Source organism: Ricinus communis, chromosome 3 (assembly GCF_019578655.1).
Source record: "Ricinus communis isolate WT05 ecotype wild-type chromosome 3, ASM1957865v1, whole genome shotgun sequence".
Taxonomy (NCBI): Eukaryota; Viridiplantae; Streptophyta; class Magnoliopsida; order Malpighiales; family Euphorbiaceae; genus Ricinus; species Ricinus communis.
The window spans coordinates 17472518-17544606 of NC_063258.1; the positions used below are offsets into that span (position 1 = coordinate 17472518).

A 72089-nucleotide genomic window follows, 5' to 3' on the forward strand; every position below is an offset into this window, starting at 1 on the left:
ACATAAGGTTTACCTACCTGATAGGCATCATATTACATATATTTACATGCCCAATTGTTTACATTCTTGTGCATAATTATCTCATTTTATGCTAGAATCACCTGTCTTTTGGTTCCTTTCATGTTTCAAGTCGTTATTGAAGGAGAATGTCAGCAATCGAGGGAAATACGCTTAATTACGGACCAGAATCCATCAAATTAAGCAAGGACTAGGATTCTGAGGGTTAAAGCATGGCCTGGACTCCAGCCGTGCTGAATTGTCAAGAAGCTGCCCCCATAAGTGCCATTTTGGCACGGTTTCTGTAGCAACTACGGCCTCCACCACGGCCCGTGGTGGCTCAGCACCAGCTTGGGCACAGCCTGGAATAGGTAAACACAACGGAATGTGCAGGTTCAGCACGACCCGGACTCTGCCCGTGCTGACCAGCACAGGCTTGACCACAGGCGTGCTAAAGGGACTATATAGGCAAAATCGATTTGGTGAATGAAGGTTCGATTTTCTGACTTGATTTCCAACATACACACTCAATTCATTTATTTCTAGACCTCAATTGTCGACCTTGGGAGATCAATTTCATGAATTGAAGGAAGGATTACACTTGTTTCAACATCGATTTGAAGATCAAGACAAGATTTGGGAGCATTCAAGAGGCAAATTAGGGTTTGATATTTTGATTTGGAAAATTATGGTTTCTCATCCAACTTGAAAGAGAAGGGTGTACATGCTTTCAATTTACTTTTCCTTATTTGTTCGTTACTTTGTTTTAACTATCAACATGAGTAGCTAGAGCTTTTGAACCCATTTGGTCTCTATTGTTGATGGATTTTTTAATTTGTTTTGATTATTAAGTTACCAAATTGTAATCCTTCTTGCTTATTAGTAATAAAAGTTAATTTTGTTTCACTTGAGACGTTGAGTAAAATGTTGCTTAGATTGTTTAATTGGTATTGAGAAATTCGTTAAATAGTCGAAACTTGATTAAGCAAGAACTGTTTAATAACACTTAGAGATAAGGTTAATCGGCTAGCCGGATTAAGGATTAACAACTCTTAATAGACTTGAATCTAAGCTTCATGCTATGCTGAGATTAATTGTTAGGAAGAGATTCCAGCATTTAGTTCATAGAGTTAGGAATTCGATGAGCTCAAGAGAGGATCCGAGTTCATTTTAGGATTCAGGTCGGGTAATCAATTTGGTAATCAAGATAATCACCTTTAGTAATTCCATCGCAATTAAGTCCCTTTTGGGTTTGCTTTCTTCCTGTGTTGCTCCATTATCCTTTTAGATTAGTTGACATTTAATTAATTGTTTGTTCATATTCAATCATAGCATAACACTTCATTGAGTTGTTCAGACTAGATAACATAGCGAACAGTAGTAACTCTAGGTTAACCTGATCTCTAGGGATACGACCTTGATACTCAATCGCGCTAGGCCGTATCGATAGGTTCACTGCCTTAGGTGTAGGTTGCATCAGTAGCCCAACAAGTTTTTGGTGCCGTTGCTAGGGAACCGTAACGGTGAACTGGAGTGAATTGTTTTTGTGTTACTTTAGTCATTATTTGTTTATTTATTTATTCTTTATTCTTTATTTTATTATTTTTTCTGATTGGTGGTTGTTTGGATTGTCGGTTTCAGGTAGTTTATGGCTAGGAGCTCTAACCCTGATCCCATAGAAGCCTTATTTGACCCGGAGCGCTCTCTCAGATTATTGAGACGACGTTTGTAGGTAGTTGAGGAGGAGACCGGAGTTACAGTTCAGGTTCATAAACCTAACATGATAGAGAACGACAACCCCCAGGCCGATGACGATAAGAGGACGATGTATGAGTTTGCTCGACCATCTTTGGATGGGACGAAAACTAGTATAGTCAGACCTCCTGTAGCGACCAACAATTTTGAGATAAAGGCCAATGTTATCCAGATGATCCAGCAGAGCGTGAAATTTTGAGGATTACATAGCAAGGATCTGAATGCACATATCACCAACTTTTTAGAGATTTGTGACATATTCAAGATAAATGGAACAACCGATGATGCCATTCGGCTGAGATTGTTTCCATTTTCCATGAGGGACAGAGCAAAGAGATGGTTGCAATCTATTCCATAGCAGACGATTACTACCTGGAATGTGTTGGCTGAAAAATTTCTCTATAAGTATTTTCCTCCTACTAAAACTGCTAAACTTAGAAATGACATATCTTCTTTTGTGCAGTTTGATGATAAGAGGATGTACAATGCATAGGAGAGGTTTAAGGATCTTTTGAGATGCTGCCCATATCACGGATTGCCAATGTGGATGCAGGTTCAGACCTTCTACAGCGGGTTGAACCTTACAACGAGGCAGATGGTGGATGCAGCAGCAGGTGGGGCGCTAAATAGTAAGACGCCCAAGCAGGCTCAGAACTTGATAGAGGAAATGGCCATGAAAAATTATTAGGCAATCCTTTATGAGCCGACCAAGAAGACAGGGAGTGGTCAACCAGGTGGATTCTATAGCATCCTTGGCAGCTCAGGTGGAGCTTCTAGCCAAGAAGATTAAACAACTCCAGATGCCGGTTTATGTAGCAAACGTTGGCTGTGAGTTTTGTGGTGGCCCGCACTACAGTGCAAACTATACTGCGGGAGGTATGTTTGCTTCATCTTCTTCTACTTTTCCATCTGTTTCTGCTGTGCCTTCTGATGTTGAGCAGGTTGATTATATGGGGAATTCCCCAAGGCAGTAGAACAACCCTTACAGCAACACATACAACCTTGGGTGGTGCAATAATCCCAACTTCGGTTGGAGGAACAATAATGCCCAGGGTCCACCATGTTTTCAGAGACTTCATTAGCAGCCACAGCAATAGCCAGCTGGGCCTGCACAAGCTCCTCCTCCACCAGAAAAGAAGTCAAATTTAAAGGAGCTTATGATGAAGTTTGTGACGTCTACGGAGACGAGATTCCAGCAGACTGATAGTGCACTTAGGAATTAGCAGGCCTCGATTCAGAACTTGGAAACTCAGATTGGCCAGATTTCTAAGATTCTTTCAGAGAGACCCTCAAGATCGCTCTCCAGCACTATAGAGTCAAATCCGAGGGAGCATTGCAAGGCTATCACGTTGATGGATGCTGCAGTAGGTGGGGTGCTAAACAGTAAGACGCCCGAGTAGGCTCAGTACTTGATAGAGGAAATGGCCATGAACAATTATTAGGCAATCCTCTATGAGCCGACCAGGAAGACAGGGAGTGGTCAACCTAGCGGATTCTACAGCAGCCTTGGCAGCTCAGGTGGAGCTTCTAGCCAAAAAGATTAACCAACTCCAAATGCCGGTTAATGTAACGAACGTTGGGTACGAGTTTTATGGTGGCCCGCACTATAGTGCGAACTATACTGCGGGAGGTATGTTTGCTTCAACTTCTTCTACTTTTCCATCCGTTTTTGTTGTGTCTTCTGATGTTGAGCAGGTTGATTATATGGGAAATGCCCCAAGGCAGCAGAACAACTCTTACAGCAACACATACAACCTTGGGTGGTGTAATAATCCCAACTTCGGTTGGAGGAACAATAATGCCCAGGGTCCACCATGTTTTTAAAGACTTCATCAGCAGCCACAGCAACAACCAGCTGGGCCTGCACAAGCTCCCCCTCCACCAGAAAAGAAGTCAAATTTAGAGGAGCTTATGATGAAGTTTGTGACGTCTACGGAGATGAGATTCCAGCAGACTGATAGTGCACTTAGGAATTAGCAGCCCTCGATTCAAAACTTGGAGACTCAGATTGGCCAGATTTCTAAGATGCTTTCAGAGAGACCCTCAAGATCGCTCGCCAACACTATAGAGTCAAATCTGAGGGAGCATTGCAAGGCTATCACCTTGCGATCAGGTAAGCAATTGTCTAGTTCTTTGCCTTTAGCTGATAAGGATGATATGATTGTGCAGGATGGGCCAGCTAAGGAAGGACTAGAGCCTAAGGTGGTGGAGATAGAGAGGAAGAAAGAAGACAGGCAAAAGAGCCCTATGCGGGAGTATCAGCCCCCGGTTCCATATCGTGCAAGGTTGAGGCAGGATAAGGTGGACAAGCAATACAGTAAGTTTCTTGACTTGTTTAAGCAGCTGAAAATTAACTTACCTTTTGTTGAGGTGATTTCGCAGATGCTGAAGTACGCCAAGTTCTTAAAGGAGATTTTAAGTAACAAGAGGATGTTGGAGGATCTTGGTCAGGTAGTACTTAATGAGGAGTGTTCAGCTATTCTCCAGAACAAGCTGCCACTCAAGCGACGAGATCTAAGGAGTTTTACTGTCCCTTGTGTGATTGGCGATTTGCCAATTAGTGGTGCATTGGCCGATCTAGGAGCTAGTATTAATTTGATGCCCACTAGTTTGTTTGCTAAGTTAGGATTGCATGAACCCAAGCCTACTAGGATGGGCATTCAGTTAGCTGATAGGACTGTTAAGATTCTCAGAGGTATTGTTGAGGATGTACTTGTGAAGGTGGATAAATTTATCTTTCCTGTGGACTTTGTGGTGATGGATATGGAAAGTGAGATCATTGTGCCTCTTATCCTGGGTAGGCCTTTCCTAGCTACATCGAGGGCTGTTATTGATGTAAGCGATGGGAAGCTTAAGCTTAGAGTTGATGATGAGACCATTACCTTTGACCTAGCCACTTCTATGAGATAGTCCTTAGAACATGATGATGTTGTGTATTCTGTTGATGTGATTGATGATATGGTTGAGTCCCATTTGCAAGAAATGTTATGTTCTGACCCTTTGCAGGTAGCATTAGCTGAGGATGAGGAGAAGTTGTCCAATGAGCAAGAGTTAGAGCAACTCATTATTTTATTGGCTTTTGAGCCGAGCTTGTGAACTGATTCTTATCTTTTTCTTGACAGGTCTGGAGTGCAGAAGGTAAAGACTTCCTTCGAAGTCCCACCAGTCTTAGAATTGAAAGAGTTACCGAGCCACTTGATTTATGTCTTCCTGGATGAAGAGAGGCGCTTGCCAGTGATCATAGCAGCTGATCTGACTCCCGAAGAACAAGCCATGCTTTTGCAAGTTCTAAGGAAGTACAAGAAGGCCTTTGCCTTCAAGATAGCTAACATCCCAGGCATAAATCCAAGTTTTTGCTCTCATAAGATCTTGTTGGAGGATAGGGCCGGTTGTTCATCCTCAGAGATGGCTCAACTCGAACATGAAAGAAATGGTGAAGAAGGAGGTAATAAAACTTCTTGATGCAGGTTTGATCTATCCCATTTCTGATAGTTCGTGGGTGAGTCTTGACTCAGACGGTGGTAAGGAATGAGAAGGATGAACTGATCCCGACTCGGACGGTAACAGGCTTCCGAGTTTGCGTTGATCACAGGAGGCTTAATGATGCAACTCGGAAGGATCATTTCCCTCTTCCTTTCATTGATTAGATGATCGAACGTTTGGCAGGTCACATGTTCTATTATTTTCTTGATGGTTTCTCAGGTTATTTTCAGATTCCTATTACACCTGAGAACCAAGAGAAGACTACTTTCACCTGCCCCTATGGGATGTTCGCTTATAGACGGATGCCATTCGGACTGTGCAACGCACCGGCTACATTTCAGCAGTGCATGATGGCTATCTTCGAGGATATAATCGAGGAGTCTGTTGAGGTATTTATGGATGACTTCTCTATTTTTGGTGATTCTATATCTCTTTGTTTGGCAAATCTTGAGCGCATATTAGCTAGGTGTATTGAGGCTAACTTAGTATTGAACTAGGAAAAATGCCATTTCATTGTGAGAGAAGGGATTGTGTTAGGGCATAAGATCTCTCAAGCTGGGATGGAGGTGGACAGAGCTAAGATAGAGATTATATCTAAGCTACCTCCTCCTAGTTCTATTAAGGCAGTTAGGAGTTTTCTAGGTCATGCAGGGTTTTACAGGAGATTTATTAGAGATTTCTCTAAGATTGCATGCTTGGCTGCTTTTGAGTTACTTAAGAAACTTCTGACTACAGCCCCGATCATGGTTTTCCGGATTGGGGACCGCCTTTTAAGTTGATGTGTGATGCTAGTGATTATGCAGTTGGAGCTGTGCTTGGACAGAGGATTGAAAAGAAGTTCCAACCCATTTATTATGCTAGCAAGACTTTAACAGGAGCCCAGGAGCACTACGCCACCATAGAGAAGGATTTGTTGGCCGTTGTTTATGCCTTCGACAGGTTTAGATCGTACCTTGTTCTCTCCAAGACCATTATCTTCACGGACCACTCGGCCTTGAGGTACTTATTCCTGAAAAATGATGCGAAACCGAGATTGATTCGGTGGATTCTTTTGTTGCAGGAATTTGATGTCGAGATCAAGGATAAGAAGGGCACGGAGAATCTGGCAGCGGACCATTTATCGAGATTAGAGAATCCTCACTTGGATGCACTTGATGAGACGACCATAGACGATCGATTTCCAGAGGAGCATTTATATGTCACTCAAGTATACACTGATACTCCCTAGTTTTCAGATTATGCTAACTATTTGGTTGTTAGGGTTCTACCAAAGGGTATGACTTATTAGCAAAAGGAGAAAGTCTTTGCTGATTTGAAATACTACATTTGGGAAGATCCCTTTATGTTTAGAGTGTGTGCAGATCAGGTGACTCGCCATTGTGGGTACGGCGAAGAGACTCTCCAAATATTGAGGCACTACCACGAGGGACCCACTGGAGGTCATCAAGCGGTAAACCATACAGCGAGGAAGGTGCTAGAGGCAGGATTATATTGGCCTACGCTCTTCCAAGACGCACAAAAATTCGTTCAGGTTTGTGATGCTTGTCAGCGCGTAGGTAATATCTCTTCTCGTGATGAGATGCCCCAAACTAGTGTGCAAGTTGTTGAGATTTTTTATGTTTAGGGCATCGACTTCATAGGACCCTTTCCCTCTTCATATGGTAATAAGTATATTTTGGTTGCTATTGAGTACTTTTCTAAATGGCCTGAAGCTCAGGCTGTGGCCACTGATGATGCCAGGGTTGTTTGCAGGTTCCTTAAGCGATTATTTGCTAGGTTTGGCACACCTAGGGCGCTTATTAGTGATACAGGAACACATTTCTACAATCCCTAATTAGAGAAGGTACTTAAGCGGTACAGGGTTATTCAGCGGTTCTCTACTCCCTATCACCCCAGACTAGTGGGCAGGTTGAGGAAACTAATACGGGTATTAAGTGTATATTAGAGAGAACTCTTACTACCAGTAGGAAGGATTGGGCTCTTAAGTTGGATGATGCATTATGGCGTTTAGGGCTGCTTTTAGGACATCTATAGGTTTTACGCCCTATAGGCTGGTATATGGGAAATCTTGTCACTTACCTGTCGAATTAGAACACAAGGCTCTTTGGGCCTTTAAAATTTGCAATTTTGATGTTGATTCTACAGATAAGGAAAGACAGTGGCAACTGGGTGAATTGGAGGAATGGCGTCAACAAGCGTATCAAAACTCCTTAATTTACAAGGTGAAGACAAAGAAGTGGCACGATCAGAGGCTCAAAGGTCCCAAGGAGTTTCAAAGTGGAGATAGAGTATTGCTATATAACTCACGTCTTCGATTGTTCCCAAGGAAGCTCAGGAGTCGATGGTCAGGGCCCTTCGTGGTTAAGCAGGTTTTCCCATATGGCACAGTCGAGCTTCATCATCCCGAGAAGGGTGATTTCAAAGTCAATGGACATAGGCTCAAGGTGTATCATGGAAACTCGTTCGAGACTAAGCAGCGGGTTAACATGATGTTGTACCTGCAATGATGGTTCATATTGAGTCCAGCTAAATGACTCAAGAATAGAAAAAAGAAGCGCCCTAGGGAGGCATTCCCATTCTAGTTTTATGCTCTTTTCCTCGGTCCATTTTTATATTATCATTCGTTGCATGCTTATTGATCTTTAGAACAATTAGTTTTTATATTAAACATAGTTGTATGAACTTAGTGTTGGAATAACTTATGTCGGATTTTGGTAATCAGCAAAGTGTGACTTTCCTGTTTGATTTACTTACTTGATTTACGGCCTAAATGTGTACGTATATGTGTCAAATGCAGGTAGGAAGTTCGGTGACTCGAGATGGCAAAGGAAAGCTCGGAACTAACACTTTCACCACGGTTTCCATGGCCATCACCGGTTACAATAATAGGCCGTGCTCATCAGCATGGCCGGAGTCAAGCCTGTGGTGAAAGAACACATAAAGCACAAAGAAAACTTAGGCAATTCAGCACGGCCTCCAAAGGCACCATGGGCAGCAACACCAGGCTGTGCTGGTCAGCACGGTCGTGCCCACACCCATGCCAAATGGTGCACCATTAAAGCATAAGGGCTCAGCACGGGCCGAGTCCTGGCCATGTTGATCAGCATGGCTTTGCTCTAGCCCGTGCTGACCCCGTGCCTATAAAAAGGGAAGCTTTTAAAAATTTTGCTACCCCCTTTTCTAAGCTCTAAGGTGTTGTTTTCTTCCATTTCTCTCATCCTTCTTACCTTTCTTAGCAATTCCAAGTAAGTCTCTTCACTTTGTGCTTTTATTTATTTTTTTAGTTTGGTTTTTCTTTCATGCATATACTTTATTTAGGATGTGCTAGTATGTTTTGGTAATTTTACGTTGTTACACTGCTTCAATATGACCTCAGTTACATTTAATTTACATTAGTTGTCATGTTTGCTGTGAAGTCATTATAAAAATGATAAGTATGGGGTTTGGCGGAAATAAAGTTTGTCTATGGCAATCTATTATGAATAATTGTTAGAATAAAGTTGCGTTAGTTGGTGCACGATAAAGTAGGTTGGAATGTATTTATTAATTAGTTTATGCAGGAGATTGAGGCTTTAGTCTTTTGTTAAGTCTAAAGTTTTTTGTTAGTCGAACCATAGCCCTTATACTGTTTAATTTTTGGGTAGGATTTCTGATTAACTTGATTTCTCGTAAGAATAACTAATGATTCATTGCATCAGGTAATATGATGGACCACGATCAATCCCATAGAGAGCAACCGAAACGCGTCGCTACCAGCAAGCGATCGTGTGGCGAAGGAACATCTTCCTCCACAGCACTAGCACCAGTACCTCCACTAGCATCGCAACACCAACTAGTCCGTGCTCGAAGAGCACCGGCTATGAACCCACCTGCACCTGGTCGTCATCCATTGTGGACATTCCATAACACAGATAACGAAAGTCAATTCCAAGTCATGAGATGGAAGCAAGTGATGGCGGGTCATTGCATCGACTTCGTATCCCTGGAAGAGTGGGACTGGTTCAAGATGTGCGCACTCTGTTCGAGACTCTACCGTATGCGCGATTCTTTGACATCATTGAGCTAACCTACCGTGAGCTTACGATTGAGTCCTCAGTACCTTCTTCTTGCAGCAACAGATCATAAACTGGCATCAGCCTGATGTAGTTTATTTCAGACTTGGGGGAAGGGAGTTCTCAATGTCAGTCCCACAATTCGGCATGCATTTGGGATTATAGACTGAATAGAAGATCTCGGGGGAGGAGTATGAGGGATGGCTTTGCATCAACCCAATATCCTACAACACCATGTGGGACTCATTTGGTACTCGGTGGGAAGCTACTAAGGCGAAGGCGTCTAGCCTTCCAGATCATCTCTGCTATCTCCATACCGTATTAGCTTACACCATTACAGGCAGAGGAGATAGTTTTAGAGCAGTAACACAAACTGATGTCTTCATCCTCTAGGCTATGCAACACTAGAAGAGCTAGACTTGGGATATTTATTGTCTCGCCAAGTCCGTTCATTTATAGTAGACGCCTAAAAGAAGATGCATTATTGTTTTGGCCCGTACGTGACTAGGTTAGCCAAGAGACTGGATGTATTGGACGATTGTCTGTCAGAGCTTTCATATTAGTGACATAACACCATTAAGGATCAGACAGATGATAACGGCTACTAGACATCCACATGGTATAGAATATCGGCTTGTGAAAACAATAGTCAGGGAGGCTAGAGATGCAGCCGCTAAAGGAGCCCAAGATCCGTCGGTTGGGATCCCGGATGTTAGGATTCCTAACCCAGCTAGAGTGTTTATGCCTCCATCTGGAGCCTTATCCTCTTATTCTGCAGGGACATCGAGTGCTCAGATTAGTGCTTTGGCTAAATGACTAGATCGAGTCTGCAATCTACAACAGCAGCACTATACTCAATTTGTGCAGTTTCAAGAGGAGACTAGGGCACAGTTTGGCGGTCTGAACAGCGTGCTTCAGCAGCTTATGAGCGGGTTAGAGAGGCAGGCCACCCAGACAGAGTTCATAGTGGAGCAGATGAAAAAGATGATGGACGCTAGAGCATAAAATCAACGACTCATCGATGATATGGAGTTCGATATGTCAGGATGCTTCACGGACCTTGATCCACCACCGCCCCCTCCTTCAGCGACTTTCCCTGCTCCTTATCTTCCAGCAGATCCAACCAGTGAGGATACACCATCAGCACACTCCTAGCAGTGAAAAAAAAATTGTGCTAGTTTTCTTTTTGCTTTTTCTTTTTATTTTCTTTCCTTTATTTTATTTTATTTTATTTTCTTACTTTTTGCATGCTTAGTTTTATGTTATTTCCTTTCATTTGTCCTTTTATGTTAAGTTATTTTAGTCGAACATTATGCTTTCCCAATTTGGAAACTAAGCATGATCTTTAATAACTATGATGTGCGAGTCATATGCTTACCCAGTTTTAATCTTTCTAACACTGTGGACAGTGTTATACTCAAGTGTAGGGTGGGTCTCCCTTAATTGTTTAAAAGCAATGATAATGGACCATGCTTAGGATATTAGGACCTAGGTTTTGCATGACATTCAAGTTTAGTTTATTCTTTCGTAATTAATGACTCAATTCACACACTAGTCCTCGATTGTCCCTCTTTATCTTCTGTTCTTGAAAGCAATTTCACTGTATTCAACATGTCAATTTGGCCGGGTTAAACAGATGTTACTTGAGTTCCTTGCAAATTTACAACCTTTGACTGTGAACTCTGATTATGTCAACCACGTATTCAATTTATGTGATGATTCAATTGATAAGTCTAGGAACCAATTGCAGATTTTAGCCACTTCAAACATGAGTCTTTGAACCAAAAAGAAAAAAGTCGAGCATCCATTGCACATTATGCTTATGAATTTTCTTGTTTGAGTGTGCGTTGTACTTACTTTCATTTCTAGAACTTGCTCTGTAATGCTTTTTGTAATTATATGAATTTTTTAATACCATTAGATGATTTGGGCAACTTAGGATTTCACCACATTTGGCCAAAAGCCTATCCTATGTTCCCATTAGTCAGCCAGTTTGAGTCGTAACCTTTTGTTCATAATTTACACCTAATCACTATGCATACACCATTCTTTACATCTGTCTTTCCTTTCACCTTGTATACTGAGTAATTATGTGTTATGTTTATGGAATCATAGTGCTTAACATTGTTTTTAATTCACTTAATCTTTTCAGTCATTCTTTGATGCTCCTTTCAATCCAAAATTGGATATTCATTCTTATTGTTTATGTCAATAACCACAGCAGCCCCTACATAAGCTGCTGTAATATATATACATAGTATATATCAACAAAAGAAGAAATAAAAAAGAAAAAAATTACTACTTACTTCTTAGCCTTTAGCTCTTCTGAATCTAACTCTTGTGAGCATCCTTCACTTCAAATAAGACTTAGTGAATGCTTTTATTGTTTAGCACTCAGTTCCTGAGCATTCAGTTCAATTAAGTGCATAAATTTTCAGTATACTTTACACTTCTATCCAGATATTCATACCTTTACCTCAGCCTCATTACAACCCTTGAAAAGACCCTTTGATTTTGGTATTCAATTATTTGCGGTAGCGAAGATGAGATTTATGAGCAAGCTTATCGTAAATAGGTTTTGTGCAGCTGCATTGAGGAAATTTTCTTATTTACCTGTAAACATTATGAGTGATTTGAGAGATTCCTGTGAGGCAATGGTTCTTAGTCTTTAATGTTGATTTGTTATGTAAGTTGTGTCTCGAGATGATATCATTATAGTTCTTTCTTAAAGGTGTATAACTTGTTAGTTACTTGAGTTTCATTCTTTATATGTTGAATAGGGTTGAGTTGTGAAATTTAGCATGGATTTTGAAGGATGATTGTTGCTTGTGCATGTATTGAGTTATTGATTGCTTGAGGATAAGCAAAAGCTTAAGTGTGGGGTGATTTGATAGGCATCATATTACATATATTTACATGCCCAATTGTTTACATTATTGTGCATAATTATCTCATTTTATGTTAGAATCATCTGTCTTTTAGTTAATTTCACGTTTCAGATCGTTATCGAGGGAAATACGCGTAATTATGGACCAGAATCCATCAAATTGAGCAAGGACTAGCATTCCTAGGGTTGAGCACGACCTGGACTCCGGCCGTGCTGAATTGTCAAGAAGCTGCCCCCAGAAGTGCTATTTTGGCACGGTTTCGGTAGCCACCATAGCCTGTGGTGGCTCAGCATCGGCTTGGGCACGGCCTGGAAGAGGTCAACACAACGGAATGTGCAGGTTCAGCATGGCCTAGACTCCGCCCGTGCTGACCAGCACAGGCTTGACCGCGGCTGTGATGAAGGGACTATATAGGCAAAATCGATTTAGTGAATGAGGGTTTGATTTTCTGACTTGATTTCCAATATACACACTCAATTCATTTATTTCTAGACCTTAATTATCGACTTTGGGAGATCAATTTCATTAATTGAACAAAGGATTATACTTGTTTCAACATCGATTTGAAGATCAAGACAAGATTTGGGAGCATTCAAAAGGCAAATTAGGGTTTGATATTTTGAATTGGAAAATTAGGGTTTCTCATCCAATTTGAAAGAGAAGGGTGTAGATGCTTTCAATTTACTTTTCCTTATTTGTTCCTTACTTTGTCTTAACTATGAACATGAGTAGCTAGAGCTTTTGAACCCATTGGGGCTCTATTGTTGAGGGATTGTTTGATTTGTTTTGATTATTAAGTTATCAAATTATAATCCTTCTTGCTTATCAGTAATAAAAGTTAATTTCATTTCACTTGAGACGTTGAGTAAAATGTTGCTTAGATTGTTTAATTTGTATTGAGAAATTCGTTAAATAGTCGTAACTTGATTAAGCAAGAACTGGTTAATAACACTTAGAGATAAGGTTAATCGGCTAGCCGGATTAAGGATTAACAACTCTTAATAGACTTTAATCTAAGCTTCATGTTGTGCTGAGATTAATTGTTAGGAAGAGATTCCAGCATTTAGTTCCCATAGTTAGGAATTCGGTGACCTCGAGAGAGGATCCGAGTTCATTTTAGGATTCAGGCACGGGTAATCAATTTGGTAATCAAGATAACCACCTTTAGTAATTCCATTGCAATTAGATCCCCTTTGGGTTTGCTTTCTTCCTGTGTTGCTCCATTATCCTTTCAGATTATTTGACATTTAATTAATTGTTTGTTCATATTCAATCATAGCATAACACTTCATTGAGTTGTTCAAACTAGATAATATAGAGAACAGTAGTAACTCTAGGTTCACCCGATCTCCAAGGGTACGACCTTGATACTCACTAGTGCTAGGCCACATCGATAGGTTTACTGCTTTAGGTGTAGGTTGCATCAGTAGCCCATCACCACCCCACACTTGAAGAGCATGTTGTCCTTATTGTAAAACGTAGTGGGTACCCTGCATGGGGAGTACAGATAAGGAAAGCAAAATCAATAATAAAGCAAAATCAATAATAATTAAGTACATAACATGTCTGAAAAATAAACTAAAGAAACATAGAAAATGAAATAAAATCTAACGAACTGCCTTGATCATCTATCGCGGCTGATGGAGTAAAGATCGGTGCATCCTCAGTGGGGGCTGTGCTATTAGGCGGTGGGGGGTCCTGAGTGGAAGGTGAGGCTGGTGGGGGCACCTGTGCATCATCGGCAGGAGCTGTACTTGTATATGGTGGAGGGTCCTGAGTGGCAGCTGGAACTGGTGGAGGCTGGGTCACATCTAGGAAGTAATCGCTGAGGTCCAGCTCAATATCACTTAGGTCATCAAAGAATTGTTGCACTCCATCATCCCTACCAGAATCAGCTATACGCTGGAGTTAAGCTGCCATCTAATCTGACTGTGTAACTTTTCTCTCGAGGCCCTCTAAGAGCTGCTGTAGTAGGTCGTTAAAGCTATGCTCTAGTCTCCTCCTGAAATTGCCTGAACTCAGTGAAGTGCTTCTGGTGAAGGTTTGAAAGCATATCTAAGTGATTTGCAAGAGCACCTATCTGAGCATTGGAGGTGCTGGCAGTGTATGAAGATGAAGCACTAGAAAAGAGGGCAAAAGCACGTGCCAAGAAGGTATATCTTGAGGTCGTAGCTCTGGTATGTCCATAGTTGGGTCCTGTGGTGCTCTAGCCCAGGCCTCTCTAACAACCTGTAGGATCCGGCTAACTAATCTGTACTCAACACCGAGGGGCCCTTGTGAAGCTGTCACCATCCGCATGTTAACTATCTGGCAGACTCCTACTGGTAACATATCCTCTTTCTGAGTCAGGTCACTCAAATAATCATCCAGAACATCTAACCTCCTAGCCAAATGTGTGATGTAAGGGCCAAAACAAAGATGAATCTTCTTGGACTCCCTTACGAAGGTCCTGATTTGATTTGCTAGGAGGTAGCCCATATCCAGCTTCCTCCACTCGTGTAGTGCCTAAAGGATGAAGCCATCAGTCTGTGTCACTACCCTAAAGCTCTCCCCTTTGCCTGTAATTATGTAGACCAGAAGTGTAAGCAGATATCGAAGCTGGTTTAGAAGGTTGGATGCCTTCGAGCGACTCGGGTAGTAATGCTCTATTATGGTCACAATCTCATCCCGCATCCTCTCACAAGGGATGGGGTGAGTATATAAGCACTGGTCTCCTACCTAGTCCATAGCCCCAGATGCATCCCAAGGCGAGTCTTGTCATCGAGGTATGCGCCTGAAAGAAATGGCATCAAGTCGATACCAATCCCGATCGCACTCTGTGGGAAGAAGGTGTTACAGAAATCTATAGTGAGCTCATGGTAGGTGGGCTCGATGTTGTCTAAGAATCAAGCATATGGTAGGGTCTCAAAGAGCTCTCTGACCTCTAGAGCTAGTCCGACACTCTTTAGCACAGTGAAGTCAATACACCGTCCAGTCCCGACTTGCTTCCATCGAAGGGCTTGGAAGCACTGCTCGTGGTCTGGGGACTGAAATATAAGCAGTTGGTGTCGCATGGGGGCTGGTATTGCCAGGGGTCTCCAAGGTCTGGCTGGTTGTGGTGGTTGTGCTGGTGGGAGTGGTGATGGACCCTACTGCTGTGAAGAAGAAGTGTCTGCATCTGTGCGACGTCTCTTGTATTGTGCTTGTCGTGGAGGCTACTATCTAGGGCGTTCTAACATTATACCTAAAAAGGTATTAGTCATTAGAAGAAGCACAAAAAATAATGCATACATAGCAAATAAATGATTCAAGCAGCATAGAATTTAGTCGAAATTTTGACAACGTAAGGACTCAACAGGCAAAATTGCATAATAAGAATTAAATAACTAATTATACCTCAACCAACATAGAAATTAAAACTTAAAAATTAAAATAAACTAAAAATAAAATGAAATAAATTAAATACAAATAAAATAAAATAAAATAAATAAGACAAAATAATAAAATAAAATAAAATAAAATAGTAAAAATAAAATAAATAAAAACAATATCAAATAAGTTAGTAGAAAAGAGAAAAACAAAATTAAAAGAACATTAAGCAAAATAATATCAAATAAATAAGCAGAGAAAACAAAGAAAGAAGAAAATAATAAAAAATAAAACTAAATAAAATAAAAAATAAAAATAAAGAAGTAAAAACTAACAATTAATAACGAAAAGAAATTAGAAAATTAAAAAGGAAACTTACTTGGTTGATGGCAAAATGCGAGAAGATTGCACAAAAATTGAAAATTTGTAGAGAATACCTGAGAGAATATAAGAGTCAGAAGGATTTTTGCTATGAAACGGTCATGATACGTTAAACGCCCGTGTTATTCTTCCCTTTTTATAGCCGTTGCATCTTATACGCCCGTGTGCGTGACACGGACCCGGTCCCAGCTATGCTCCCAACCAGACCGTGTTCTCAACTACCTTAAAATCAACATGGTTGTCACACGGGCCGTGTTGATGTACACAGGCCGTGTTATAAACCGTGTGACTTTCGGGAACCGTGTAACTTCTCCAACTTTTATACCCAACACGCCCTGGGCAGTAAGACACAGGTCGTGTAGAGTAGCACAAGCCGTGTTGTAGGTCGTATGACTCTTGAGAACCGTGTAACTTTGTTTCACATTCAACACGCCCTATGAAGTTAGGCACTGGCCGTGTTTGAAACCGTGTTGGTCCTGTGTTGAAGCCCAAAAATATGCTTTTACTTTGTTTTTTGCACTAACACTTGTATAACTCAATAATTTGCACAACTAAGAAATTTTTCACCCAAAACAACATAAAAATGAAAGGAGTTAAGTTCCAAACCAACTGAAATGTAAAAACGAGCTAAGTATAAAGGATAAATTAAATTCTCAAAAAGAAACACAGAAATGTAAAGGATAAGGTCGGGAATGCCTCCCGAGAGTGCTTCTTTTGACCAAGTCGTGTAGCTGGACTCATGTAGAAAGTCAATCTCACTGGAATAACACCATATTGACCCGCTCCTCTTTCTCAAGTGAGTCTCTATGATAATGTTTCAAACGATGGCCAGTCACTTGGAAAATCCCCTTATCGGGATGATGCCACTCAACTCTGCCATATGGGAACACCTGCTGGATCACGAATAGTCCTGACCAGCGACTCCTGAGCTTCCCTGGGAATAAACAGAGATGTGAATTGTAGAGCAGAACTCAGTCCCCAACTTGAAACTCCTTGGAGCCCCTCAGTCGCTTGTTGTGCCACTTTTTAATTCGCTCCTTATAGATGAATGAGTTTCCATATGCTTGCTGGTGCTACTCATCCAACTCATTGAGCTACCACTGTCTCTGTTTACCTGTAGAATCAACATCAAGATTACAAGTTCTTAAGGCCCAAAGGGCTATATGCTCTAACTTAACAGATAAATGGTAGGCTTTTCCATACACAAGCCTATAAGGTGTAAAACCTATAGAAGTATGATAGGCTGTCTTGAATGCCCAAAGTGCATCATCTAACTTATTTGCCCAATCCTTCCTACTGAACCTCACAGTTTTCTCTAAAATGCATTTTAAACCCCTATTGGTAACCTTTACTTGCCTACTAGTCTACGGGTGATAGGATGTAGAAAACCTGTGGGTCACTCCATATTGCTGAAGAACTCTCTCCAGTTGAGCATTACAGTAATGAGTCTCTCTATCACTAATCAGCGCCCTAGGTATGCCAAACCTTGCAAACAATCATTTAAGGAACTTAATAATGACTCTAGCATCACCAGTCTGGAAAGCTTGCGCTTCCGGTCACTTAGAGAAATACTCAACAGAAGAAGGAAAAGGCCCCATGAAGTCAATGCCCCAGACATTAAAAATCTCAATCGTTTGAATGCTTGTTTGGGGAATCTCATCATGAGCAAAGATTTTACTTGACCTCTGGCATGTATCATAAACCTGCATGAATGCTCTAGCATCCTGAAAAATGGTCAGCCAATAAAATCCAGCCTTCAAAATCTTCCTAGCAGTGTGGTTAGCTGCTTGATGACCTCCCGTTGGTCCGTCATGGCAATGCCTCAAAATTTAGAGGATCTCCTCCCCATACATGCATCACCGAATCACCTAGTCTGCACAAACTCGAAACAGAAAAGGGTCTTCCCAAATGTAGTACTTCAAATCAGCAAAGAATTTCTTCTTTTGTTAAAATGTCATACCCTTTGGTAAGACCTTTACAACCAAGTAATTTACAAAATCAGAAAACCAAGGGACATCTGAAGATGCCTGAATAGAGCACAAGTACTTATCCAAAAAACTGTCATGAATAGCCCTTTCATTAAGTGCATCTAGGCTCAGGTTCTCTAATCTCGATAGATGATCTACGGCCAAGTTCTCCACACCCTTCTTATCCTTGATCTCAATGTCGAATTCATGCAAAAGCAAAATCCAATGGATGAGCCTCGGCTTAGCATCATGCTTTCCAAACAAGTACCTCAATGTCGAATGATCAGTGTAGAACATAGTCTTAGGCACCAAGTATGAGCGAAACTTATCGAACGCGTATACCACAGCAAGCAACTCATTCTCAGTAGTGGTATAGTGCTCCTGGGCATCTGTCAATGTCTTGTTAGCATAATAAATAGGTTGGAACTTATTATCAATCCTCTATCCTAAAACAGCTAATGTAAAATCACTAGCATCACACATTAGCTCAAAAGGCAGCCCCCATTTAGGTGAAATCATAATAGGGCTGTAGTTAGTTTCTCTTTAAGTAACTCAAAGGCCTCCAAACAGTCATCAGAAAATATAAATGGAACATCTTTTACAAGCAATTGAGTCAAAGGTCTAGCAAGCTTAGAAAAGTCCTTAATGAACCTTCTATGAAAACCTGCATGACCAAGGAAACTCCTACCAGCTTTAACAAAGCTAGAGGGTGGAAACTTAGCGATGGTCTCTACCTTAGCTCTATCTACCTTCATCCCTACATGTGAAATCTTATGCCCTAGCACAATACCCTCTCTCAGCATAAAATGACACTTTTTCCAATTCGACATAAGGTTAGCTTCTACATAGCGTGCAAGCATACACTCTAAATTAAGCAAACAATGGGAGAAAAAGTTACCAAATACCGAGAAATCATCCATGAACACCTCCATGGATTCTTCAATCATTGATGTAGATGATTCTATGCATATTTATTGATTGTTTATCAATCGTTTATTCATGTATTTAAGTCATATTTATTCCTGTTTGATCGCACTTTGGTATGTTTATGAGCTTTTCAGGATTTCGGACTCATTGATGGGAAATTGATTGATTTCCAGGCAGAAACCAAACTATATGGATGATTTATGCATATTAGATGTTTGTTGGAGTCGATTTCTTGATAAGCGCGCAATTCGAGGCCTTCGCACGGGCAATTGTAGGGCCATGTACATTTGCATGGCCTCCCTTGCCCGTTGCACGAGCCGTGCATATTAGCATGGGCAATGGCACGGGCTAGGGCACTTCTGCCTATAAGTAGGCGCACGTAAAATGAGACAGGGTCCCGCTTTTGATTTATGGACTTCTCTACGCACGTGATCCCACACTTCTGCACCTCTATTCCTGACATTTTAAAAGACCAACGTCAGTTCAAAGGATTGATTTGGAGGATTCAAGCAAAGACTGAAGTTTCTATACAATTGACTGAGACATCCGAGATCCATACTTGAGGCTGGTTTCAGAATTGGCACTTGCGACATTCCCACTCCGATTCGATAGAAGAGCGGTTATATGTTCCATTTTCTTTTTTGTTATTTATTTCCTGTTGTATTTGTTTCTTTCATTATGAGTAGCTAGGACTGCCGAACCCATTGGGGTTCACCTTTGTTGATGGATTATGTTTAACTATTGGATTTTTATCTGCCATTTTTGTAATCTTCTTACTGTTTAGTAATAAAATTTGATTCAATTAATTTGAGACGTTAAATTAATTGTGTTTTGGGTTGTTTCTTGACATTGAGAAATGCTTTTTACAACTGGAAATTAAATAGCAAGAACTGGTAGTTAACACTTAGAGATCAGGTTAATTCACTCGCCGGATTAAGAATTAACAACTCTTAATAGTTCTAAATCACGCTTAATGCTAATCTGTAATAATCTGATAGGAAGAGATTCCATTAGGTTAGTGCAGATTTAGGAACTTAGTGAGCTCGAGAGAGGAGCCGAGTTCGATTCAAGATTTAGGCACGGGTAGCAAGATTAGCAGTTTGTAAAATCAGCCTTAGAATTCCATCACTTAGGTTCCCTTTGGGTTTGCTTCTTTGTTACGGTTGTCTTTCGATTGACAGTTGCTGTTGTTCCTTTATTTGCATTCATAAGCATTAGTTAATTAATTTAGACTTCTCATACCTTATTTTAGACTAAATAACATAACGAACAGTAGTAACTTTAGGTTTACCCGATCTCCAAGGATACGACCTTGATACTCATTATTGCTAGACCGCATCGATAGGTTCACTGCCTTAGGTGTAGGTTGCAAAAGTAGCCCATCAAGTTCTTGGAGCCGTTGCTGGGGAACAGTAACGGTAAACTAGAGTGAATTATTTCTGTGTTAATTTAGTCATTATCTGTTTATTCATTCATTCTTTATTTTTTATTTTTTTATTTTATTATTTTTGTTGATTGGTGGTTGTTTAGTTTTCCATTTCAGGTAGTTTATGACTAGGAGCTCTAACCTTAATCCCATAGCACCCTTATCTGACCCGGAGCGCTCTCTCAGATTATTGAGACGATGTTTGCAGGCAGTTGAGGAGGAGGAGCGAGTTCTGATTCGAGTTCAAGGAGGCCGACACGATGGAGAACCTCAACCCCCAGGCCGATGATGATCAGAGGACGATGTACGAGTTTGCTCGACCATCTTTGGATGGGACGAAAACTAGTATAGTCAGACCTGCTGTAACGGCCAACAATTTTGAAATAAAAGCCAACGTTATCCAGATGATCCAGCAGAGCGTCCAGTTTGGAGGATTGCCCAGCGAGGATCCCAATGCTCATATATCCAACTTCTTGGAGATTTATGACACATTCAAGATAAATGGAACAACCGACGACGCCATTCGACTGAGATTGTTTCCATTTTCCTTGAGGGACAAAGCTAAGAGATGGTTACAATCTCTTCCACAGCAGACGATTACTACCTGGAAGGCGTTGGCTGAAAAATTTCTTTTATATAAGTATTTTCCTCCCGCTAAAACTGTAAAACTTAGAAATGACATATCTTATTTTGTGCAGTTTGATGATGAAAGCATGTACGATGCATGGGAGAGGTTTAAGGATCTTTTGAGATGCTGCCCACATCACCGATTGCCAGTGTGGATGCAAGTTCAAACCTTCTATAGCGAATTGAACCTTAAGACGAGGCAGATGGTGGATGCTGCAGCAGGTGGGGCGCTAAATAGTAAGATGCCCGAGCAGGCTCAGAATTTGATCAAGGAAATGGCCATGAACAATTATCAGTGGCAATCCTGTAGGAGCCGACCAGGAAGACAAGGAGTGGTTAACCAAATAGATTCTACAGCAGCCTTGGCAGCTCAGGTGGAGCTTCTGACCAAGAAGATTAACCAACTCCGGTCGGTTCATGGGCGAGCGTTGGGCTGAGTTTTGTAGTGGGCCGTACTACGGTCTGGCGTCTTGCGGAGGTATGTTTACTTCGTCTTCCTCTACTTTTCCATCTGTTTCTGCTGTGTCTGCTGATGTTGAGCAGGTTGACTATATGGGGAATGCCCCAAGGCAGCAGAATGATCCTTACAGCAACACATACAACCCTGGGAGGCGCAATCATCCCAACTTCAGTTGGAAAAATAATAATGCTCAGGGTCCACCTGGTTTTCAGAGACTTCATCAGCAGCCGTAGCAACAGCTAGCTGGGCCTTCACAAGCTCCTCCTCCACTAGAAAAGAAGTCAAATTTAGAGGAGCTTATGATGAAGTTTGTAACATCTACGGAGATGAGGTTCCAACAAACTGATAGTGCACTTAGGAACCAACAGGCCTTGATTCAGAACTTGGAGACCCAGATTGGCCAAATCTCTAAGATGTTGTCTGAGAGGCAGCAAGGAGCATTCCCTAGCACCACTAAGTCTAACCCGAGGGGGCACGTGAACGCCATCATTTTGCGTTCAAGTAAGTTAGTTTCAGCTCCTTCTAAGCCTGTTTTTGACGACTCCACTATTGATGTGCAGGTTGAGGCGAGCTGTAAGGTTAGGGAACCTAAGGGACAAAAGGTGAAATCAATTCCAGTCAGGGAATATCAACCTAAGATTCCTTATTCTGCTAAAGTCAAACAAGTAGAGGCGAAAGAGCAGTTCAGTAAGTTTTTAGATATTTTTAGACAACTGCATATTAACTTGCCTTTTATTGATGCATTGGAGCAGATGCCGTAAGTATGCCAAGTTCTTAAAGGACATACTTAGCAAAAGAAGGAAGTTCGAGGAGGTAGCCTATGTTCAGCTTAACGAGGACTGCTCAGTGGTGTTTTAGAGCAAGTTGCCAGAGAAACGTCACGATCTAGGGAGTTTCACTATTCCTTGCACTTTAGATAATTTGTGTGTTGATGGTGCATTAGCAGATTTGGGGGCTAGCATAAATGTCGTCATGCCTACTAGTTTATTCAATAAGCTAGGTTTAGGGGAGGCAAAATCCACTAGGATGTGCATTCAATTAGCTGACTGTTTTGTTAAGCTTCCTAGGGGAATTGTGGAGAATGTGCTAGTCAAGGTAGATAAGTTCATATTTCCTGTGGACTTTGTGGTTATGGATATGGATATGGATAATGAGCATGGTGTACCATTGATTTTGGGGAGACCTTTCCTTGCCACAGCTAGAGCTAAAATAGACATATTTGAGGGGAAGTTAGAACTTAATATAGGGGATGACTGTGTTACTTTTAGTTTACCCCCATTTGACAGTTCTTCCACCGACCATGTTCATGCTATTTGTCGTATTGATGAAATTGGTCCTGCATGTAATAAACAACCACAGGATGTACAATTGGATGATGCTATACATGTTTCTTTCCCGGTTAATATATGTTATTCATTTGAAGAAAACAACTTGTATCCATTTGAGACTTTGTGCTATGATAGACCTGAGAAGGGTAGTTGCAAGTTTGTTTTTAACAGGTCACTTAGCCGGAATTCGGAGTGGATGAATGGACATCCCAAATTGGTATAGAGAGCACCTCCTTGGTCATCTACCGCACACATCAGACCTTCTCATTGTGCTTATATGCCTCGAGCCCCAACTTACTTTGAGCCCACCTTCTCAATTTGCCCGCGATGCAGGAATGCTGCTGCAGAGTCCAGCTAGACGACTCGAACAAAAACAAGCGCCTTCAGGAGGCATTCTCAAATCTATTTATGCTTTTTGAATTTTTGGACATCTTTTTATTTATATAGTTATTTGTTTTTAGTTAGATACTTCAGTCTGTTTTTAGTGTGTTTTATTTTGAGGAGATTCTATTTTATTAAACCTTTTACTAGATGTTGCTTGGGATGTGTTTATTCTTGAGTTTTGCAGGAGTTAGCCTACTCGATGCTCGTACATAATTTTGAGGACTAACATATTTTAGAGTGTTAAAGCACACATCAAGGGCAGTATCCAATAGACTTTCTAATTTTTATCTCTTTATGTTGTCTTGTTTTCCTTTTAGTTTTCCAGTTTCTTTTGTGGACTCCCATATTTTGCTTCTTTGTGCATATTTTATTTCTTTTTGAAGTGCCTACCTTGTTCACACTGAGGACAGTGTTTTTCTCAAGTGTGGGGTAGGTACCTTATTTTTGTGCAGGTACCAATTTTGTTTCTGTTGTTTTTATCCTGCTTTCATTTCCTTTATTGATTGAGTCTATTCATTCTTACTGTCCTTATCTTGAGTTTTATTTTAATCCAGTAGTTGATAATTTTTCTCTTTTGAATGGTATAGTTCTTTTTTCGAATCTTGTTGAAAGAAGGCAATGAACAAATCTCTTAGTATCAATCTAGCTAGGTAAAACTAGTGTTTTTCCTTAATTTTTTCATTTTACTTTATCTTGGATATAGAACACTGTTAATATTGATGCTTATTAGATTGTTTGATTGTCTAAACTTTGATTTGAGAATTCATGCAATTTTATCCCACTCAAATGGTGAGGCTTTTATGCTCCTTTTGTTTTTGATTAGTGAGCATAGTGCATAATTTTTGCTTCTAGAACTTGCTTTGTGATGACTTTTGAGATTACATGAATTTTTTTTTATAATCATGAGATGATTTGGGCACTTAGGAATTACATAATTTGGCCAAAAACCTAACCCTGTTTTTCCCTTAGTGAAACCATTTTGAGCTTTAACCTTTTTCTTTCATTGTAATTCACCTCTGACACTCATTTTATCATTTCTGTCCATTCTACCATTCTTTCTACCATTATTGCTGGAAATTATGTACGTTTATGCTGCATTTCATTTTGGATCAATTTGCATATATTCACCAAGTTACTAAATTTTTCGTAGATGCTCCCTTCAATCCAAATGGTAAATATCATTTTACTACTATGATTGAGCATTGTATTACTTCATCTTGCGTTATCTGTTGTTGCAGGAGTTTAAAAAAAAATATATATATATATATAATAAAATAAAATAAAAAATTATAAAATAAATATTAAAAAAAATTAAAAAAATTAAAGCAACTTAGTGTTCAATTTCGGTATAGCATCTGATCCTTGGCTATATTCTTCCATTACCTGCATAATTTTCCAACAACTTTCACTTTTCATATTTCTCCATACCATATCTTAACCCCATTACAACCTGGCTCAAGACCCTTTGATCATGTTTATTGATTATTTCACAATAGTGGAGATCGGATCTATAAGCAAGTTTATTGTAAGCACCTTTTTCTGTACTTTTGCATTGAGAGCTGGGCGATATTCTTTTCACCTATATACACTTGTGTGTTTTGAGTGACATCTTGTAAGGCATGGTTCTTGAATTCTCAGTTTGGAAGGTTTATCATTTTAAAGCATCTTTATTAACTTTGTTCTCTGTCTTAAGGATTTAGTGATTTGGGGATTTTAAGGAAATTCGTCACGGAGTTTTGAGACTTGTTTTGAGCTAACCTCCTGCAAAGTATTTGATTGAGTTATTTGGTATCTGTTTGAGGAGCAAGTTGTTGACTGCTTGAGGACAAGCAAGCGCTTAAGTGTGGGGTAGTTTGATGTAGATGATTCTATGCATATTTATTGATTGTTTATCAGTCGTTTATTCATGTATTTAAGTCATAATTATTCATGTTTGATCGCACTTTTGTATGTTTATGAGTTTTTCAGGATTTTGGACTCATTGACGGGAAATTGATTGATTTATGGGCAGAAACCAAGCTATATGGATGATTTATGCATATTAGATGTTTGTCGGAGTCGATTCCTTAATAAGCGCGCAATTTGAGGCCTTCGCACGGGCAATTGCACGGCCTCCCTTGCCCGTTGCACGGGCTATTGCACTGGCGGTGCATATTTGCACAGGCCATTTCATGGGCCGTGCATATTAGCATGGCCACAGCGCGGAGTAGCGGGCTGGGCACTTCACACTTTGTAAGTAGGCGCCTGCGTAAAATGAGGCAGGGGTCCAGCCGATTTCTAAACTTCTCAGCGACCCTCACTTTGCACCTCTGTTCTTGACATTTTGGGAGACCAACGTCAATTTAAAGAATTGATTTGGAGGATTCAAGCAAAGATTAAAGTTTCTATACGATTGACCGAGACATCCGAGATCCATACTTGAGGCTGGTTTCAGAATTGGCACTTGTGACATTCTCACTCCGATTCGATAGAAGAGCGGTTATATGTTCCATTTTCTTTTTTGTTATTTATTTCCTTTTGTATTTGTTTCTTTCATTATGAGTAGCTAGGACTGCCGAACCCATTGAGGTTCACCTTTGTTGATGGATTGTATTTAATTATTGGATTTTTATCTGCCATTTTTGTAATCTTCTTACTGTTTAGTAATAAAATTTGATTCAATTAATTTGAGACGTTAAATTAATTGTGTTTTGGGTTGTTTCTTGACATTGAGAAATGCTTTTTACAACTGAAAATTAAATAGTAAGAACTGGTAGTTAACATTTAGAGATAAGGTTAATTCACTCGCCGGATTAAGAATTAACAACTCTTAATAGTTCTAAATCACGCTTAATGCTAATCTGTAATAATCTGATAGGAAGAGATTCCATTAGGTTAGTGCAGATTTAGGAACTTAGTGAGCTAGAGAGAGGAGCCGAGTTCGATTCAGGATTTAGGCACGGTTAGCAAGATTGGCAGTTTATAAAATCAACCTTAGAATTCCATCACTTAGGTCTCGTTTGGGTTTGCTTCTTTGTTACGGTTGTCTTTCGATTGACAGTTAATGTTGTTCCTTTATTTGCATTCATAAGCATTAGTTAATTAATTTAGACTTCTCACACCTTATTTCAGACTAAATAACATAACAAATAGTAGTAACTTTAGGTTTACTCGATCTCCAGGGATACAACCTTGATACTCACTAGTGCTAGCCCGCACCGATAGGTTCACTGCCTTAGGTGTAGGTTGCATAAGTAGCCCAACAATCATCTTATGGAAGATCGCCATCATACACCTCTAGAAAGTAGCAGGTGCATTGCACAACCAGAATGGCATCATCCTGTAAGCGAACGTACCATAGAGGCATATGAAATTGGTTTTCTCTTGGTCCTTAAGTGCAATGGGAATCTAAAAATAACTTGAAAGACTATCAAGAAAGCAATAACACATATGCCCTGATAAACGCTCTAACATCTGGTCAATAAAAGGAAGCGGAAAATGGTCCTTCTGAGTTACATCATTGAGCCTTCTGTAATCAATGCAAACTCAGAAACCAGTTACCGTCTTAGTCGGTATCACCTCATCCTTCTCATTCTTGACCACCATCATACCTCCCTTCTTGGGCACAACCTGCACAGGACTAACCCAAGAGCTGTCAGAAATAAGGAAAATCAAACCTGCATCCAGAAGTTTAATTACCTCCTTCTTGACTACTTCCTTCATATTCGGGTTCAATCGTCATTGTGGCTGTACCACTGGCCTATAACTATCCTCCATCAAGATCTTATGCGAACAATAGCTGGGGTTGATTCCAGGAATGTCTGCAATCTTGTATGCAAAGGCCTCGGGGTACTTCCTGAGAGAGGCCAATGTCATCTCCATCTCCTCAGGAGTCAAATCAGGTGCAATGATCACCGACAACTTCTCTGCCTCATCCATATAGCCATAGGTCAAGTACTTAGGCAACTCCTTCAACTCTAGGGCTGGTGGCTCCTCAAGTGCATGCTAACCTGTCAATATCAATAAAATGGTTAGCAGACCTGCTAGGCTCACTAGCCAGCAAACAAGTAAGGTGTTCCAACACATCCTCGTTTGACAACTCCTCCTCATCCTCAGCCTGTAATGCCACCTGCAAAGGATCATCAAGTAATATCTTCTACAATTGAGACCCCACAATATCATCCAAAACATCCACAGATTATACAGTATCATTATGGTCAAGTGAATGTCTCATAGAAGTGCTAAGGTTAAAGGTAATAGTCTCATCACCTACTTTAAGCTGTAACTTCCCATCACACACATCTATAACAGCCCTAGATGTTGCAAGGAAAGGTCCACCTAGGATTAAAGGGACGCTACTCTCGCCTTCCATATCCATAACAACAAAATTAACAGGAAATATAAACTTGTCTACCTTAAGAAGTACATAGGAAATTTCATAGTCCTATCCGCTAACTGTATGCTTATCCTAGTAGGTTTTGGCTCACTCAGACCTAATTTTCCAAACAAACTGCTAGGCATTAAATTGATGCTAGCTCCTAAATCAGCTAAAGCATCACTAATATGCAAATCACCAATAATACAAGGAAAAGTAAAACTCCCTGGATCACGCCTCTTTACTGGTAGCTTGTTTTGAAGAATGGCTAAGCACTCCTCATTTAGTGTCACTAGTCCTAAGTCCTCCAGCTTTCTTTTGTTGCTTAGAATCTCTTTCAAGAATCTCGCATACCTGGCCATCTACGATATAGCCTCAACAAAAGGTAGGTTAATCCTCAACTGCTTAAATAAATCCAAAAACTTACCAAATTGTTGATCAACCTTTTCCTGCTTTAACTTGGAAGGATATGGAATTGGCGGCTAGTATTCTCTCACAGCACTCTTCTTCTTGTCCTTGGTTGACATAGGCTCTGTCACCTTAGGCTTTGGCTCCTTCCTGGCTGGCTCATCCTGCACAACAGCATCATCATCAGCCATAGGTAAAGAGCTAGCTAACTGCATACTTGATCTCAAGGTGACAGCCTTGACATACTCCCTCGGGTTTGACTCTATGGTGCTGGGGAGCGTCCCTGACTGTCTCTCAGGCAGCATCTTAGAAATCTAGCCTATCTGATTCTCCAAATTCTTTATGGAGGCCGATTGATTTCTAAGAGTTGTGTCCGTTTGTTGAAACCTGTTCTTTGAAGTGGATGCAAACTTCATCATCAACTCCTCTAAATTGGGCTTCTCCTAGTTTTAAGGTAGTTGAGGGAGAACAGTCTGTTGTTGGAGTTGTTGCTGGTGCAACTGCTGAAATCTTGATGAATCCTGGGTGTTGTTATTTTACCACCTGAAATTGTGATGGTTTCTCCATCCTAAGTTGTATATGTTGTTGTACGGGTTATTCTACTGCCTGGGCGCATTTCCTATATAATCAAGCTGTTCATGGTCAACAGAAGAAGAAGATGAAGAGGAAGCAAACATACCTCTCGCATTACAGTTTGCACTATAGTGCGGGCCACCACAAAACTCATAGCCAAGCTATGATGCTTGGACTGGCATCTGGAGTTGGTCGATCTTCTTGGATAAAAGCTCCACCTGAGCTGCCAAGGCTGATGTAGGATCTACCTGGTTCACCACTCCCTGCCATCCTGGCCTACTATGGCGTCTTACTGTTGATGGCCCCACCTGTAGCTTCATCTACCATCTGCCTCGTGGCTAAGTTCAAGCCACTGTACAAAGTCTGCACCTGCATCTGTAATGGCAAACCATGGTATGGGCAACATCTCAATAGGTCCTTGTACCTCTCCCACGCATCATACATGCTCTCATCATCAAACTGCACAAAAGAAGACATATCATTATGCATCTTTGCAGTCTTAGGAGGAGGAAAGAACTTATAAAGAAATTTCTTAGTTAAAGAACTCCGGGTGGTGATAGTGTTAGCTGGTAAGGACTATAGCCATCTTTTTGCTCTACCCCTTAAGGAAAATGGGAACAGCCTAAGCCGAATGGCATCATCGGTAATCCCATTTATCTTGAAGGTATCATAAATCTCCAAGAAATTTGCGATGTGGGCATTAGGATCTTCACTGGGCAAGGCCCCAAACTGTACACTCTGCTACACCATCTGAATGACATTTGGCTTAATATCAAAATTGTTCGTTGCAACAGGTGGCCTCAATATACTAGTATGCGTCCCTTACAAGGAACGTCTAGCAAACTCGTATATTGTCCTGTTTGCCTCAGCGACATTGTTATTGCCGTCTCCCATGTCTACTGGTATATGGACAGGAATCTCAATCTGCTCCTCCTCCTCCACGTCTAATCGCTTCCTCAACTACTTGAGGGATTACTTTGGTTCGGGCAGAGGGTCTACTGGTGCAGGATTAGAACTCTTGGTCATAAACTATCTGAAATGAACAAGGTGGCAACAAACCAAACAAATAAATGAATGGATAAATGAATAAAAAGTAAATGATAAAAACAAAAAAGAAATATAGCTAAAGTAACAAATAACAAATTTCACTCTAGTTTTCAAATAAAGATTCCCCGACAATAGCGCCAAAAACTTAATGTGCATATGCTTATACAACTACAACTAAGACAGTGAACCTATCGATGCAGCCTAGCACAACAGCAAGTATTAAAAATATCGTATCCCTCGAAAAAGTGAAATCCTAGAGTTACTATTTCATTCATTGTTATCTAGCCTAAAATTAATAATAGAGTTCTCTAGATTTACTAAAACCTAAATTCTAAGTGTAATGCGAGAATGAATGAGCAAATAGAATAATCAAGACAATAAAGCAAACCCAAAGATGACCTAGACTAGTTGGCTATCAAACAAAAGATAATAGATTATTGAGTCCGATTATGCTACCCATGGACAGATTCTAAACTGAATTCGGTTTCCCTCTCGAGACAACCGAATTCCTAAACCTAAGAACCTAAAGTTGGAATCTCTTCCTAACGATTAAGTAAGTAAGCCTTAAGTTTTAATCCACCTCCATTAAGCTTTGTTAATTCTTAATCTAACAAATTAATTAACCTTACCTCTAAGTGAAAATTAACCTGTTCTTGCAATTAGATTTCTGAACTCAATTACAATTTCTCAATTGCTAAAGAATTCTATGAATAGTAATCAATACAATCAATGTAACGAAATCTAGATTTATATTATTAATTGCATGAAGAATACAAGAAAGGAAACTTAAACAATCTCAATAATTCAGTACAAAGCCAACATAGCAACTAACCCCAATGGGTTCAACCAATCTAGCTACACATGTTCATGTCTAAAGCAAATAGGAATTCAATTACAATGAAAGAATAAAGAAATTGAAGCATATACACCCTTTTTCTAGAATTAGATGAACAACTTTGCTACAAAACTCCTCCTCAAACTTCAATCCAAAATCCAGATCACGAATTTGATGTTCAAGGTGGAATCAGTTTCCTCGAAGCCCCTGAAATACCTGACAACACATCTAGCAAAATTACAATGAAAGATCACAAATCAAAATCGCAGATCCAGAACTCTCTTTTCTCTTTTTGGCTCATTCCTTTTATTCATTGTTACAACGTCTGGTGTTCGGTAGTGTCCCCAACAGAGCGTGTTCGGTAGTGTCCGGCCCGTGTTGGACTCCAATTGATAGAATGAACTTAATCGAGCATGGTGTGTCCTTGCCCGTGTTAGCAAACAGGGGCCGTGTTCTGGCCCGTGTTAACAAACATGTGCCGTGCTCTAGGGCGTGGTACCCTCGAAAAATGTGCTGCTTCAAAGTGCTTAAGCTACATAGCCTGGAATTTCTACACGAGATCCAAAACGGGCCATGCTCACTTTCTAAAAGTCAACCCAAGGTCAAAAAGCTTCTTATTCCATCCATTTTTTGCCCGAAATTGATCTAAAATTGCTAAAGCACTGATGATGGACCTATAAAATCTCCTAAAACACGAAAGGACACAAAACACGGGTGATCTTGGAATTAAAACACAATAAATGTTAAGAAAATTCGCAATAATATATCAGCAAATATGTGTAAAACTATGCATATCAGCAAAGAAAGAAAATTAATTGATTGAGTATTGATATCATTCTTCAAATGATTGCGGATGAAAATCTTTTTGAGGAAAGAGGGAACAATGAGAACCGAGGCACGCCTTTCTTATTCATGATTTTCACCATTAGGATATCCATCATTCCATGCTCGTCTAAGGATGAGGACTCCTAATGACATAAGGATTGACGTAAGGAATCATGGGAGTGCAATTGACAAGCTTGATAGGTGGAATTAGGGATTACCTTAATGATCAAGCAAGAGGAGAACTCATGTTGTCTTCGATAGATTGATATGAACTTGGCTAACTTGTGCCAAACCCGTATTCAATGTTGATGTCTTCATCAAGGATCATTCACCTAATCAACCAAAAAAACTCTAACTCCCAACAGGACCCTTAAATAACTTGTACTGAAGAACCTTAATTATAAAGAATTATAGGTTGTTTAACATAAACATAAGTTTAAGTTAAACTAAGTTTGTAAAATACCAAGCCTTCACTTGACAAATTCACCAAGTTCATTAAGAACAAAAGAAGAGAATTAACTCCAAAATAATCAATATTCAACAACTTCCTTTACATAGAAATTCGTACTAGCTTATATAGGCCTTAAAGAAACCTATTTATAATGATAAGGAAGCAAATAACAATAAGACTAGGAATAGAACTCCTAAACTAAAAGGATAACTTAGAACAAGACTCCTAACAACTAAAAGACTTCTTTAAATGAACAAATACTTCTAAAGTTCGTCCAACCCTAGTCCATATAATAAACATGACAATTGAGCTTAAGTAACATGTGATATGCGGCCCATTCTTGAGTATTGGACTCCAAATAGCTTGACTTGATTATCTTGGGCTTATCTTGTCTTGATCATGTCTCCATATATTGGATTGAGTTGATAATAGTATCTTGTGGCCCATTATCTTGATTAAGCCCAATCTTACTTGGAATTTGAATCAAACTAGGATTCCTAGTGGAAATAGGATTCTTTTCATAGCTTGAACTCCTAATACCATCATAACTCCTTGCTGGATTAGGATTCCTAGTGGAATTAGGACTCCTTGTTGAAGTGGGATTTCTTCATTAACTTTTCTTGTTAGAGTAGAATTCCTTATGCTACATGGGTTCTCATCACATATATTCTTATTCATGATTTGCATCATTGGAATGTCCATTTTCTCCTCCAATGACGAGTACTCTTAATGACACAAGCACTAGCATAAGGAAACATGGGAGTGCAATTGATAAGCTTTACCGGTGGCATTGCAGATTACCTTGATGATCAAGTAAGATGAGACATAAATCCTTATGTGCATTGTTTTATACATGTTTATATGCCCAAGTACTTCAATTTTTGTGCATAGTTATCTTGTTTTATGCCAAAATCTCCTGTATTTTGGTTCCTTTCATGTTTTAGGTGATTATCGATGGAGATTATCAGTAGTCGAGGGAAATACGTGCAAATACAGACTAGAATCCGTCAAAATTAAGCAAGGGCTACCATTTTAAGGTTGAGCATGACCTGGACTCTAACCATGCTGAACCATCAACACTTGACCCTCAAGAGTGTCATTCTGGCACAGTTTCCAAGGCCACCACGACCTGCATCACGGCCCGTGGTGGCTCAGCACTAGCGAGGGCACGGCCAGGAAGAAGACCTAATTTACGGGACTCAGAGGTCCAGCACAGCCTGGACTCCACCCGTGTTGATCAACATGGGCTTGAGCATGGCCCTGCTGAGATATTTATATAGGCAAATGTGAATTATTTTGCTAGGGTTCGATTTTCTTACTAGATTTCTCATATACATGCACGAGCCACCTTTTTCCAGACTTTGATATTCGACTTTGGGAGACTATTTCGCCTATTGAAGGAAGGATTACATTGGTTTAAACATCACATTGAAGATCAAGAGTGGGTTTGGAGGCACTCAAGAGGCAATTTAGGGTTCATCATTCAGATTTGGGGATTTAGGGCTTTTCATTTGACTTGAAGAAGAAGGGTGTACATGCTTTCAAATTACTTTTCTATATTTGTTCTTTACTTTATGTTGCTTATTAGCATGAGTGGCTAGAATTATTGAACCCATTGGGGTTCCTATGTTGTTGGATTGCATTTACTTTTTATGAGACTTTGATTATCAATGCTTATTTCTTCTTGCTTTCATTATTAATGAGAAATCACATTATTCATGAGGCGTTGTGAGTTGTGGTGTTTAGATTGCTTTATGTAATTGAGAAGTTCATCTAGCTATTTGAAATTTGAATGGCAAGAACTGGTTAATGATCACTTAGAGATAAGGGTAATTGACTAGCCGGATTAAGAATTAACAACTTTTAATAGTGGTGGATTTAATCTTAAGGCTCACCTAAAATCAATCGTTAGGAAGAGATTCCATCGTTTAGGTTCTTAGGTTTAGGAATTTGATATTCTCGAGAGGGAAATCAAATTCAATTTAGAATCCACTCACGGGTAATTGCAATTAGTAATCAATATAATCTCTACCTTCACTGAAATTCAACTAGCTTACGTCCCCTTGGGTTTGCTTTTTTCTTTGATTGTTTCACGAAATCCTTCCAGACTATTTGACATTTAGTTAATGACTTAGCTTGCATATAATCATAGAATAGCAACTTTATCGATTTGTTAAGGTTAGATAACATAAGATGCTACAGTAGTTCTAGGATCACCTTTTCTTGAGAATACGACCTTGATACTCGCCATTAGTGCTAGTCTGCATCGATAGGTTCACTGCCTTAGATTGTAGCTATATAAAAGGCCTATCAAGCTTTTGGCGCCGTTGCCGGGGACACTTTTGTGTCAACTAGAGTGAAGTCGTGTTTGTGTTAATCTAGCCATTTTTATTTTCTTTCTTTTTATTTCTTTTTATTCTTTATTATTTTATTCAATTCTATGTTCTTTGGTTGCTACCTCTTAATTTTAGGTAGTTTATGACCAGGAGCTCTAATCCTAGTCTTTTAGACCCTCTTGCTGAACCAAAGCGATCCCTCCATCTTTTGAGGAAGCATATGCAAGAAGAAGAGGAGGCACGGATAGAGATTGAAGCCCTTGTGAATAGACTAGTAGGAATGGGAGACAACAACTAGGCTACGAATGAAAACAGGACAATGTACGAGTTTGCCAAACCTCTTGAGGGGACACATACGAGTATATTGCGACCACTAGTGGCAGCCAATAACTTCGAAATAAAGTCGAACATGATACAAATGGTACAAAATAGTGTATAATTTGGGGGACTGCCAAGTGAGGACCCAAACGCTCACATCGCTAACTTCTTGGAGATCTGCGACACCTTCAATATAAATGGAACAACTGATGATGCCATTCAATTTAGGCTGTTTTCTTTTTCTTTGAGGGACCGAGCGAAAAGATGGCTGTAGTCATTCCTGGAAAACACTATTACAACATGGAGATCGTTGGTTGAGAAGTTTTTATATAAGTACTTCCCTCTTGCTAAAACTGCTAGATTGAGAAATGATATATCTTTGTTTGTGCAGTTCAATGACGAGAGCATGTATGATGCTTGGGAAAGGTACAAAGACTTGCTCTGATGTTGCCCACACCACGAACTACCAGTATGGATGCAGGTTCAGACCTTCTACAATGGTTTGAACCTTGCTACTAAGCATATGGTAGATGCTGTAGTAGGTGGAGCCCTGAACAGTAAGACGCTGGAGGAAGCGCAAAATTTGATAGAGGAGATGGCCATGAACAACTACTAGTGGCAATCCTCTAAGAGTCCGCCAACCAAGCAAGGAGTGGTCAACCAGCTAGACTCCACAGCAGCCTTGGCAGCTCAAGTGGAGCTTCTGACCAAGAAATTATACCAGCTTCAGATGTCGGTTCATGCAGCCCAAATAAGCTGCGAGTTTTGTAGTGGCCCGCACTACGGTGCAAACTGTAATGCGGGAGGTATGTTTCCTTCACCTTCTAATTCTTCATCTTATATCGTTTCTGCTGACCATGAACAAGTAGACTATATAGGTAATGTACCTAGACAGCTGATGGGCTACTTATGCAACCTACACCTAAGGTAGTGAACTTATCGATGCAGCCTAGCACGAGTGAGTATCAAGGTCGTATCCCTGGAGATCGGGTGAACCTAGAGTTACTACTATTCACTATATTATCTAGTCTGAAATAGAGTGTGATAAGACTAAATTAATTAACTAATGATTATGAATGTAAATAAAGGAATAAATAGCAACTGCCAATCGAAAAATAATCACAACAAAAGAAGCAAACCCAAAGGAGACCTAAGTGATGGAATTCTAAGGTTGATTTTATAAATTACCAATCTTGCTACCCGTGCCTAAATCCCGAATCGAACTCGGCTCCTCTCTCGAGCTCACCCAGTTCCTAAACCTGCACTAACCTAATGGAATCTCTTCCTATCAGATTATTATAGATTAGTATTAAGTGTGATTTAGATCTATTAAGAGTTGTTAATTCTTAATCCGGCGAGTGAATTAACCTTATCTCTAAGTGCTAACTACCAGTTCTTACTATTCAATTTCCAGTTGTAACAAGCATTTCTCAATGTCAAGAAACAACCCACAAGGCAATTAATTTAACATCTCAAACTAACTGAATCAAACTTTATTACTGAATAGCAAAAAGATTACAAGAAAGGTAATTACAAATCTAACAACTAAGCACAATCCATCATAATAAAGACCCCAATGGGTTCAAAAGATCTAGCTACACATGTTCATAGTTAAAGTAGAATAAGGAACAAATAAGGAAAAGAAAATTGAAGGCATGTACAGCCTTTCCTTTCAAGTTCGATGAGAAACTGATGGGTGCTACTCGTGTTAGCTACAATCTAAGGCAGTGTACCTATCGATGCAGTCTAGCACTAATGGCGAGTATCAAGGTCGTATTCCTCGGAAAAGCGAAAGCCCAGAGTTACTCCTTTGTTCTTTGTTATATTAACGTAAAATGGATGATGAATAAATTCTAAACTAACTATTAACTACAAGCTAAGTCCTAAGGGAGATGCAAGAGTGATTGATAAACAAAATAATCAAGACAAGAAGAAAAACCCAAAGGGAATCTAAACTAGTTGGCAACCGAACAAAAGATAAAGGATCGGTGAGTCTAATTATGCTACCCGTGGACGAATTCTTAACCGAATTCGGTTTCTCTCTTGAGATAACCGAATTCCTAAACCTAATAACCTAAAGTTGGAATCTCTTCCTAACGATTGATTCTTAAATTACCATTAAGCTTTAATCCGCCTCTATTAAGCTTTGTTAATTCTTAATCCGGCTAGTTAATTATCCTTATCTCTAAGCGATTATTAACCAGTTCTTGCTATTCAAAATTCCAATTGCCAAATGGATTTCTCAATCTCATAAAGCAATCTAAACATCACAATTCACAACGTCTCATGAATAATGTATTGTTTTATTAATACTGAAAACAAGAAGAATACAAAACCAACTCGAACAATCCAACAATATAATATCAAGCCAACATAGTAAAGAAATCCCAATGGATTAAATCAATCTAGCTAAACATGTTCATGTTTAAAACAATCTAGGAAATCAATGACAATGAAAGAATAATGAAAATAAAACATGTACACCCTTTTCTCTCGAATTGGATGAACAGCTTCAAATCTGGATCTATACTTTGATTAATCTCCCAAACTGCCTCTTGAATTGCTCCACTACTATTTTGCACTCGGAACCTTGCGATTCCGGGATTCTTACTCACTACAACTCTCTCTTGCACTCAATACTGTACAGAAACTGAACCAGCCTCCAGGGCTCTATGTCACTTTTTTCCCTCTCTTCCCCTTTTTCTAAGAAAAATTCATTTTTCTTATATATTTAACTCAGGACGGCTGGAGTCCATGTCGTGCTGGTCAGCACGGCCAGAGTCCATGCCGTGCTAAAACTGTGGATCTCACCAACTAAGGTTTCACCATGACCGTATTGCTCCCCGTGCTGGCCACCACGGGCCGTGCTGGAGGCCATGGTGGCTACGGAAACCGTGCTCAAACCATTGTTTTGAAGACCAAGTTTCGATGGTTAGTCACGGCTAGAGTCCAGGCCGTGATGGTCAGTACGGCCTTGACTCAGGCCGTGCTCAATGTGTGCAATGCGGGCTCTTGTCCGATCTTGATGAATTCTCGTCCGTTTCCGCACGTATTGATCTATAATTGCTTAAACACCAATGATGGTCCTATAAATGTTCCTGAAATGCAAAAGAACACAAAACACGGGTGATCTAGGAATAAAAGCACAATAATTGCTAAGAACATACGCAATAATATGCAAGCAAATACGTGTAAAACTATGCTCATCAGAAACCCTAATTTTCCAATACAAAATATCAAACCCTAATTTGCCTCTTGAATGCTCCCAAATGTTGTTTTGATCCTCAAATCGATGTTGAAAACAAGTGTAGTCCTCCTTCAATTGATGAATTTGATCTCCCAAGGTCGATAATTGAAGTCTAGAAAACAAGTGAATTGAGTGTATACTCGAATTAGGTGAGAGAAAATCGAGCCTCCTCTAAGAAAATCGAGCGTTTGCCTATATCCTCTCTTGACACGGTAGTGGTCAAACTGTCTTTGGTCGGCCGAAGAAGTCCAGGGCCGTCTTGATCCACAGGGAATTAGTGTGTGACCTTTTCCGGTGTCGTGCCCAAGGTGCTGACCACCACGGGTAGTGGTGAGGCCGTGGTTATTTCTGAGCCGTGCCAAAAGGCACTCTTGAAAGGCAGCTAGTTGGCAATTCAGCACGGCCGGAGTCCAGGCCGTGCTCAACCCTCAGGGTGCTAGTCCTCGCCCAATTTGATGGATTTTGGTCTGTGATCATGCGTATTTCCCTCGATTATTGATGGTTTCTTTCAAAAATGACCTAAAACGAGAAAGGAAACAAAAGATAGGTGATTCTAGCATAAAACGGGATAATCATGCATAAAAATATAAATAATCGGGCATGAAAACATGTGTAGTATGATGCCTATCAAATCGCCCCACACTTAAGCTTTTGCTTACCCTCAAGCAATCAATAACTCACTCCTCAAACAAATACCAAACAACTCAATCAAATACTTCGCAGAAAGTTAGCTCAAAACAAATCTCAAAACTCAGTAATGAATTTCCACAAAATCCCCAAATCACTAAATCCTTAAGAGAGAGAACAAAACTAATAAAACTGCTAAAATTAAAATGATAAACCATTCAAACTGAGAAATTGAGAAACATGTCTCACAAGATGTCACTCGAAAACACATAAGTGTATATTGGTAAGAGAGGATCGCCAAGCTCTCAACGCAAAAATATAAAAAAAAAATGCTTACCATAGGCTTGCTTATAGATCCAATCTCCACTAATGTGAAATAATCAATAATCATGATCAAAGGGTCTTGAGCCAGGTTGTAATGGGGTTAAGGTAGGCTACGGAGAAATATGGAAAGTAGGCTAAAAGTTGCTGGAAAATTATGCAGGTAATGCAAGAAAATAGCCCAGGATCAAATGGTATACCAAAAATGAACACTAAGTTGCTCCAACAATAAGATGATGCTCGAAACGAACTAAGGGAATACTAAATTCTCTTTCTTTTTATATATACTATGTATATATATTACAGCAGCTTATGTAGGAGCTGCTGTGGTTATTGACATAAGCAATAAGAATGAATATCCAATTTTGGATTGAAAGGAGCATCTATGAAAAATCTAGCAACTTAGTGATTATATATAAAAAGAATGCAATTTGATCCAAAATAAAATGTAGCATAAACTTACATAATTTCCAGCAACAATGGTAGAAAGAATGGTAAAATGAATGAAAGTGATAAAGTGAGTGTCAAAGGTGAATCACAACGAAGGAAAAGGCTAAGGCTCAAAATTGGTTCACTATGGGGAAAATAGGGTTAGGCTTTTGGCCAAATTGTGTAAATCCTAAGTGCCCAAATCATCTCATGACTATCTAAAATTCATTTAATCTCAAAAGGAATCACAAAGCAAGTTCTAGAAACAAAGATTCTGTGCAATGCTCACTAAACAACAAGAAAAGGAGCATAAAAAAATAATAATGCCCAATTTGGCTCAAAACCTCACCATTTGAGTGGGTCAAAATTGCATGAATTCTCAAATCAAAGTTTAGATAATCAATCATAGTAACAAGCAACAATATTAATAGTGTTTTATTTCTAAGATAAAGTAAAATGGAAAAATTGAGGAAAAACACCAATTTTACCTGGCTCGAGTGAAATTAAGAGATTCGTTCATTTCCTTCTTCCAACAAGATTCGATAAAAGTTATAAGGGTATCTATTCAAAAGAGGAAAATCATTAACTACTTGATTGAAACAAAATTGAAGATAATAACAAACTAAGGTGCCTACCCCACACTTAAGTATGACACTGTTTACAGTGTTAGAAAGATTAAAACTGGGTAAGCATATGACTCGCACCTCATAGTTATTGAAGATCATGCATAGTTTTTAGGTTGGAAAGCATAGTGTTTTTCTAAAATAACTTAACATAACATAAACAAATGAAAGGAAATAACATAAAATTCAGCATACAAAAGCAAGAAAATAAAATAAAATAAAATAAAGGAAAAAAAATAAAAAGAAAAAGGAAAAAGAAAAGTTGCATAATTTTTTTCTGCTACGAGTCGGCTAATGGTGTATCGTCACTGCTTGGACCTGCTTGAAGATGAGGAACAGAGGGCTGCAGTGGATCAGGGTCCGTGAAGCAGCCTGCCAGATCGAACTCCATCTCATCGATGAGTCGCTGATTTTGTGCTCTAGCGTCCATCAACTTTTTCATTTGCTCCACTAGGCAGTCTGTCTGGGTGGCCTGCCTATCCAACCCATTCATAAGCTGCTGAAGCACGGTGTTCATTCCGCCAAGCTGTGCCCTAGTCTCCTCTTGAAACTGCACAAACTGAGTATAGTGCTGCTGTTGTGGATTGCAGACTCGATCTAGTCGGTCAGCCAAAGCACTAATCTGAGCATTTGATGTCCCTACAGAATAAGAGGATGAGGCTCCAAATGGAGGCATAAACACTCTAACTGGGTTGGGGATCCTAACATCCGGGATCCCAGCCGACGGATCTTAGGCTCCTCTAGCCGCTGCCTCTCTAGCCTCCCTAACTATGGTGTTCACAAGCCTGTACTCTATACCATGTGGGTGTCTAGTAGCTGTGATCATTTGCATGTTGATCATCTGTCTGATCCCTAGTGGTGTCATGTCACCAATAATTGAAAGCTCTGATAGACAATCATCTAATACGTCCAGTCTCTTGGCTAACCTAGTCATGTACGGGCCAAAACAACAATGCATCTTCTTCTGGGCATCTACTATAAATGATCGGACTTGACGAGCCAACAAATATCCCAAGTCCAACTTCTTCTGATGTTGCATAGCCTAGAGGATGAAGACATCGGTCTGTGTCACTGCTCCAAAACTATCTCCTCTACATGTAATGGTGTACGCTAATAAGGTATGGAGAAATCAGAGATGATTTGGAAGGCTAAACGCCATAGACCTGCTTGGGTAGTACGTCTCTGGCCTAAGTACCAATGAGTCCCACATGGTGTCGTAGGATATTGGGTGGATATAGAGGCATCCCTGATACTCCTACCCCGAGATCTCCTGTTCAGTCCATAATCCCAAATGCATGCCAAATTGCGGGACTGACATTGAGAACTCCCTTCCCCCAAGTCTGAAATAAACTGCATTAAGCTGATGCCAGTTTGTGATCTGTTGCTGCAAGAAGAAGGTGCTGAGGAACTCAATTGTAAGCTCACTGTAGGTTGGTTCAATGATATCAAAAAATAGCACATACAGCAGAGTCTCGAATAGAGTGCGCACATCCTGAACCAATCCCACTCTTTCCAGGGATGCGAAGTCGATGCAACGACCCGCCATCACTTGCTTCCACCTCATAACTTAGAACCGACTCTCATTTTCTACATTAGGAAATGTCCACAGTGGATGACGACCAAGTGCAGGTGGGTTCACAGCAGGTGCTCTTCAAGCTCGAACTAGTTGCTGTTGCGGTGATGGGGCTGATTCTAGTGCTTGTGCTGGTGCTAGTGCTGGTTCTGGTGCTGTGGAGGAAGATGTTCCTTCGCCACGCGATCGCTTGTTGGTAGGAACTCGTTTTGGGTGCTTCCTATGGGATTGATCACGGTCCGTCATATTTTCCTGATGCAATGAATCATTAGTTATTCGTATAAAAAATTGATGTGTGCTACTTGTGTTATCTACAATCTAAGGCAGCGTACCTATCGATGCAGTCTAGCACTAATGGCGAGTATCAAGGTCGTATTCCTCGGGAAAGTGAAAGCCCAGAGTTACTCCTTTGTTCTTTATTATATTAACCTAAAATGAGTGATGAATAATTTCTAAACTAACTAATAGCTACAAGCTAAATTCTAAGGGAGATGCAAGAGTAATTGATAACTAAAATAACCAAGGCAAGAGAGCAAACCCAAAGGGAACCTAAACTAGTTGGCAATCAAACAAAAGATAAAGGATTGGTGAGTCTAATTATGCTACCCGTGGATGAATTCTTAATCGAATTTGGTTTCTCTCTCGAGATAACCGAATTCCTAAATCTAATAACCTAAAGTTGGAATCTCTTCCTAACGATTGATTCTTAAATTAACATTAAGCTTTAATCCGCCTTTATTAAGCTTTGTTAATTCTTAATCCGGCTAGTTAATTATCCTTATCTCTAAGCGATTATTAACCAGTTCTTGCTATTCAAAATTTCAATTGCCAAATGGACTTCTCAATCACACAAATAAATCTAAACACCACAATTCACAACGTCTCATGAACAATGCATTATCTTATTAATACTGAAAGCAAGAAGAATACAAAACTAACCCAAACAATCCAACAATATAATACTAAGCCAACATAGTAAAGAAATCCCAATGGATTTATTCAATCTAGCTAATCATGTTGATTATCAAAATACACAAGAATTCAATTACAACAATGAGTAAAGGTAGAGAAAACCCGATTACACCCTTAGATGAGAGTAAACAGCCCCAATTCCTCTTGCTCGAATTGAGTCGATTCTTGTTCCTCTTGCTCGATTTGAAAACCAATCAACGAACCTCGCCCAATCTTCAATCTTTGAAGGGAATCCGATTGAAACCTTGATCCAAGTCTCCTTTTCCCTTGGTTCTAGCTCAGAAAACCCTTAGAGAGAGAAATATTAGGGTTTGGGACGTTCTCCCTCGCTCTCTCTTTTCTTTCCTCTCTTTTTTCTTTTAATTAATTCCCCATGTTGCCTCCAACACGGCTGTGTTAATGCCTGTGTTCCCAACACAGGCTGGTGTTTATGCCTGTGTTACTTTCTGTGGTCGTGCTCCCTAAGAACTTATTTTTCTTTTATCTTTTATGACACCTAACACGACCGTGTTTGTGCCCGTGTTGGGAACACGGCCAGTGTTGAAACCAACATGGCCATGTTCAGCTTCCTCATGCTCGTACTTAGCTTGTTTCGGCAGCTTTGGCATCCAATTATGCTCAAATTCTTCCCTTTATCATCCTTTGACTTCTTTTGGACCTAATGCACACAAACAGATGCATAGGGTGAGTGTTGGGACCAATTCACATCCAAATGTCCATAAAATCAATCTTAAAAACCCCATTTAGATGTGTGTATTTTACGCACATCACAAATTAAGTTAATAAAAAATCCTACCAAAAATTGGACAGCATAACGGCTATGATTTGACTAATAGAAAACTTTAGACTTAACGAAAGACTAAAGCCTCAATCTCCAGCATAAACTAACTAACCCATACATTGCAAACTACTTTATCGTGAACCAACTAACACAAAAACACTTATTCATAACGGAATGCCATAACAAAACTTTAATTATGCAAACCCCACACTTATCAATTTCATGATCAGCTTCACAACAATCAAAATAACTAATATAGATTAAATCTAATTGAGGTCATCTTAAGGCAGTGCAACAACATAAAAACTACCAAAACATACTAGCATGTCCTAAATAAAGTATATGCATAAAAAAACTAAATTAAAAACAAACAAAAGCAAAAAGTGGAGATTCTTACTTGGAATTGCCGAAAAAAATAGGGAGGATGAGAAAAATAGAAGAAAACCACACCTTGGAGCTTTAGAAAAGGGGTGGCAAGAAATTTTTGGAGGCCTTCTTTATATAGGCGCGGGGTCAGCATGGGCAAGTGCATAGCCATGCTGATCATCACGGCCTGGACTTAGCCCATGTTGAGCCCTTATGCTTTGATTTTCACCGATTTGGCACCAGCGGGGGCACCGCCCTGCCTATCAACATGGCCTTATGTTGCCGCCCGTGATTCCTTCGGAAGTCGTGCTGAAATGGCCAAAATTCCCCATGTCTTCATGTGTCTTTCATCACGGGCTTGACTCAGGTCGTGCTAATGGGCATGGGTTGGTGTTGCAGCCCGTGATGGCCATAGAAACCATGGTGAAGGGGAGGTGTCCGGACTTTCCTTTGCCATCTCGGGTCACTGAGCTTCCTACCTTGATGTGTGCTTTAACACTCTAAGATATGTTAGTCCTCCAAATTGCGTATGAGCGTCGAGTAGGTTAACTTCTACAAAACTCAAGAATAACACATTCCAAGCAACATCTAGTAAAAAGATTCAATAAACTACAATCGTATCAAAATAAAACAAACTAAAATTAAAATGAGATATCAAACTAGAGAAGTAAATAAATAATAAAAGATGTCTAAAGAAAAACTCAAAAAGCATAAATAGATTCAGGAATGCCTCCCGAAGATGCTTCTTTTTGTTCGAGTCGTCTAGCTGGACTCTGCAGCAGCATTCCTGCATCGCGGGCAAATTGAGAAGGTGGGCTCAATGTACTCTGGGGCTCGAGGCATATAAGCGTAAGGAGAAGGTCTGATGTGTGCGGTAGATGACCAAGGAGGTGCTCTCTGCATCGAGTCGGGATGCCCATTCATCCATTCTGAATTCTAACTAAGTGACCTGTCAAAAACAAACTTGCAACTACCCTTCTCGGGTCTATCATAGCACAAAGTATCAAATTGATACAAGTTGTTTTCTTCAGGTAAATAACACATATCAACAGGGAAAGAAACATGTATACCATCATCCATTTATACGTCCTATGGTTGTTTATTACATGCAGGACCAATTCCATCAATACTACAAATGGCATGAACATGGTCGGTGGAAGAACTATCAAATGGGGGTAAACTAAAAGTAACACAGTCATCCCCTACATTAAGCTCTAACTTTCCCTCAAATATGTCTATTTTAGCTCTAGCTGTTGCAAGGAAAGGTCTCCCCAAAATCAATGGTACACCATGCTCATTATCCATATCCATAACTGATGGGCTCTTTATGCAACCTACACCTAAGGCAGTGAACCTACCGAAGCAGCCTAGCACTAGTGAGTATCAAGGTCGTATCCCTGGAGATCGGGTGAACCTAGAGTTACTACTGCTTGCTATGTTATCTAGTCTGAAATAGGGTGTGAAAGTTCTAACATACCAGCTAATGGTTATGAGTGCAATTAAGTAAATGAAGGACAACAATGGACAATTAAAAGACAATTGTAAAGAGAGAAATAAATCCAAAAGGGAGCCTAAGTGATGGAATTCTAAAAATGAATTTTATGGATTGCCGATCTTGCTTACCCGTGCCTAAATCCTGAATTGAATCCCGGTTCCTCTCTCGAGCTTACCGGATTCCTAAACCTGCACTAACCTAATGGAATCTCTTCCTATCAGATTACTACAAATTAGCATTAAGTATGATTTAAGACTATTAAGAGTTGTTAGTTTTTAATCCGGCGAGTAAATCAACCTCATCTCTAAGTGTTAACTACCAGTCCTTACTATTTAAAATCCAGTTGTAACAAGCATTTCTCAATATCAAGAAACAACCTAATAAACAATTAATCCAACGTCTCAAATTAACTGCATCAAACTTTTATTACTTAATAGCAAGAAGATTGCAAGAATGATAATTATAAAAAACTAACAATTAAGCATAATCCATCAACAAAGGTGAACCCTAATGGATTCAAAAGATCTAGCTGCTCATGTTCATAGTCAAAGCAATTAAAGAACAAAATAAGGAAAAACAAATTAAAGGTATGTACACCCTTCTCTTTCAAGCTGAATGAGAAACCCTAAATTTGCAAATTCAAAATCTCAAACCCTAGTTGCCTCTTGAATGCTCCCAAAGTTTGTCTTGATCTTCAATTCGATGTTGGAATAAGTGGAATCCCCCTTCAATTGATGAAAATTGATCTCTCCAGTCTACAATTGAGGTATAGGAAATATTTGATTAAGTGTGTGTCTTGGAATTGAGTCCAAAAATCATCCTCTTCAATTAGAATTCAAAATCGCCTATATAGTTGATTCGAGTACGGAGTCCAGTCGTCTTTGAATCTATGGAGTTGTTGTCTTGAGCCACCCAGGCCGTGCCCAAGCCGGTCTTGATCCACCACAGTCGTACGGAGGCCGTGGTGGCTACTAAGTCGTACGAAATGGCACAATTGGGGATAGCCTCTTGATAATTCAGCGGTAGGAGTCCAGGCCGTGCTCAACCCTCGGGGTGCTTGTTCTCACCCAATTTGATGGATTTTGCTCCGTAATCACACGTATTTCCCTCGATTCGATGGTGTCCTTGAAAATGACTCGGAACGAAAAGGGAAATAAAAGACAGGTGATTCTAGCATAAAACGGGATAATCATGCATAAAAATATGAACAATCGGGCATGAAAACATGTGTAGTATGATGCTTATCAAATTACCCCATGCTTAAACTTTTGCTTATCCTCAAGCAATTTACAACTCACTCCTCAAAAGATATCAAATAACTCAATCAACTGCATTGCAGGAGGTTAGCTCAAAATAAATTTCAAAACTCCGTAATGAGTTTTCCCAAAATCTCCAAATCACTAAATCCTTAAGAGAAAGAGCAAACTTAATAAAGTTGCTAAAGTTAAAATGATAAACCATCTAAATTAAGAAATTGAGAATCATGCCTCACAAGATATCACTCAAAACACACAAGTGTATATAGGTGAAAGAAGATCGCCAAGCTCTCAACGCAAAAATACAGAAAAAGTGCTTACCACAGGCTTGCTTATGGATTCAATCTCCACTACTACGAAATAATCAATAATCATGATCAAAGGGTCTTGAGCCAGGTTGTAATGGGGTTAAGGTAAGGTACGTATAAATATGGAAAGTAGGCTACAAGTTGCTGGAAGTTAAGCAAGTAATGCAAGAAAGTAATGAAGGATCAAGTGCTGTACCAAAATGAACACTAAGTTGCTCTAAAAATAAGATGATGCTCGAAATTATCTAAAAATAAGATGTTTTTTTTGTTTTTTTTTTATATATAAATATATATACTATGTATATATATTACAACAGCTTATGTAGGAGTTGTTGGTTATTGACACATACAATAATTGAAGGGAGCATCTATGAAAATCTAGCAACTTAGTGAAATATATGAATGCGGATTGATCCAAAGTAAAATGCAAACATAACTTACATAATTTCCAACAACAATGGTAGAAAGAATGGTCAAATGAATAGAAGTGATAAGATGAGTGTCACTTTATTATTGTCACGAAAGGAATGGCTAAGGCTCAAAATTGGTTCACTAAGGGAAAAATAGGGTTAGGCTTTTGGCCAAATTGTGTAAATCCTAAGTGCCCAAATCATCTCACGATTATTGACAATTCATGTAATTTCAATGAGATATCGTAAAGCAAGTTCTAGAAACAGAGATTCGCAAAATGCTCACTAATGAAAGAAAAGGGAGCATAATAGTGATGCACCAATTGGCTCAAAATCTCACCATTTGAGTGATTTAAAATTGCATGAATTCTCAACCCAAAGTTTAAACAATCAATCACAATAATAAGCGTAATATTAACGTTGTTCTATATCTACGATAAAGTAATATGGAAGAATTAAGGAAAAATACCAATTTTACCTGGCTGGATTGTAGTTGAGAGATTTATTCATTACCTTCTTCCGAACAAGGTTCGATAAAAGCTATAAGGGAATCCATTCAAAGGAGAAAAAAGTCATCAACTACTTAATTAAAACAAAACTCAAGATAGGCACAACATCGGTAGGTCCCTACCCCACATTTTAGTATAACACTGTCCACAGTGTTAGAGAGATTTAGACTGAGGAAGCATATGATTCACACATTATGGTTATGGAAGATCATGCTGATTTTTTTTTTTTTTTTTACAAATTAAAAAGGCATAGTGTTCGACTTAACATAAACAAACAAGTGCAAGGAAATAACATAAAAGTAAACAAGCTACAAGCAAGAAAGTAAAAGGAGATAACAAATTGAAAGAAAATAAATAAATAAAAAAAGAATAAAATAAAATAAAATAAAGAAAAAGGATGGAGGAAAATATCATAAATTTTTTTCTTTTCGCTAGGAGTCTGCTGACGGTGTATCCTCACTGGTTGGATCTGCTGGAAGTTGGGGGGCAGGGAAATTTGCTGAGGGAGGTTGCGGTGGTGGATCAGGGTCACATACGGACCGAAACAACAATGCATCTTCTTCTGAGCGTCTACTATAAATGAACGGACTTGGCGAGCCAATAAATATCCCAAGTCTAGCTTCTTCCGATGTTGCATAGCCTAGAGAATAAAGACATCAGTCTGTGTGACTGCCCCAAAACTGTCCCCTCGGCCTGTAATGGTGTAAGCTAGTAGGGTATGAATGTAGCGGAGATGGTTCGGTAGGCTAGATGCCTTAGACCTGCTTGGGTAGTATGTTTCCGGCCTCATTACAAATGAATCCCACATGGCGTCATATGAAATTGGGTGGATGTAGAGACAACCCTGATACTCCTCCCCCGACATTTCTTGTTCAGTCCATAATCCCAAATGCATTCCAAATTGTGGGACCGACATCAAGAACTCCCTTCCCCCAAGCCTAAAATAAATTGCATCGGTGATGCGGTTTGTGATCTGCTGCCGGAAGAAGGTCTTTGAGGAACTCGATCGTAAGCTCACGGTAGGTTGGCTCAATGAAGTCTATGCAACGGCCCGCCATCACTTGCTTCCATCTCATGACTAGGAATCTACTTTCATTGTCTGCATTAGGGAATGTCCACAATGGATGACGGCCAGGTGTGGATGGATTCACAGCAGGTGCTCTCCGTGGTCGGACTATTTACTGTGGTGGTGGAGGTGGAAGTCATGGTCTTTGGTTAAGTCTTTGTGAAGGAAGACGTTCCTTCACCACGCGATCGCTTCGGTAGCGGCGTTTGATTGCTTTCTACGAGATTTATCGCGGTCCGTCATATCACCTAATGCAACGAATTATTAGTTTTTTGTAAAAATTCAAGTTAATGAAAGAAATAATCTACCGAATCAATAGCATAATGATTATACTTCAACTAACCAAAACTTGTATAAACTAATAAGCCGATATATATCAATCTAATTTATCATGAACCAGCAATTGCAATTTAAATCTAAACATTATTCATGCTTTGCATGCTGTAGGCACATTTTATTTCCACCAAAACCCCACACTTATCAATTTTATAACCAACTACACCACAAACACAACAACTAATGTAGATTAACCTAACCAAGGTCTTATAGTTACAATATAGAGCCACCAAAATATCCTAGCATGTCCTAACAAAAGTATATGTCTAAAATAGAAGTGAAATCATAATAATAAAAAAAATATAATGCAACAAATGAAGGGACTTACCTGAGTTCGCTTAGGAAAGTGAGAAGGGTGAGATAGGGGTATAAGAACAACACCTTTGAGCTAAGAAAAGCAAAAGGGAAGCAAAATTTTCGGAGGCCTCCACTTCTTATAGGCACGGTTTGTGCAAAGACGGGTGAGGTAAGGCCGTCTTTGATCGGCTGGCTAGAACTCAGCCCGTGCTGATCCTTTAGCCTTCTTTGGATGCTCCTTGGCACGGGTATTGGCACGGCCGTGCTTCCCAGCACGGTTAGGGGTTGTGTCCCGTGCTGCCTTCGGAAGCCGTGACAATTACTCTTTATCCTTCAACACAGTCTTGACTCTGGCCGTGCTATGCAGCCCGTGATGGCCACGGAAACCGTGGTGAAATGGAGTGTTTCTGGGCTTGCCTTTTGCCGACTCGAGTCGCCTTGCCCCCATACCTATAATTAACACATATGCATGTAATTAGATCATTAAACAAGTAGATATGGTCAAACGGAAGAGTTTGTCCTCTTCGATTCTATAAGTCCGAAAAATTAAAATTAACCTAATTATTTTTAAGCAACTATAATAAAGTCAAATGAAAATAATGAAACAATCACAACTAATTAAAAACATGAAAGTATAATCCAAGTCGAATGTACAGAAGTGCTTATTTGTAGAGTCTTAAGCATGACTCATTCGGATCACCCTTTCTGTGCATACAAAGCCAGGTCAACTCGTTGCTCACTATCCAACGAGTTACAATGATATCGCTTTAGCCGATGGCCGTTCACTTTAAAGTTCCCCTTCTCTGGATGATGCAACTCTACCACTACATATGGAAAGACTTGTCCGATCTGAAATGGTCCGGACCAGCAGTGCGTAGCTTTCGGGAAGCAGGGCGAGAGTTGTAAAGCAACACTCGATCCCCAACCTGAAATTCCTTAGGCTCACGAATCCTTTGATCATGCCATTTCTTAGTCCTTGCTTTGTAAGTTGAGGAGTTTTCGTATACTGCTGGCACCACTCATCTAGCTCACTCGACGCCATTGTCGCTCCTTACCCTGCGAATCAATATCAAAGTTACAAGTTCTAAGGGCCCAAAGTGCCCTATGCTCTAACTCAACAGGCAAATGACATGACTTTCCATAAACAAGGCGATAGGGCGTAAAACCTATAGATGTCCTAAAAGCGATCCTAAACGCCCATAATGCATCATCTAACTTAAGAGTCCAGTCCTTCCCATCGGTACTAACGGTTCTCTCTAAAATACGTTTAATACCCCTATTAGTTACCTCAACCACGCCCCACTAGTCTAGGGGTGATAGGGAGTAGAGAACCGATGAGTAACTCCGCATCGCTTAAGTACTTTCTCTAATTGGGTGTTGCAGAAATGTGTTCCTCTATCACTAATAAGCGCCCTAGGTATGCCAAACCTAGCAAACAATCACTTAAGGAACCTGCAGATAACCCTAGCATCATCAGTGGCTACAGCTTGAGCTTCAGGCCACTTAGAGAAATATTCAACAGCAACCAGAATGTACTTATTACCATACGAAGACGGAAAGGGTCCCATGAAGTCGATGCCCCAGACATCAAAAATCTCAACGACTTGCACACTGGTTTGGGGCATCTCATGACGAGAAGAGATATTACCTGCGCGCTGGCAAGGGTCACAAACCTTAACAAATTTCCGTGCATCCTGGAAGAGCGTAGGCCAATAGAATCCTACCTCTAGCACCTTCCTCGCAGTATGGTTTGCTGCTTGATGACCTCCAGTGGGTCTCTCATGGCATTGCTTCAATATTTGGAGAGTCTCCTCGCCATATACACAGCGAATCACCCGATCCGCACATACTTTAAACAAAAGGGATATTCCCAAATATAGTATTTCAAATCAGCGAAGAATTTCTTCTTTTACCGATATGTCATACCCTTGGTAGAACCCTAGCAACCAAATAGTTAGCATAATCGGGAAAACCAGGGAGTATCGTTGTATACACCGAGTGACATACAAATGTTCTTCCGGAAATCGATCATCTATGGTCGTCTCATCAAGTGCATCTAAGTGAGGATTTTCCAATCTCGATAAATGGTCATTGCCGGATTCTTCAGCGCCTTCTTATCCTTGATCTCGATGTCAAATTCTTGTAACAAAAGAATCCATAGAATCAATCTCGGTTTCGCATCATTTTCGTGAATAAGTACCTCAATGCCGAGTGGTCCGTGAAGACAATGGTTTTGGAGAGAACGAGGTATAATCTAAACTTGTCGAAGGCGTAAACAACCGCCAATAACTCCTTCCTCTGTGGTGGTGTAGTGTTCTTGGGCTCTGTCAAGGTCTTGCTAGCGTAGTAAATGGGTTGAAACTTCTTTTCAATCCTCTGTCCAAACCACGACTCCAATCGCATAATCACTAGCATCGCACATCGGGTTCAAAGGCGGCTCCCAATCGGGAGAAACCATGATTGGGGTACTGAGTTAGAAGTTTCTTAAGTAACTCAAAAGTCGCCACGCATGCATCATCAAAAATAAAAGGTACATCCTTAACTAACAATTGAGTGAGGGGCCTAGCAATCTTAGAAAAATCTGTAATAAATCTCCTATAAAACCCTGCATGGCCCAGAAAACTCCTAACAGCCTTAATAGAACTAGGAGGAGGTAGCTTAGATATTACTTCTACCTTAGCTCTATCCACCTCCATCCCAGCCTGAGAGATCTTATGCCCTAAAACAATCCCCTCTCTCACCATGAAATGACATTTTTCCTAGTTTAGTACCAAGTTAGCCTCAATACATCTAGCTAACATGCGCTCAAGGTTTGCCAAACAAAGAGAGAAAGAATTACCAAAAATAGAGAAGTCATCCATAAATACCTCCACAGACTCCTCAATCATGTCCTCAAAAATAGCCATCATGCACCGCTGAAATGTAGTTGGTGCATTGCATAGTCCGAATGGCATCCGTCTATAAGCAAACGTCCCATATGGGCAGGTGAAGGTAGTCTTCTCTTGGTCCTCAGGTGCAATAGGAATCTGAAAGTAACCTGAAACGCCATCAAGAAAATAATAAAATATGTGACCTGCTAAACGTTCAATCATCTGATCAATGAAACGAAGAGGAAAGTGGTCCTTCCGAGTTGCATCATTAAGCCTACGACCAATGCAAACTCGGGCTATTCCGTCCGAGTCGGGATCAGCTCATCCTTCTCATTCCTTACCACTGTGATGCCTCCTTTCTTGGGTACAACTGCAGGACTAACCCACGAACTGGCCGGGAAATGGGATATATCAAACCTGCATCAAGAAGTTTAATTACCTCCTTCTTTACCACTTCTTTCATGTTCGGATTGAGTCGTCTTTGAGGCTGAGCAATGAAACTGGCTGTCCCCCAATGAAATCTTATGAGAGCGAAACTTGGATTTATGCCCGGGATATCGGCTATATTGAAAGCAAAGGCCTTCTTGTACTTCCTTAGAACTTCCAATGACATGGCTTGTTCTTCAGGGAGTTAGATCGGTACGCTATGATTCACTGGTAAGCGCTTCTCTTCATCCAGAAAGGCATAAACCAAGTGGCTCGGTAACTCCTTCAGTTCTAAAACTGGTGGGTCCTCGAATGAAGTCTTTACTTTCCACACCCCAGACCTGTCAAGAAAAAGATAGAGATCAGTTGACAAGCTCGGCTCAGAAGCCAATAAAACAGCGAGTTGCTCCAACACTTGCTCGTTGGACAACTCCTCCTCATCCCTCGTACTAATGCTACTTGCAAAGGGTCGAACATAAAATTTCTTGTAAATGGGACTCAACCACATCATCAATCACATCAATAGAACATACAGTATTATCATAGTCCAGTGACTGTCTCATGGAAGTGGCCAGGTCAAAGGTAATGGTCTCATCATTAACTCTAAGCTTAAGCTTTCCATCGCTTATATCGATAACAGCCCTCGATGTAGCTAGGAAAGGCCTACCCAGGATAAGAGGCACAGTGCTATCACCCTCCATATCCATTACCACAAAATCTACAGGAAAGATAAATTTATCTACCTTTATAAGTACATCTTCAACAATACCTCTAGGAATTTTAACAGTCCTATCTGCTAATTGAACACTCATCCTAGTAGGCTTTGGCTCATGCAACCCTAATTTGGCAAATAAACTAGTGGGCATTAAGTTAATACTGGCTCCTAAATCAGCCAATGCACCACTAATTGATAAATCACCAATCATACAAGGGATAGTAAAACTCCCTAGATCTCGTCGCTTGAGTGGCAGTTTGTTTTGGAGAATAGCTGAACACTACTTATTAAGCACCACCTGACCAAGATCCTCCAACTTCCTCTTATTGCTCAAAATCTCCTTTAAGAACTTGGCGTATTTCGGCATCTGTGAAATTGCCTCAACAAAAGGTAAGTTAATTTTCAGCTGCTTAAATAAGTCAAGAAACTTACTGTATTGCTTGTCCACCATATCCTATCTCAACCTTGCAGGATATGTCGGCCGATGCTCCCTTACGAGGGCTCTTTGCTTGTCTTCTTTCTTTCTCTCATTCTCTACCATCTCAAGGTCCGGTCCTTCCTTAGCCGGCTCGACACCTTGCGATTGTATTATCCTTATCAGCTAAAGGCAAAGAACCAGTCAAATTCTTATCTGAACGCAAGGTGATAGCTTTGCAATGCTCCCTCGGGTTTGACTCTGTAGTGCTAGGGAGCGATCCTGAAGGTCTCTCTAAAAGCATCTTAGAAATTTGGCCAATTTAAGTCTCCAAGTTCTAAATCGAGGCCTGCTGATTCCTAAGTGCACTATCACTTCGGAATCTTGTTTCCCCGTAGATGTCACAAACTTCATCATGAGCTCCTCTAAATTTGACTTCTTTTCTTGGGAGGAGGAGCTTGTGCAGCCCAACCGGTTATTCTGCTGTTGATGAAGTCTTTGGAAACCTGGCGGACCCTAGGCATTATTGTTCCTCCAACTGAAATTGGGGTGATTGCGCCATCCAGGGTTGTATGTATTGCTGTAGGGGTTATTCTGTTGTCTTGGGGCATTCCCCATATAATCAACCTGTTCAACATCAGAAGATATAGTAGAATTAGATGGAAAACTAATAGAAGATGAAGCAAACATACCTCCCGATGCAGATTCAGCCATGTCGAGCCACCATAAAACTTCATGACCAACGTTCATTGCGTGAGCCAAGCATCTGAGTTGGTCGATCTTCTTGGTTAGAAGCTCCACTTGAGCTCGCCAAGGCTACTGTAGAGTCCACTTGGTTGACCACTCCTTGTCTTCCTGGTCGGCTCCTAGAGGATTGCCAACGATAGTTGTTCATGGCCATTTCCTCTATCAAGTTCCCGAGCTTGCTCGGGCATCTCTTGTTTAGCGCCCCTGCGGCATCCACCATCGCCTCGTTGCGAGGTTCAACCCATTGTAGAAGGTCCCAGACACCGCATCCACACCGGCAATCCGTGATGTGGGCAGCATCTCAAAAGATCTTTAAATCTCTCCCATGCATCGTACATGCTTTCATCATCAAACTGCACAAAAGAAGATATGTCATTTCTAAGTTTAGCAGTTTTAGCGGGAGGAAAATACTTATATAGAAATTTTTCGGCCAACGCCTTCCAGGTAGTGATCGTCTGTTGTGGAAGAGATTGCAACCATCTCTTTGCTCTGTCCCTCAAGGAAAATGGAAACAATCTCAGCCGAATGGCATCATCGGTTGTTCCATTTATTTTGAATATGTCACAAATCTCCAAAAAGTTAGAGATATGTGCATTGGGATCCTCGCTGGGCAATCCTCCAAACTGCACGCTTTGTTGGATCATCTGGATAACATTGGCCTTTATCTCAAAATTGTTGGCCGCTACAGCAGGTCTGACTATACTAGTTTTCGTCCCATCCAAAGATGGTCGAGCAAACTTGTACATCATCCTTTGATCCTCATCGGCGTGGGGGTCATGGTTTTCCATCGTGTCTAGTCTATCCACAGGTACCTCAACCTCAATCTCCTCCTCTTCTAATTGCAACCTCTACCAAGGCAAAGGAACTAGAGAAGGAAGAGGCAAAGGAGATTCCACTGAGGGAATACCAACCCAATATCCTGTACCCTGCTAGATTAAAGCAGGCGCAAGTCGAGCAGTAGTTTGGTAAATTCCTAGATATTTTTAAACAACTTCATATAAATTTACCTTTTATTAAAGTTATTTCACAGATGCCTCGATATGCGAAGTTCTTAAAGGAGATTCTTAGTAACAAGAGGAAATTTGAGGACTCGGTGTGCGTGACGTTAAACGAGGAATGTCCGGCAATTTTCCTAAACAAGTTACTAGAAAAGCGACATGATCCAGGGAGTTTTACTATTCCGTATGTTATAGGTAACTTATCTGTCAATGATGCCTTAGCTGATTTAGGGGCTGGAACCAATGTAAAGCCGAACAATATGTTTGTAAAATTGGGGCTGGGAGAGACCAAACCCATTAGGATGAGTATACAATTAGCTGATAGATCTGTTAAGTATCCTAGGGGTATTCTAGAGAATGTGCTAGTAAAAGTAAATAAATTTATATTTGTTATCGATTTTGTGATCTTAACATGGACAGTGAGAGTAGTGTACCCTTAATTCTAGGAAGACCTTTTCTTGCAACATCTAAGCCAATGATAGATGTTTGTGATGGAAAGTTAAAACTTAGGGTAGGAGATGAGGCTGTCACCTTTGACTTGCATAATCCCATAAGCTAGTCTTTAGATCATAATAATGTTGTATATGTTGTTAATGTAATTGACGATGATATTGAGACACAGTTGTAGGAAGTGTTAGTTGAAGACCCTCTACATGTCACTTTGCCAAGGGGAGAAAAGCATGAGCTGTCAAATGAGGAAGTGTTGGAGCAGCTTGAATTTATGTTAGCAAACGAGCCAAGCTGCAATACTAATGAGTTTATTTTGATTGATAGGATAGGTGTGCAAAAGTTGAGGCCATCACTTGAGGAACCGTTGGTTCTCTATTTGAAAGAGCTTCCATAGCATCTTGACTATGCGTATATGGATAAGGATAATTGGCTGTCGGTCATTCCAGCAGCAGACTGGACAACTGAGGTGAGGGAAAGGACATTGCCCACTGGAAGGAACTACCTAAAAGCGGCTGTTTGGAGGACTGCTGACATTCTGAGGACCTATAACATGGCAGTTAAATCATAGTAGATGTCAAACTCGCACATGAAGGGAGTTATCACCGAGTCCAGCTAAATGACTCGAGGACGAAAAAGAAGCACATTTGGTAGGCATTCCCATATTTAGCTTTACATTTTTCTTTTTATTTTATCAGTCGTTTGCATGTTTGATGGTAGTTAGAGCACTTGCTTAGTGACTAAACCTAATTGCATGAAGCTAGGGTTTTAATAACTTAAGTCGGATTTATGGTGATTGATGAAGATGAAATTCTCTATTTGATACATTTTTACTTGAATTATAGCCTAAATGTGTACGTGTATGTGTTGAACGCGGGTAGGGAGTTTGGCGGTTCGAGATGTAGAAGAAAAGCTTGGATTTTAGTAGTTCATCACAGTTTTCGTGGGCATCATGGGTTGGATCCCTAGGCCGTGCTCCATGATGAACATGCACATGAAGTGTTTGAAAAATCGAGCATCCACCACGGCTTCCGAAGGCACCACGGGAGGCAATACCAGGCTGTGCTGACCAGCGCAGCCACGCCCTTGCCCATGGTGAACTTGCACATGGAGGATGCTTCAGGGTTCAGCATGGGCCGAGTCCCAGCACGGCCTTGCCCTCGCTCGTGCTGACCCCTATGACTATAAAAGCAAGCCATTTTAAACCTCCTTCAATTTTTCCCTCTTTAAAGTTCTAAGGTGCTTTTCTTCTTCTTCTCAATTTTTCTTACCTGTGTCGGCAATTTCAAGTAAGTCTATTTGCCTTTTGCTTTTATTTGGTTAAATTTGATTTTTCTTTTATGTATTTTTTATTATTTAGGACATTTTTTTATGATCTAGTAGTTGTCAATATTTATTGCTTTGATTGGTTTATTTTTTTATTTTTGTTTACACTGCTTGAGTTTGGTTTGGATTATATTTAGCTCATATTAGTTATTGTATTTAGGTGATTTTGAATAATGAAATGCTAAGTTGGGGTTCGATAGCGGTAAATTAATTTGTGGCATTCTATTCTAAAAAATTAATAGCATAAATTCTCTTTATTTGGTGCGTAATAATGTGGGCTAGAATGCCATTGTGAATTGGTTTTCTACAAGAAATTGAGGCTTTAGTCTTAGTTTTAAGCCTAAAGTTTTCTGTTAGTCAAATTATAGTCGTTATGCTGCTAAATTTTCAGTATAATTTATATTAGCTAGATTTCTTGTTCAGATACTAATGATTGACTGTATTAGGCAATATGAGGGACCGAGATCAATCCGTCGAAAGCAACCGCAACGCACTGTTACTAGCAAGCGCTCGCGTGGCGAGGGAACTTCTTCTTCCACTTCACCTTCACCAGCACTAGCACCAGCACCCCCAACACAACAACAACTAGTCCCAGCATGAAGAACACCAGCTATAAATCCACCCGCACCTGGTCGACATCCCTTATGGCCATTTCAGAATGCTGATAACGAGAGCTGTTACCAAGTCATGAGATGGATGCAAGTAATGGCTGGACGACGCGTTGACTTTGTATCCCTAGAGAGAGTGGGATTAGCTCAGGATGTTCATGCACTGTTCGACACACTACCTTACAAATGATTCTTCGACATCATTGAGCCTACCTACCACGAGCTCACTATTGGATTCCTCAGCACCTTCTCCCTACAGCAACAAATCACAAATGGCGGAGTCCGAAGCACAAAATCAGCGATTCATCAATGATATGGAGTTTGACCTAGCAGGTTGCTTCATGGATCTTGTGCCACCACCATCGCCCCCTCCTTCAGTGCCTTCCCCTACTCCTCACCCGCCAGCCGATCCAGCCAGTAAAGATGTGCCTTCGACAGACTACTAGTAATGATAAAAAGATTTATGCTCTATTTCTTTTCCTTTTCCTTTTTATTTTCTTTCTTTATTTTTATTTTTATTTTGTTTTGTTTTTGTTTCTTTTTGCATTTTTATTTTATTTTCTTTCATTTTTCTTTCATCTTATGTTATTTTAGTAGAACACTTTGCCTTGCCTTTATTCTATGTACATTTAATATGATCTTCACTCTTCTTATGTGCTTGCTATGTTATAAACCCAATTTTGTTATAAATTCACTTAGTCTTTTTAATCATTCTTTGATGCTCCCTTCAATCCAAATTGGATAATTGTTGTTGTTGTTTATGTCACTAATCATGCAGCCCCTATGTAAGCTGCTGTGGCATTCATTCTAAATAATTACATGATGTTTCAGTATACTTTACATCTCTATCCAAATACTCTTACCTTTACCTTAGCCGCATTTCAACCCTTGTAAAGACCCTTTGATTTTGGTATTCATTTATTCGCAGTAGTGAAGATGAGATTTATGAGCAAGCTTATGGTAAACAGATTTTGTGTAGCTGCATTGAGGAAATTTTCTTGTTTACCTATAAACACTGTGAGTAATTTCAGAGATTCATGTGAGGCAATGGTTCTTGGTCTTTAATGCTGAGTTTTTATAAAAGTTGTACTTCGAGATGGTATTACTATAGTTCTTCTTTGAAGGTGTTTGATTTGTTTAGCTACTCGAGTTTCATTCTTTATATGTTGAATAAGGTGTTTGAAGTTGTGAACTTTAGCATGGATTTTGAGGGGTGATTGTTGCTTGTATATGTATTGAGTTATTGATTGCTTGAGGACAAGCAAAAGCTTAAGTGTGGGGTGATTTGATGTGCATTGTTTTATACATGATTATATGCCCAATTACTTCCATTTTTGTGCATAGTTATCTTATTTTATGCCAGAATCACCTTTGTTTTGGTTCCTTTCATGTTTTAGGTGATTATCGATGGACATTATCAGTAGTCGAGGGAAATACGTGCAAAAACGGACTCAAATTTGTCAAAATTGATTAAGGGCTATCATTTCAAGGTTGAGCACGACTTGAACTCTAACCGTGCTAAACCATCAACACTTGACCCTCAAGAGTGTCATGTTGGCACGGTTTTCGAGGCCACCACGGCCTCCATCATGGCCCGTGGTGGCTCAAGACCAGGAAGGGCAACCTAATTTGTGAGACTCTAGGTCCAAAGGCGCTTAGACTCGCCTGCGCCGATCAACACGTGCTTGACCACGGGCGTGCTGAAACATTTATATAGGCAAATGCGAATTATTTTGCTAGGGTTCGATTTTCTGACTAGATTTCTTACATACATGCACGAGCCATACTTTTCCAGACTTCAATATTCGAATTTGGGAGACTATTCGCCTATTTAAGGAAGGATTACATTGGTTTAAACATCACGTCAAAGATCAAGAGTGGATTTGGAGGCATTCAAGAGGCAATTTAGGGTTCATCATTCAGATTTTGGGATTTAGGGCTTTTCATCCGACTTCAAGAAGAAGGGTGTACATGCTCTCAAATTGCTTTTCTGTATTTGTTCCTTACTTTGTGTTGCTTATTAGCATGAGTAGCTAGAATTGTTAAACCTATTGGGGTTCCTATGTTGTTGGATTGCATTTAATGTTTATGAGACTTTGATTATCAATGCTTGTTTCTTCTTGCTTTCATTATTAATGAGAAATCACATTATTTATGAGACGTTGTGAGTTGTGGTGTTTAGATTGCTTTATGTAATTGAGAAGTTCATTTAGCAATTAGAAATTTGAATAGCAAGAACTGGTTAATGATCACTTAGAGATAAGGGTAATTGACTAGCCGGATTAAGAATTAACAACTCTTAATAGTGGTGGATTTAATCTTAAGGCTAACCTAAAATCAATCATTTGGAATAGATTCCATCGTTTAGGTTCTTAGGTTTAGGAATTCGATATTCTCGAGAGGGAAATCGAATTCAATTTAGAATCCACTCACGGGTAATTGCAATTAGTAATCAATATAATCTCTACCTTCACTAAAATCTAAGTAACTTAGGTCCCCTTGGGTTTGCTTTTTCCTTTGATTGTTTCACGAAATCCTTTCAAACTATCTAACATTTAGTTAATGACTTAGCTTGCACATAATCATAGAATAGCAACTTCATCGATTTATTAAGCTTAGATAACATAAGATGCTACAGTAGTTCTAGGATCACCCTTTTCCGAGAATATGACCTTGATACTCGCCATTAGTGCTAGTCTGCATCAATAGGTTTACTTCCTTAGATTGTAGCTACATAGAAAGCTTATTAAATCCATGCATGTAAGGAAGAACTCATGTTGTTTTTAATTAATCCAAGCATAATACTATCCAGAATTCGAGCGCTCTCATGTCTAAAATGCATATAATGAAGTAATTTGTATCATAGTATTTTTAGGTAGGCCCACGAAAATTTACCCTTGTTTTTATTAAGTTGGCTCATAAAATTTATGACTATGAGAGTTGTTGCCCAATCAACTCCTTTGTCGTTCTTGAATTGACTTTAGTTTATCTATCTTTCTGTATTTATTTATTCATATTTAGCATCTAGTTTCTTCTTCTTATGGAATGAAGGCTTTCGCACTATAAAAACCACATGCAACTGAATACTTGAGGCTAATGAGCATATTATTTCAGTTTTCTACCTTGTCGGTTATCAAGTTATAGGTTCTTTGAAGAACTTTTTGGACTTAATCAACATTCGCTCTAGCGAGCATATTCTCACGTCCATCCTTTCTCTTGTGTTCTTTGTTTACCTTTGTGTTTAAATCAATTCCGTTTGATCCTTATGATTAGCCATATGGAAGAGAATAAAGAAGTTTTGATTGCTTTCCTTATTGAATATGAAATCCTACCGATATTCTCATTTTTTTTGTTTATCTTATGTCTCTTTTCTAATATCTATCTAGTATGATGGTTTGGTTTTATTTGGAAGCATAAACATGAGTGTGGAATGAAAGCGTATGGAAGCAGCAATCATAGGCACCTATTTAATGGTTCGACGAAAGCGAAGAAAGAAAATTAGCTGATCATGTATTGATATCATTCTTCAAATGATCACGAATGAATCTTTTGGACGAAAGAGGGAACGATCAGAATCAAGGCACGCCCAAATTGATACGAACATGGCTAACTTATGCCTAAACCGTATTTAATGTTGATGTCTTCACCAAGGATCATTCACCTAATCAAGCAAAGGAACTCTAACTCCTAACAGGACCCTTAAATAACTTATACCTAAGAACCTTAATTATAAAGAATTAAAAGTTGTTTAATATAAATAAGTTTAGGTTAAACTAAGTTTGTAAAATATCAAGCCTTCACTTGATAAATTCACCAAGTTCATAAAGAACAAAAGAAGAGAATTGACTCCAAAGTAAATTAGAGAAAGAAATGGTTGACACTGAAAATGCCAAGCGTGTTATTGAACCACCCAAGAATGGTAAAGATAGCGGTAATCAAGCAAGTGAGCAACCTAAACTAAAGAAAGGTAGTTTATTGTAAGAAGTGAGATTAGGCATTCATTACATACTGATCGGATAGTTTTTTTGGTTACTTGAAAAGATGTATATTTGAACACTGCTGACCTTGATCTTTCCTTACCGAGTATGTTTACTAACCTATTATAGGAGTTAGATGATGTTCTTCCTGAAAAAATGCCAATCGATTTACCACCAGAAAAGGGTATAGAACATCAAATCGACTTCGTGCCCAGGGTTGCCATACCAAATAGGCTAGCCTATCGACGCAATCCCAAGGAAAAAAGAGGAGCTTCAGTGGTAAGTGGATGAGCTAATGGCAAAGGGTAAATGCGTGAGAGCTTAAGTCCTTGTGCGGTTCTAGTGATTTTGGTTCCAAAAAAGATGGCATGTGGAGAATGTGTGTAGACTGCGTGCAATTAACAAAATAACGATAAATAATTGTCATCCTATCCCTAGGTTAGATGATATGCTTGATAAGCTGCATGGTGCATGTCTTTTTACTAAGATAGATTTGCGAAGTGGGTACTATTAGATTCGCATGAAAACTGGGGATGAGTGGAAAACAGCTTTCAAGACCAAATATGGTCTATATGTGTGGTTAGTTATTCCATTTACGTTAACAAATGCACCTAATACATTCATGAGATTAATGAACCATGTATTGCATGAACTTCTTGGTAAACTTGTAGTTGTATATTTTGATGACATCTTGATTGATTCTAAGAATCTTGATAATCATGTTTTTCATGTTAGATGTGTCTTAGAAGTTCTTAGGAAGGAGAGGTTGTTTGCCAATCTTAAAAAGTATAGTTTTTGTTTAGATCGAGTCATTTTTCTTGGCTTTGTAGTTAGTTCTAATGATTTAAAGGTTGCTAAAAAAAAGGTTAAAGCCCTCAAAGAATGATCGACACGTCAGAATATTAGCCAAGTTAGATGTTTCCATGGTTTGGCTAGCTTTTATAGGCGGTTCATTAGGGACTTTAGTAGTTAGACGCACCATTAAATTAGATAATGAGAAAGAATGTTGGGTTTCATTAGGATGACGCACAAGAACATGCATTTAATTTACTTAAAGATAAATTGTGTAATGCACCTTTATTGGTTTTACCTAACTTTGATAAGACCTTTGAGATTGAATTTGATGCTATTGGCAATGGATTTGGGGCTATTTTAATGCAAGAGGGAAGGCCCATATGTTACTTTAGTGAGAAATTGAATGGGGCAGCATTGGGATACCCAACATATGATAAGGAGCTATATGCATTGATTCGTGCATTGCAAACTTGGCAACATTATTTGTTGCTTAATGAGTTTCTAATACACATAGATCATGAGTCTTTGAAGTATTTCAAAGGGCGAGATAAGCTGAATCGAAGGAATGCAAAGTGGATGGAATTCATTGAGACCTTTCTATACTCTTGATGATGCTTTGAAGTGTACTCTTGATGATGCAATGTGGTTGTTGGTGCTTTATCTCGAAGTTATGCACTTCTTAATACTCTTGATTCTAAGTTATTGGGATTTGAGTATATAAAATAATTATTTTTGATGATTTAGATTTCGGCAAAAGTGTATGGTGTGTGTAATAATGGAGCTGCCTTTTATGATTTCTATGTGTTTGAAAGGTTTTTGTTTAACAAAAACTCATTGTGTGTGCCAAATTGCTCTTTACGTGTGGTATTGATTAAGGAGGCACATGGTGGTGGATTAATGGGTCACTTTCAGATAAGTAAGACCTATGATATTATTTTGGAGCATTTGTTTTGGCCTGGCATGAAATGAGATGTACAAAGGGTTTGTAATAAATGTGTTGTTTGCATACAGGCTAAATCCAAATTGATATTCCTTGGGTTATATGCACCTTTACCTGTTCTTGATATGCCTTGGAGTGATTTGTCTATGGATTTTATACTTGGTTTGCCTAGAATTAGGAAGGGTAGAGGTAGCATATTTGTTATTGTGGATAGATTTAGTAAGATGGCTCATTTCATTCCTTATTATAAAATAAATGATGCATGTCATATTGTTGAATTATCTTTTAAGGAAGTTGTGTGTTTGCATGGTGTACCTAAGACCATTGTTAGTGATAGGCATGTGAAATTTTTGAGTCATTTTTAGCATGGCGTTGTGGGCTAAATTAGGCACTAACTTACTCTTTTCTACTACATGCCATCTATAAACAGACTGAGGTAGTTAATAGAACCTTGGTGCAATTGCTTCGTGCTTTAATTTCTAGGAATTTTAAGTCTTAGGAAGATTTATTGCCATATGTGGAATTTGCTTATAATAGGGTTGTTCATAGCATTACACATACTTCACCATTTGAGATAGTGTGTTGCTTTAATCTTTTATCTCCAATTAATTTGATTCCTTTGCCTATTAATAAGCTTATTAGTATTGAAGGTGTTTCCAAGGCAGATTTATTGAAGAAGATGAACAAACAAGTGAAAGATAGGATTGAGAAGCAAAACGAAATGATAGCCAAAAGGATAAGCAAAGGAAGACAGAAAGTTATGTTCAAGCCTAGTGATTGGGTTCAGATCTATTTTTGAAAGGAAAGGTTTCCAAACCAAAGAAAGTCAAAATTGAGTCCAAGGGGTGCTAGTCCATTTCAGGTTCTTGAGAAGATCAATTAAAATGCATACAAGATAGACTTACAAGATGAGTATAATGTAAGTGGTACTTTTAATGTTGTTGATCTAACTCCTTTTTTATATAGATGATGAGCTGAGTCATGGAAGAATCATTCAAAAGAAGGAGGGAATGATATAGATGGGCTAGCACAACAAAAGCTTGAAGATGATGGCTTGATGAGGAGAACGCAAGGAAAACTAAGGATGCTAAAGATGCTAAAGATGGGCTAAGCTTGCCACAAGGCCCAATAACTAGGTCCAGAGCCAAAAAGTTGCAACAAGCCTTAAATTATTATATACAATATTGGGCTAGCAAAGAGAGTTCATATAAAGGCCCAAGATCTATAACTATTAAGGAGTATCAAGATTAGGCCTTATTCAATCTATTAGAGGTGCAAGCCCATAAGAACCAATTAAGGCTGAAATATGCTTGTCAACCTTAGTTTATTTTTATTAAGTTTATTTAAGGCAAAATAGTCTTTCTTCTATTAGTTGTCTTCTAGGGTTTGTTTCCAGTCTATTTAACTTGAACCAAGCCGTATGTTACATTAAGTTTTGATTATTAATGATATTTCATTGTTCTAGCAACCTTTGCTTGAATTCTTGTATTCTTTTTTAATGCATTTAACACTTATCAAAGATTTTATCTATCTTTATGGCGTGCTAGGATTAAGGTTTAAAGGACTTAGTCTTCTTTAGGTTCTTATTCTTTTTACAACTTTATAATCTAACCTAGAGTGATCCTATGATTTAATTCAATTTGTTAGCGGGTTTCTAGGTTAGTGATATACGGGTTCATAACAATTAGAGTTTGTATATTCTATTCCTAAAGGTTCTTAACAGTTTGCTAATGCAGGTCTTCATAAGTCCACAAAGTTCTTGAAAGAACCCATAACTTTATTACCCATAAGGTAGAAAATTAAAATAATATACTCATTAGCCTTATGTATTCGGATGCATGTAGTTTTTATAAGGTGAAAGCCCTATTTCCATAACAAGAAGAAACTAGAAGCTAAATTATAAATAAATAAAGAAAGATGAATAAAATAAAGTCAAATCAAGAACGAGAGAGGAATTGATTGGTCAACAACTCTCATGGTCCCAAATTTTATGAGCCAACTTAAAAAAATAAGGAAAAATTTGAGTGGGCATACCTAATAACACTCTGACCCAAATTACTTCATTATATGCGTCCCACACATCAAAATGCTCACATTCTCACTTGAATTACACTTAGATTTATTGAAAACAACATGATTTCTCCTTTATGCACATGGATTTACGTCTCGTCTTGCTTGATCATCAAGCTAAGCCCTAATACCACCGGTCAAGCTTTTCAATTGCATTACCATGATTTCTTACGCGAATTCTTGTGTCATCAGGAGTCCTCATGCATAGAGAAATAACGAATGATGGAGATCCCAATGGTGCAAATCCTGAATCAAAATACACCGAGTGTACCTCAATTCTCAGTATTCCCTCTTTCCTTTAAAATATTTGTCTGTGATCATTTGAAGAATGATATCAATACTCGATTAACTAATTTTCTTTCTTCGCATTTGTCCAAACCTTGGATCGATGCCTATGATTATCGCTTCCATGCGCTTTAACTCATAAATCATGTTTATGCTCGCCAAATAAAACTAAACCATCATATTCGATAGAAATTATAAAGAGACACAAAAAGATAAAAAAAATGAGAACATATGTAGAATTTTGGATCCAATAAAGAAACAAATTATGAATCATTTGTTCTCTTCTATACGGCTAAGTGTAAGGATCAAGTCGAATTAATTTAAACACAAGGGTAGACAGAAAACATAAAAGAAAGGAAGGACATTGATTTCTCGTAAAGTTCTTGAAAGAACACAACTTGATTTCTAAAATAATATTCTCATTAGCCTCAAGTAATCTGTTCCATAGGCTTTTCATGTTAATATGTCGGGGGTTCACAATTCAAAAAGGGTTCTCAAGCTTATTCATGGGGGACCACTCCTCTTTCTCAAGCTCCATATAGAATGGCTCCAGGTAAGTTGAAAGAGCTGAAGGTACAATTGCAAGAATTACTTGATAAAGGCTACATTAGGCCTAGAGTATCGCCTTGGGGAGCATCTGTTTTATTTGTTAATAGAAGGATGGTACTATGAGATTGTGTATTGATTATAGATAATTGAATAAGGTGACAGTTTGCAACAAATATCCATTACCATAGATTAACAATTTATTTGATTAACTACAGGGAGCTTAGGTATTTTCTGAGATTGATTTAAGATTCGGGTATCACCAATTGAATATAAAGGAAGCAAATGTTCCTAAAACAACATTTAGAACTCGATATAGCCATTATGATTTTTTAGTGATGCCGTTTGGGTTAACTAATGCTCTAGTTGCATTCATGGACTTGATGATTGGGGTATTCGAGCCTTATTTAGACAGTTTTGTAATTGTGTTTATAGATGACATTCTAAAGGCATGCTTAACTTCAGCTCCAGTGTCGACAATACCAATGACAAGGCAGGAATATGTTGTGTACAGTGATGCGTCCAAAAATGGTTTAGGTTGCGTATTGATGCAACAACGTAAGGTGATAGCATATTCCTCTCAGCAATTAAGACCACATGAGTTGAATTATCCTACACATGACCTTGAGTTAGCAGTAGTTGTTTTTGCTTTGAAGATTTGGAGGCATTATTTGTATGGCGAGAAGTGCTAGATTTTCACAAACCACAAGTGTTTGAAATACCTATTAAGCCAAAAGGAGTTGAATTTGAGGCAAAGGAGATGGGTTCAGTTATTAAACGATTATGATTGTACCATTAAGTATCACCTAGGTAAAGCTAATGTAGTAGCAGATGCACTTAGCAGGAAGTCCTCAAGTAACTTATCTTATATTCGTACTATTAGAATTCCATTGTTACTTGAGTTGATGGCAATAAATATAGAGCTAGCTTAAGGCGAGAATCGAGCATTGCTAGCCACTTTGAAGGTTCGACGAGTGCTAATTGATAGAATAAAAAAGGCACAGGGCCAAGATGAGCAATTGGTGAAAATCAAGGAACAAGTTCAACAAGGTAACCAGGTAGATTTTATGATCTCAGAGAATGATATTTTGCTTTATGGGGGTAGATTGTGTGCACCCAATCTTGAAGTTCTTAAAAGGGAGGTAATGGAGGAAGTACATAATTTAGCATATGCCATGCATCCGGGAGCACTAAAATGTACCACACCTTGAAGGATAACTATTGGTGGCTGGGGATGAAGAAGAATATTACAGAGTTTGTGAATAAATGTTTAGTGTGCCAACAAGTTAAAGTAGAACACCAACATCCGATAGGAACATTGCAACCTCTTCCTATTCCTAAATGGAAGTGGGAGCATATTACTATGGATTTTGTGATAGGATTGCCTAGGACCCAATAGGGACATGATGCTGTTTAGGTGATTGTGCATAGATTGACCAAGTCAGCTCACTTTTTGCCTGTAAAGGTGAATTACTCATTGGATAAACTTGCTAAAATCTACATTCATGAGGTAGTTAGATTGCATGGTGTTCCTTTTTCTATTATATCATATATGGATCCAAGGTTTACATCCAGGTTTTGGCGGATTTTGCAGCATGCTTTGGAAACTAAGTTGAGATTTAGTACAGTCTTTCATCCTCAGACAGATGGTTAGTTAGAGAGAATAATTCAAACACTAGAAAATATGCTTTAAACTTGTGTGATGAAATTTCAGGGTAGTTGGCCATTAATGGAGTTTGCCTACAACAATAACTTTCGTTTGAGCTGGAGGTTGGCAGCTTATAAAGCATTATATGGTAGGAAGTGCAGGACTACAATTTGTTGGGATGAAGTTGGGGAAAGGCAGTTAATTGGTCCAGAAATTTTATAGATGACAATTGAGAAGATTCAGTTAATACAGGATGGATTAAAGGAAGCTTAAGATAGATAAAAAGTTATGCAGACTTAAAAAGGGTACTGGTTGAATATATTGTGGGTGAAAAGGTTTTCCTTAAGATTTCACCATGAAAAGAAGTACTACGGTTTGGTAAAAGAGGGAAATTGAGCCCCAGTACATTGGTCCATTTGAGGTGATTGAAAGGATTGGTTCAGTAGCTTATAGATTGCCTTTACCTCAAGAATTATCTCAAATTCATGATGTTTTCCATGTTTCTATGTTAAGTGATCCTAGTCATATTTTACAAGCGCAACCTTTAGAACTAAAGGATAATTTTTCTTACGAGGAAAGACTGGTTGCCATTTTAGCTAAGGAAGTTAAAGAGTTAAGAAAGAAGACTATTCCTTTAGTGAAAGTATTATGGAAACATCATGGAGATGAGGAAGCAAATTGGGAGCGGATGAAGGATATCAGAAACCAATACTCTAATCTGTTTAATTTTGAGGATGAAATTTCATAAGGTGGGGAGAATTTTCACACCCATACTCTAAGTATGTATTCATCCTTTTAGCATTGCACACATTAAAGCTTGAAGAGTTGGATTGAAATTCAAGGCTCGTTAATATAATTCAATTTATTGGGCTTGAATAAATCTAATATGGGCTTAATGAGCATAAAGGAGCACATAATGGAGTTTGGGCCTAATTTGCTCCATCAAAGATGGCCTATGCATGTGACGTAAAGAAACTAGGGATTCTTACTCCTAATGGTCAGCTACATAGTATTTTAGGAGTATTTGGACTTTATTTTTAGTTATCTCTTTTAGTTAGGATGTTTATCTCTATCCTATTTGAGTTGTAATTCCTTAATAGCTTAGAATTAGGGTTTTCTAAGGCTACAAAAGCCTACTACGAATTTTCAAGTTCATGGATTGATGATAATATATTTCGTGAGTTTATACTTTATTCTTAGTTCTTGTTAGAGCTAATTTGAACTTATCAAGCAATTCATTATTTATGGCGTTCAAATCCAACTTATCAATTTAGAATCCATACTAAATTGTGGCATCTTCTACCTCTAATACCTTAGGTTTCATAATTAATATACTTGAAGAGTCTAAGCTTTCCATTGACCTAGTTTTAGATAGATCTTGAGCAATAAAATCAAACTTGCATATGGGTTTAATTCTTTGATATAGGTTAGGTTCGTATCACAAAATACTCTATTGTATTAAGAAAAATAACCTTACTCTTCACCAATTCAACTTTTGCATTATCCTTATCATCATTAATGATTTCTTCAATTTTGAATTCACACAAGGATAACGAATTATTGCCTTTCTCACCATCTTTAATCATCGTGTCTTTAAAATCTTCATTGACTTCAATAGAGCAATTTACCTCTTTTACATCATCTTGATTGGTCTTAATGTTGGCTTATACTCGACTTTATTTTGGAGATGCTTAGCATAACTATGAATCGACTCCTTTAATTCTAAAAAATTATATATAATCGAATTAATATCCTTGATAGTGCACATGTTTACATGCCTGATTTTGAGTTATGTTTAGAGCAATTTATGTGTTTTTGTACTAGAATCACCCTATTTTAGTTTCCTTTGTGTCTCAGGTCTTTTTCTAGGTACATCATCAAAGTTAGAGAGAAATCAGATCAGAGTCAGGAAGAAACGGATGAATCAGGCACGTTAGACTGTTCAACACACCCTACCAAGATGCCCGTGCTGAAGAGGACGGTCAGGGTCAGAGGGCGTGTTGAAATGCCTTCCCTATAGCGATTTGAAGCAATTTGCAACATGGTTTTCGAGAGTGACATGACCTAGGAGCATGTCCGTGCTAAGGAGCACGACCAAATCTAAGTTGTGCTGAAGAAGGCCAAATGTACACTTTTAGATCAACACGGAGCATGGCCCAAATCTAGGTTGTGTTCGATCCCGAAACCAAAGTTAAAACAAAAGAAAAAGAAAGAAGAAAAAAAGGAAAAGAAGAGGAGAAGAAGAGAACTTTGGACTATTCAAGAAGACCTTGAGAGCTAACTTCCAGACGATCAAGAAGAGAAAAATGAAGACGAATTCTACTTCAACATCATCAAGATAGCCACTCTTGAGGATTGGATCAAAGATTCAAGTAAAGAAGAAAGAGATCTTGAGTTGTAGAGTGTGGATACAGAGTTATTCAAGAGGGATAGCATCTTACCATTTGAGAAAAGGGTGTTCATGTTATATTCAATTCTTGTTTACTTTGTATTCAATTCCTATTTTAGTTTAATCATGAACATGTGTAACTAATTCTATCAAACCCATTAGGGGGCAATCTTTAGCCATGCTAGGCTTGTTTTGTGCTTAAATGATTGGATTATTGATTTAACATTGTAGTTTTCATTTAAGTATAATAAAATTTATTATTTCTTCTTCATTGCTGGATCAATTTGAGAACTCCTTTGTAATTGAGAAATTCAATGGAGTTTGGACAACTACTTGTGTGATTAGGTGATTTACATCCTAGAGATAAGTGTAATAGCTTACTGTAATAAGAACTAAACATTCTTATTAACGATAATTCAGAGATTTATTATATTTTAAAATCGATTGTTAGGAACAGATTCCAACTTTAGATCTTTAGGGATAGGATGAATTCCTGTTTTAGTTTAATCATGAACATGTGCAACAAATTCTATCAAACCCATTTGGGGGCAATCTTTAGCCATGCTAGGCTTGTTTTGTGCTTAAATGATTGGATTATTGATTTAAGATTGTAGTTTTCATTCAAGTATAATAAAATTTATTGTTTCTTCTTCATTGCTGGATCAATTTCAGAACTCCTTTGTAATTGAGAAATTCAATTGAGTTCGGACAACTACTTGTGTGATTAGGTGATTTACATCCTAGAGATAAGTGTAATAGCTTACTATAATAAGAACCAAACATTCTTATTAGCGATAATGTAGAGATTTATTATATTTTAAAATCGATTGTTAGGAAGAGATTCTAACTTTAGATCTTTAGGGTTAGGATCAATTCCTGTTTTAGTTTAATCATGAACATGTGTAACTAATTCTATCAAACCCATTTGGGGGCAATCTTTAGCCACGCTAGGCTTGTTTTGTGCTTAAATGATTGGATTATTGATTTAAGATTGTAGTTTTCATTCAAGTATAATAAAATTTATTGTTTCTTCTTCATTGTTGGATTAATTTGAGAACTCCTTTGTAATTGAGAAATTCAATTGAGTTTGGACAACTACTTGTGTGATTAGGTGATTTACATCCTAGAGATAAGTGTAATAGCTTACTGTAATAAGAACCAAACATTCTTATTAGCGATAATTTAGAGATTTGTTATATTTTAAAATCGATTGTTAGGAAGAGATTCTAACTTTAGATCTTTAGGGTTAGGATCAATTCCTGGTTTAGTTTAATCATGAACATGTGTAACTAATTCTATCAAACCTATTTGGGGGCAATTTTAGCTATGCTAGGCTTGTTTTGTACTTAAATGATTGGATTATTGATTTAAAATTATAGTTTTCATTCAAGTGTAAAGAAATTTATTGTTTCTTCTTCATTGTTGGATCAATTTGAGAACTCCTTTGTAATTGAGAAATTCAATTGAGTTTGGACAACTACTTGTGTGATTAGGTGATTTACGTTCTAGAGATAAGTGTAATAGCTTATTGTAAAAAGAACTAAACATTCTTATTAGCGATAATTTAGAGGTTTATTATATTTTAAAACCGATTGTTAGGAAGATATTCCAACTTTAGATCTTTAGGGTCAGGAATTGGTTAACTCAAGAGAGAAGCCAATTCATTCTAGAGATTATCTATAGATCATAATTCTTAATAAATTAATTCATAATTTATTGTTTATAAGCCAGCTAGCTAAAGTGATCCCCAATTGGGTTAACTCATCTTATTATCCTTTCTCAACTTTCATTATCTTTGTTAAAATTTAGTTTTCAATTGCATTCTTAATCATTTTTAGTTAATAATCTTCACCATCATTTGATTGATTAGATAATAGGAATAGTATAGCAGTAGTAGTTTCTCAATTCCTATAGGATACAATATTGACACTTACCATAGCTAGAATACATTCGATAGGTGCACTTACCTGTAGATTGCTAGTCGTGTTAGCGAGCCATCAAGTTTTTGGCGCTATTGCCAGGGAGCTTGTTTTGAGATATATTGAGAACTGTGTGCTTTTGTTAATTTAGCCATTTAATATTTATTATTTATTTGTTTTTT

General features: G+C 39.0%; 1 protein-coding gene and 5 non-coding genes across 6 annotated transcripts; 3 read left to right on the top strand and 3 right to left on the bottom strand.

Moving 5' to 3' along the window:
• Positions 1–2182: 2182 nt before the first annotated feature.
• Positions 2183–2289, bottom strand: LOC125369625. The gene has a single exon (XR_007215302.1). It is a non-coding gene; the product is annotated as a small nucleolar RNA R71 (small nucleolar RNA).
• A 915-nt stretch (positions 2290–3204) lies between these two features.
• On the top strand, positions 3205–4662 carry LOC125369563. Its single transcript, XM_048372339.1, has 3 exons — positions 3205–3447; positions 3922–4053; positions 4135–4662. Exons 1-3 carry the CDS (start codon positions 3205–3207, stop codon positions 4660–4662), a joined length of 903 nt encoding a protein of 300 aa, XP_048228296.1.
• A 16227-nt stretch (positions 4663–20889) lies between these two features.
• On the bottom strand, positions 20890–20996 carry LOC112534142. The gene has a single exon (XR_003078451.2). It is a non-coding gene; the product is annotated as a small nucleolar RNA R71 (small nucleolar RNA).
• Positions 20997–28743: 7747 nt separating this feature from the next.
• Positions 28744–28849, top strand: LOC112535741. The gene has a single exon (XR_003079821.2). It is a non-coding gene; the product is annotated as a small nucleolar RNA R71 (small nucleolar RNA).
• A 5679-nt stretch (positions 28850–34528) lies between these two features.
• On the bottom strand, positions 34529–34635 carry LOC112534141. The gene has a single exon (XR_003078450.2). It is a non-coding gene; the product is annotated as a small nucleolar RNA R71 (small nucleolar RNA).
• A 19603-nt stretch (positions 34636–54238) lies between these two features.
• LOC125369670 lies at positions 54239–54345 on the top strand. The gene has a single exon (XR_007215346.1). It is a non-coding gene; the product is annotated as a small nucleolar RNA R71 (small nucleolar RNA).
• Positions 54346–72089: the final 17744 nt, after the last annotated feature.

Bases quoted from the DNA above. Each gene is read 5' to 3' on its own strand.
- LOC125369563 (XM_048372339.1), top strand. From the start codon at position 3,205: ATGAGCCGACCAGGAAGACAGGGAGTGGTCAACCTAGCGGATTCTACA. The intron at 3,448-3,921 runs GTTGATTATATG...ATGATTGTGCAG, and splicing joins TGTCTTCTGATGTTGAGCAG to GATGGGCCAGCTAAGGAAGG. The intron at 4,054-4,134 runs GTGGACAAGCAA...GTGATTTCGCAG, and splicing joins CAAGGTTGAGGCAGGATAAG to ATGCTGAAGTACGCCAAGTT.